Source organism: Emydura macquarii, unplaced genomic scaffold (assembly GCF_026122565.2).
Source record: "Emydura macquarii macquarii isolate MOO-44397 ecotype Brisbane River unplaced genomic scaffold, CSIRO-AGI_Emac_v2 contig_1781, whole genome shotgun sequence".
Classification (NCBI taxonomy): domain Eukaryota; kingdom Metazoa; phylum Chordata; order Testudines; family Chelidae; genus Emydura; species Emydura macquarii.
This window is the reverse complement of record NW_027131918.1, coordinates 1-55,272: the sequence shown is the minus strand read 5'-3', so window position 1 is coordinate 55,272 and position 55,272 is coordinate 1. Positions and strand designations below refer to the sequence as shown.

Sequence of the window (55,272 nt, the reverse complement as noted above, 5' to 3'; positions counted from 1 at the left end):
TGCCAGATTTTGCCCTGTTTTCACCATAAATCACAAAAGTCACCTTAAAATCTCCTCCGATTTGGGGGATTCCCCCCCCCCACACACACACACTTTTATCAGCAGCCCTTTGTCCTTCTTCCGGTGGGAAATTGTTGCCCAGAGTCATTCCCCAGAAGGGAATCGGGGGTGAGCGGGGGCAGTTTGGGGGTGCCCTGAGATGCGGCTGCCTCTGGGGTGGGGAGAGGGAGCGGTTGTTCTCTGCCAGCGACAGGGCATGGATTTGGTTCGGCTCCTTTCTAGCAGTTTGTTCAGAGACTTTGTTACTGAGGAGGCTTAAAAATGTCTCTGTGGGCTGAGGGCTGGTGGTTGGGGCCTGGTCTACATTGTAATAACCTGATCAAACATTTTCCCCACAGGGCAGAAGCCAGAACATTTGTCCGCAGACCAAAGCCTGGGGGGCAGGAATCGGGCTGTGAAATGAACTAAAGCCTGAGCTGAAATCCGACCAGAGCTGCCCTTCTCCCCCTGACGGGCTGCAGGAGGACGTCCATGTTTCCCTCCTGCTCGTCCCATCCTCCCACCGGACATGGCTGCAGTGGAGCCAGTTCAGGTAGGGATTATTGGGGTGTTGCTGGTGGGTTCCCACTGGAGGGGCAGGGGCAGCAAATACACAGGAGGTGGGAACATATTTTGGGTAGCCTGGTTTGGAGGTTGGAGCGGGGCAGGAGATACCCAGGGTGGAGAAAGGGCAGAGGACAGGGTGTGACAAACCTGCCGGGACTTGTTGAATGTGCAGCTTAGATTCTAGGAACAGACCCAGGAGCCTGGGAGGGGGAAATGCCCTAATTGGTGGAACAGGAAACAACCCACACAGATGGGGCTGGAAAAACTGACCAGACTCCCAGTGCTGACCTGACTAACTGGTGGCTGCTATGAGATATGAAGGGGGCACCCAGCCGTGAGGCTCAGGGGACCCATCCCTCCCCTCATACCCAGCTTCTCACAAAGAGGAGGGTGTTGGGCTTCCTATCTGAGAGCTCTCCTGGACCCTGCTAGGGTCTCCATATCCTGTATCAGTCTCTGGCTAGTCAGTGTGGGATGGGTCTGCTGAGAGAGACAAGGGGCTCTCTCCTGGTAACCTTGCCCTGATGTTTCCTGGCTGCTCAGAGCGGTGTAGGGCTGGGACTCTTCTGACTGCGAACCGCCCAGAGCTTCCATTGGATCGGCTCTTTCCCCCCCAAATAGTGGGGGCATGACGGGGGCAGCCGGTACTGAGTGCAGGACTCTTCCACTTTCAGGGGCCAGTGACCTTCGAGGAGGTGGCTGTGTGTTTCACTGAGGAGGAATGGGCTCTGCTGGACCCCTCCCAGAGAGCCCTTTACAGAGACGTCACGCAGCAGAACTATGAGAACGTGGCCTCACTGGGTAAGGATCCCCATCCCCTCCGTTATTAGAAGGGGAAATGAAGAGCTACAGTTCATGCCGCCCCAATGCAACCTCCACTCTGCCCTGCGTCAGCAGCACCCCGACACGTCAATGACACACATAGCAGCGCTCTGCCCTCCCCTGCCACGGAACGCTGCGGGGACAGAGCACAGGAGCCGTACAGCACAGAGTCCAACGTCTTCCCTTTGCTTCAAGCAAAACTTGGATTTAGATCCAGCGTAAAGAACAGACGCTTCCGACTCCGGCCGACACTCAAACCCTGAGCCTGCTCCGCACACCCCAGCTCAGACTTGCAAAACGCCGTCAGCCCTTCGCCCTCCCCTGCAGGGCTCCTGGTGGGCCATTGCTTTGACTTGGCCCTCACTGAGCCCTGCACCTAGCACATATGCCAATGGCGTGCTGGCAGTCTCCGTGATGGGAACCCAACTTTGTGCACCTTCACTGACACAGCCTGCGCCCCTGGGCAGGGAAACTGAGGCGTACTTGGTCCCTGAAGTTTCACGCACATCTCTTGTCATATCACAGTCACAGCTCTGCCCCGCTATTCCAAATAATCCATCTGGCATCCAGTTACCGCTCCAGTAGACACAGTGCCCACAGCTGGAGAGTACGCAGATAAAACACTGGTGTTCTGATCTGTGGGACACAGCACAAGCAAGGGCATTTTCTTAGTCCTTCCTTGTATCTGTTGTAGATTCACAGCCAGAAAGGACTATTTGGTCATCTACTCTGACCTCCTCTATAACACCGGGCACAGAATTGCATCCAGTTCCTGCTGTATGGAGTTGAATAACTTGTGTTACTTGTGTTTGACTAAATCATCTTCCAGAAAGGCATCCAGACTCAATTTGAAAACTTCCTGAGATGTGGAAGCTGCCATTTCTCTGGCAGTCTGTAAACCTTTGCACCACCCTAATTGAGCCCTGGTGTACGCGGACCGGCAAATTCAGCAACAGCCGATGGGAGTTATGCAAGCTTCATCGACTTCCTAACTTATGTTCTGCGTGCCGTCTCTGCTACGCCATGCCAATGGGAAATGCGCCCCGGTCAACGCAGTGCTATACTTTTTTCAGAGGTGGTTTTAAGAGCTCGACTTCCAGATCGATTGAGCGGGGCTTCACGGCTGCTCAGTCGAACCGGATAAATTGATCTGACGGTGGTGAATTTGCTGCCGTCTTTGAAGTCATCACCTGAACCATTCCCAGTGGATAGGGCCAAAGCCAGGGTTAGGGAAGGGGCAGAGTTAAGCTTGTGTTGTTGTTGAGTGATTTCCTTGAATTCTTTATTTCCTAGTTTTCCGAGGTTTAAATGTAACTGTCATCTGCATGCTGGGAGGGCCTGAGGAAGCACTGGGCAAATTTAACTTTACATTAATGTCCTTTATGTGCATTTAATTACCTTGATTTTATTTAATGGATATTTTTTGCCACTATTACTATGTCTACCCTAGAACTTTTGCCAACCTAGCTATGTTAATTTTTCACACCCCGAACTGTGCTGGCAAAGCTTTTAAGTGCAGACCGGGCAAGCGTCTGCATGTGGTTTTTCAGAACGCTTTAAAATATTGCTCGTAACCCAAACATGATAGTGTCAAAGGGCAGAACTTTCAAGAGGAACTTCTGCAGAAGGCAAGAAAAAGACACAACCCACGGTGTCTGAAAGCTATCAGAGGTGGTAGGGCTCAATCTCAATCAGGTTCAGTGAATACAACTTAACCCCTGAGCCAGCTACTGCTGTGATAGCAGCTTGCTGTAAACATGCGACGGTTAACAGAAAGTTGGTCTTGCAGCACGTGTTCATTTCAATGTCGCTGCCTCATCAGGTTGGCTTAGTTCTGAAATTCCAAATTCAGCAGTTCGCATTTTCAGGGCTGGTTAACCCAAGAGACCATGGGCGCCACGAACTGACAGAGATCAAAGCCAAGGGACAATGAGAACCATGTCTCCGACCCCCAGCCGCGTGCAGGAAAATGTTGCACGAGCAAGAGGATTTTGTAACAAGCTGCCTCTGGTGCCAGGGCTCTATCGAAGGACCTCTTGATCAAATCACCCCGTATTTAGACCAGCAACTCTTCCCGAAATGGCCATGAAAAATTTGCCCATCAGTTTTCAAGATGATCCGAATAAACATGTGGATTTTAGAGTAGTTAGAGTAGTTGGTCTTTAAACAAAAAATAATGCTTCTGTCAACCCAGCTACTGCCTCCGGGGAAAGTGGATAGCCCTTCCTGTTGGTGTCGTGAGTGTCTATCCTGACACACTACGGTACTGTGGCTACTGTGTTTCAAGTGTAGACAAGCCCTGAGATGCGGGATTCGGTGACACCCGCAGTCCCTCCTGTTCCATACTGCGCTGAATCCCACCAGCCCATGCTCACGCGTCCCAGCTTTCCTACAACTCTCTCATTGTCTCTGGGTTTGTCTCTGTGATTAAGAAGCAGATCCCGGGTGGCTTCCCCTCTGGCTGGAATCTGCTTTCTGGGACGTGGAGTTCCTGTCTCTGTGTTTTAGGAGCCCCTTGGAGGAGGCTGTGTGTGTGTTACCAGTCGAGAGGGGGATTCTTAAATCCAGCATAAGCAGAGTGTCCTGCACCTTTGACCACTTGGGGCGCTGACCCTGGATTTTACTGCTTTAATATGGGCTGGGGTTGAAATAATAGAACAGTCTTTGTGACCAATGTCCCGTGACTTCCCCTGATGCTCCCTTGTTTTCTTTCCCTTGAGCAGGGTTTTCCGTTTCCAAACCTGATTTGATCTCCCAGCTGGAACAAGAGGAAAAGCTGTGGGTCCTGGATCCCTGGGGCTCTGAGAAAAGACGGAGCCTGAGAGGTGCTCGCACAGGTGAGAAATCACTAAACCAATTCAGTAACTCTTAGTGCCTGTAAGAAGCAGCTGGGACTCTCTAAAAAGCCCCTGTGATCTCTCAGAGTTCAGGATTATCCGCAACAGGCCTTGTATCCTCTGGGCCGCTATCGCACATGGCTTCCTACTCATCGTGATTGACCCCAGGCAGTATTTCCCTCCCCGACGGGATGTGGAAGCAGAAATTTTCCCCTCCTCTCTCTCCTATTAAAAAAAAGTTTAGGAGAATTCAGCTACTGGGTTTTCTTTTTCAGTGTCTTTCCCCCCCTTTCCCACCCCTGTTTCTGAGATTTCTCCCTCTGTCCCAGCAGGTGATGGGATGGTGAGTGAGAACAGGAAGCAAAATCCCCAGCAGGATGATGCAGGGCAAGTGGAACCATCTGGAGGATTATTGTCAGGATCCAAAGGGAAATTGTCCAGGTGTCGAGTTCAGGGAAAAATCTGTAAGGATCAACAAAAGCAAGAGGGAGAGCCAGGAAACCAGCCCAGGGAGAAAGTGGGTAAATCCACTGATTGCCGAGGAACGCACAACAACATCAAGGAAATCACAGCCCAGCAGGGAATACCTACTGGAGAGAGAAAAAACACATGCACTGAGTGTGGGAAAAGCTTTGGTAGCCGCTCAGACCTTTTGAAACATGAGATAATCCACACGGGAGAGAAGCCCTATGGATGCTGTGAGTGTGGGAAAAACTTCAATCATCAGTCAAACCTGATAAGTCATCAGAGGATCCACACGGGAGAGAGACCCTATGAGTGCTGTGAGTGCGGGAAAAAGTTCACTCAGAGCTCAGCCCTTATTACACATCAGAGGATCCACACAGGAGAGAGACCCTATGAATGCTGTCAGTGCGGGAAAAGCTTCACTCAGAGCTCAGCTCTTATCAGTCATCAGAGGATCCACACAGGACAGACACCCTATGAATGCGGCGAGTGTGGGAAAAGCTTCACTCAGAGCTCTGCCCTTATCAGTCATCAGAGGATCCACACAGGAGAGAGACCGTATGAATGCTGCGAGTGCGGGAAAAAGTTCACACGGAGCTCAGGCCTCATTAATCATCAGAGAATTCACACGCGAGAGCGGCCCTATGAATGTTGTGAGTGCGGGAAAAAGTTCACTCAGAGCTCAACCCTTATTAATCATCAGAGAATACACACGGGAGAGAGACCCTACGAATGCTGTCAGTGCGGGAAAAAGTTCACCCGGAGCTCATACCTTATTATACATCAGAGGCTCCACACGGGAGAGAGACCCTACGAATGTTGTGAGTGTGGGAAAAGCTTCACACAGAGCTCAGAGCTTATTATACACCAGAGAATCCACACGGGAGAGAGACCCTACGAATGTGGCGAGTGCGGGAAAAGCTTCAACGTCAACTCAGACCTTATTACTCATCAGAGAATCCACACGGGAGAGAGACCCTATGCATGCCATGTGTGCAGGAAAAGCTTCACTCAGAAGTCACACCTTATTAGCCATGAGAGGATCCACACGGGAGAGAGACCCTATGAATGCTGTGAGTGTGGAAAAAAGTTCTCTCGGAGCTCACACCTTATTATTCATGAGCGGCTCCACACGGGAGAGAGACCCTATGACTGTTGTGAGTGCGGGAAAAGTTTCACTCAGAGCTCAGAGCTAATTAGTCATAAGAGGATCCACACAGGAGAGAGACCCTATGAGTGCTCAGAATGTGGGGAAAAATTCACTTGGCGCTCAGGCCTTATTAGCCATCAGAGGATCCACACAGGAGAGAGACCCTATGAATGCTGAGTGTGGGGGAAAGGCTTCATGGTGAACTTAGCCCTTATTAGACATCAGAGAATTTACACAGAGAATTTCCCCCTATTGATGGGGGAAAAAGTTTCATCTGCAACTCACACCTTAATAGACACCAGAATCTTCGCCGGAGAGATACACAGCATAAAAAATGTGTGTAGGGCAGAGCAAATATGTTTTTTAAGACATTTTATGATGATGTAGTTGGGGTTGGTCCTGCTTTGGGCAGAGGGTTGGACTACATGACCTCTTGAGGTTCCTTCCAAGCTTGATCTTCTATGATTCGGTAATTCTCACATTGTGACCTTTTAGGGCTGTGTGACGGGCTGTACCAGACTCTCTGAGGCCTCCTGCTGGAGGCCGCAGGACCCTGCCACACCCCGCCCCAGAAAAGGGCAGTGGAGAGGATCCTCCAAGCTGCCTAGAGTGGTTGTGTGGGACACAGCCAATTAGGGCCTAGCAGGGTAATATAAGAAGAGCTGCAGGACTGATGTCTGTTCCTAGTTGGAGCTGAAGGAACTACAAGACCTTGGGCAGAGCAGCGCTGGCAGAGACTGGGGGCGGGGGGAGGGGAACCAGGTGCTCTGGCTGGCTGCTGGGACTGGAAGTGAGGGTGAAGAAAGGGCGGGGCTGCAGGGAAGCAGCCCAGGGAATCAGAGCAGTGACGCAGCTTAGATCAAAGAACACGGCGGGCGGCTGCTATCTACAGCCAGCGGTTCCCAAGCTTTTTGGCTCGAGGGCCACAGATATTGTTTTTACAACCCTGAAGGGCCACCAGTCTCTGCCAGCAGCCCCTCGCCTCCACTGCAGCCAGATGGAAGGAGTTCAGCGAGGAGGCTGCCTCCTCCCTGATCTCCCGTCCCCCTGGCTGCAGCAGGGAAACTGCACATGTCCTGTATCCCTGTGCTCTCCGCCTGGGTCCCTACGCGGTGGCTCCCTTCTGCAGCCAGGGGGACGGGAGATCAGCATTCCCCTCCCTCTGGCTCCAGCAGGGACCCCAGAGCCTCAGGACCCAGGCAGAGCGCTTTGCTGTGCTCCCTGTAACAGCCAGGGGGAGGCAGCGCTGATCTCCCATCCCCTTGGCTGCAGCAAGGAGCCTGCACTGGTCTTTTAGCCCCACAGAAACGCGCTCCACCCAGGTCCTTAGGCCATGTCTCCCTTCTGCAGTCAGCCGGAGGGGAGCCGTGGGCCACTTTGAAAGCTCCCACGGGCCACTTTTGGTCCCTGGGCCACAGGTTGGGAACCACTGATCTACTGGGACCCTGGGCTGGGGCCGGGAGTAGTGGGTGGGCCCGGGTCCCCCCCTTTAGCCATTAGGGGAAGTCGCCTGCGTTTTGAGGCGCCCCAGAAAGGGAACTGAACTCTTTAGTGGCCCAGCAGGAGAGCTAGAGGGGAGATAAGGACATTGCCTCCAGGGGGGGACGCATACCAGGGCTGAGACCATTTATAGCCTATGGGGCTAGTTAAGCAGCCAGGTCCCGGGAGGGCTACAGGGATAGACAAAGCAGACACACATACTCACTCAACCGGGGTGAGGGCACCCCCTTGCTGGCTGTTTGCAGGTTTGCATCCCCGACTTCTCTCCGTTCCCTCAGCTGAGTTGCCCATTTTTCCCTTGTGCAGGTCGCCCTTCTAAGGGGTGAATCCCGATCCTTTCTACCGGCTCCTTTCTCTTGTGAGCCATGTGTCCCCTGTCCAGCCAGGAGTGTCCCTCAGCTCCAGATGAGAGAAAGAAGGGTGACCTCGAGTAGCTACGCTGAGCTAAATTCAGCCTGGGCTTTGTGCCTTCTAGGATTTTCCATGGAGTTGGCCTAGTAGAGGTAACTAGCCTAACATAAACACACAGCTAGATGTGCCGTGCTGACATAGCCCAGGAACAATGGTTGGGGTTAGCTAGCACATTCCCCAACACCAATTTAAATAGTCTAGACAAGCCCTGAGCATCAAATTTATATCATCACCCCCACTGGCAGAGCGATTGTCAGTTGTCAAGTTCCTCCTTTTTAAGAATGACAATGGAGCCGTGAAGCAATAGGTAGCTTTTTTCTTTCTTTCTTTCTTTCTTTCTTTCGCCACTCGTCATTTTTACGGAGGCTCAGACACCTTTTCCTTTTCTGAGGAAGCCAGCTGTTCCAGATCAACCTTTTAACCCTCAAGCCAGGTGGTGGAAACCTCCTCCAAATGTTCCATTTTTGAGATTTTTGGGATTCAAAGCCTCCCCACTCCATGTGGGTCACAACAGCTGATATTTTAAGAGAACCGCTGGGGGAATCCGGACTCTTCCAAACAGACGATAACCTGAAGTTTCTCATCTCGCTTGAGATGGATCCCGTTCATGGCCTGTAACCCAGGCATACGTCAGTCCTGATTTGCCTGGAGACTTCAGGGGAGCGACCATAACGTGGGATGAGCTGGAATCGGCAACCGTAAATACGGTGAAGGTGGAAGCTCTTTTGCACCAGCAACCTGTCTAAGAAAGACTAAGAAATATCTAAGAAAGACATTCCAGGACCCCATGACTGATTCCCTCTGGGGAAGAAAGTCGTAACATCCACAAAAGGCTGTACCAGCCTTGGCTTGCAAATGTGAAGTACCGAGCCTTCCACCCCATCACCTGGTTCCTTGACTGCATCTCTAGTTTCTACTCCACATGAGTCCAAAGAGCTGCCAAGTTCACATCAGTTGTGTATTTAAATATCTCACTGTTCCTTTTTCTATTTTTTCGGTCTTTGTTTTTATAAACTGGGAGACACCCCAGCCTTTCTATTCTACTCTGGTGGGTCAATGCGTGCAGGTGTATACGAAACCTGTCCCATCCACAAAGAGAAGGTGTTAAAAAGAATACGTCCCAAACCTAAATAACCTTCAAAAGCTGCCCTGTGAAGTCATTGATTATGTGCTTCTCATTCTGCAGAAGTGTTCAAAGAACCTAAGCTGTCATGTATATATACACCCTTAAAAATCTGGGTATGAAGGTCTCACTCTGCATCTATATTAAGGTTTTTTATCTGTGGATGCCCCGGAGAGATGGTTCGCCAAATCCAGGGGAAATCTAAGGCAGAAGCCCTGAAGTGGTTGTTTAAATGTCAGCAATAAATTGAGTTTAGCTTGGAAATACTCCAGTGGCTCAGCGCGGTTTGCCCTGCCTTGGGGATGCTCTGTGACTGGGATTAAAAACTCACTGGAGAGCTGCCTCTTTGGGATCCTGTTTTAGAATTTTTCTGCCGTAATAGGTTGATGATTTGGCGAAGCCAAGGGTCGCCAACCTTTGGGAAGTGGCATGCCTAGTCCTTCCCCCCGCCCCGCTCCCACGTGCCATGGGCCCAGCGCCCGGACCAGGGTGTCCGACGCCTGGGGGCCACTATTTGTATTTGCAGGCACCCCCCCATCTGCAGACCCCTTCGCCCCTGCCCCACTGCGGTGGCAGTGGCATGCCAAGAGGGCCATGCCCCTGGGAGGGGCACCAGCCGGACCCTCCTCTGAGTAGCCCCCTGTCACTGATATCCCTGGTGGCTGTGCCGACCCGGCCCCTCTGGTGGGGCGCGGGAGTGAGAGGGGCAGATGCCCCCAGGCTGCCCGGTGGTGGGGATCTGGGGGAAGGCTGCCTGGCCTCTGCACGCCCGGGGTCCCTGTGGCTCCCTTAATGCACCCAGTGCGGGGGTGGAGGAGCGGACGGGAGGCTGAGGGGCCGGATCGGGGATGTCAGTGGGGTGGAGGCTCCTCCAAGCACCCGGCTGGTGCCCCCGGGCAGGGGCTCCCCCTCCTCGGTTTGGCACGTGTTAACTGACAGATCCTCTGATCTGACGTGGACGCGATCACTGTATTGCATACCCCACAGCTAGGTGAGAAGTTTAGGTTTAGTGCGGTGTGTTCTTGAGCTGATTTGGTGCTTCATTCTAATGAAATGTATGAAAAATCCATGGCTTTCCATAAGTTACAGGGGCCGGAAATGTGGCTGGAGATCAGCTGGTCCAGCTTGAAGCCTTATCAGCTCCCTCGATATATTAACCCATCTCAGCTCCCGCTGCAACCTATGGGAGCTTAGATCGTCACAGGAAAATGATCTCCCCTTCGCAGACTTTCAGGAATAGGGACGGGTGGGCCAGGGGCAGAGTGTCTGCCTGATGAGGGGTTGGTGGAAGAGGAGGGGGGGGGTCTCTAAGCAGGGGTGGGGGACAATAGATTTCTCTGCTGTCACTAGCAGGGCCAGGCCCAGCCAGCACACACCTGTCTGGCTTGTCCTGGGGGGTCGTGTGTGATTTGGCCCAGCTGAGGTTGAGCGGCTGGGCTTGAAGGGTTATAAATGGAGGCGACAGGGGCCATGCGAGGTGGAAACGTGCTGGCCCGGGTGCCAGGGAGAAGGGCCGCCTGAGTCAGAAATGTGCTGGCGGGGGGAGGCACAGTGGGAGAAGGACTGAAAAAACCCACCCTCCCTTGCAGATAATGCTGGGTGGGGGGGTGGGTAGAGGAGTGGTCCCAGGCCGGACACAGAGAGGGGGTCACTGGAGAAGTTGCCATTTCCCAGCCAGGGACGTTGGGCTGCAAGATTCCTCCCAGAGGCAACACGTTGTGACCCTCCAGTAGCAGCAGATACGAGTCATCTGTGCTAAGAGGGGTAAATTGTCCCACCACCCCCCGCAACGCTATTTGGAGGGGACGCTGACACCCGTGCAGACCACCCTCCCCTGCATGGGAGGGAAGGGAAACCCTTTACCCACTTCTGGTATATGAGTCAGCATAGATCCAGCAGATGCTGGAGATGAGTCAGCAGTGTGCCCTGGTTGCCAAGAAGGCTAGCAGCATATTGGGCTGCATTAGTAGGCGCTTTGCCAGCAGATGGAGGGCAGTGATTATTCCCCTCTATTCGGCATTGGTGAGGCCGCATTTGGAGTATTGTGTCCAGTTTTGGGCCCCCCACTACAGGAAGGATGTGGACAAATTGGAGAGAGTCCAGAGGAAGGCAACGAAAATGATGAGGGGGCTGGAGCACAAGACTTATGAGATGACGCTGAGGGAACTGGGCTTGTTTAGTCTGCAGAAGAGAAGAGTGAGGGGGGATTTGATAGCAGCCTTTAATTACCTGAAGTGTGGTTCCAGGCAGGATGGAGCTAGGCTGTTCTCAGTGGGGGCAGATGACAGAACTAGGAGCAACGGTCTCAAGTTGCAGTGGGTGGGTCTAGGTTGGATAGTAGGAAAAAGTTTTTCCCTAGCAGGGAGATGAAGCGCTGGGACGGGTTACCTAGGGAGGTGGTGGCATCTCCATCTTTAGAGGAAGGACAAAGGGCTGCTGATAAAAGTGTGTGTGTGTGGGGGGGGAATCCCCCAAATCGGAGGAGATTTTAAGGTGACTTTTGTGATTTATGGCGAAAACAGGGCAAAATCTGGCAATAGGGAGCCAATAATTGGGGGGTATCTGCCTGGGTTTCTTATCACGGTGGGATGAGGGGAGATAGAAGGGGAAGCAGTAGGGAGAATTGGTGTCAATATTTGAGATATTTGAAATTAACTCACCTCCCCCCACCACACACAGACAGCTCCACCTCCCCCATGGGAAGGAGCCGAGCCCAAGTGCTGACCCATGCCCTGCGGCAGAGTCACTTGCCTGCCCGTCCCCATCGCTTTTCCGGGAGTCTCTCGGGTCCCGGGCGTCCCTGGCTGCTGGGCGGATAGTGGTGAGGGAGCTAGTTCCAGGTGGGGGCCCTCCCCCACCCCCGGCTGGGCAGGGAGGGGCTTTAATGAAGGCCTGTCTCTCTCCTCAACCAGTTCGGATCCGCACCCAGGGCAGCAGCGGCTGGTGTGTTACAGAGCCCGGCTCACAGACTGCTCCGGATCCGATCCGCTCCAGCCTCTGCGCTTTGTTCTCAGCCATTTCCTGCCTCCCGGCCCAGCCCCCACCGGCTCCAGCCCCTCCCTGTGCCCTGCAAACAACCCCCCCCCCGGCTGCAATGCTCCTTGGGGGCTGCCCCCCATCTTTTCTGCGTGCATGTCTGCGCCCTGCCTAGGCGTGTGTGTGCAGGATGTGCAAAGCAAATTTTGGGGGGGGGGGGTCAGAGAAAGGAGGGATATTTGGAAAGGTGAGGGGGGGTTGGGGGAGGTTGACCAGGAAGGTGTCAGGAGAATTGGGGCAGCAGAGGCTCCCCATGCGGGGGGGTCCCAGGGTTTGTGCAGCAGAGCGGGGTAGGGGGTCCAGTCACCCCAGCTGAGGCTGGAGGATTTCTTCATCACCTGCCCTGGGGATATCGGGGGGCACAGGGCAGGGCCTGAAGAGTCAAGGCAGCATTGGCCACTGTCCCTGCTGGCTCGGCTGGCTGCTCTCGGGATGGGTTGGCTCCTAGAGCTAACAGTAGCATCTCTCCCACATGGTCTAGTGGTCAGGATTCCTGGTTTTCACCCAGGTGGCCCGGGTTCAACTCCCGGTGTGGGAATAGAGCAGAATTTTTGCTACCTGGGAGAAGTCCTTGCAGCGGAGGAGTTGGACAGTGATGGGAGGGGATCCCAGAAGTGGGGTGAGGGGCAGAAATGTAGGTGATAGATCAGGGAAGGGTCCAAGCAGCGGGGGAAGCCGGCAGCATGGGGTTTACAGGCCGGAGAACAAATGTCTCCCTTGGTAACTGACCGGCTGCAGACTAGGTAGACAAATTTCTTGGCAAACATTGATTTCTTCTTAAACCCGAGGGCAAAATGTCTCCATCGCTAATAAATCAAAATTGACAGATGGGCAATGTAAGAGAAACGCCGCTGGAGAACTTATCAGCACTGGATATGAGGAATTGACTTGGTATATTTTGACACGAGATGTGGATAATTTCTGTTTTCATGGGCACAAAGCTTTGCCTTTTTGAATCTCAACATCTATTGCCATGCAACAATTATTGGCAGACCCCCTCACCTTTTGTCTGATCCCCACCCCCCGCCCCCCAGGATTTCCTGAAATTGGAAAATGTACTTGAAACAAAATACAGCCTGCAAGATGGACTGAATTGCTGAGATGAAAATCCCATAGAAGATCAGCCCCTTGGCCTAGCAGATTCAATCCGGCTCCTTCTTGTCTGTTCTCATAAAACTTGTCCCCTGTATTATATCTAAGCACTAGTAAAATTCCTTCCACTGATCTAAGGAAGCATGACAAGTTCATTGAATGGTGTTAGGGCTCCCCGCTTTTTCTCAGCTCTTGGTTTGCAGACAGAAAGCAGAAGGGCTGTGTTCAAAGTGTAGGCAATGCACTGTTTATTGATAGGCTTAATTAAACCTGTATCCTGCCCCTGGTACCAGGCCTTACAATTTATGGTCACGTCCCATTTTGGAGGGTCTCGAGTCTGGGGGCTTAGGTACTACCTTTTTTGTACCCTATGGGAGGCGTAGGGTGTGAGGTTATATCCCCCATTTCTTTGGCTTTCATGTTTCTTTCTTACACCCCCCTCGCCCTTCCCCACTGGTTGCTTGAGCTCCAGCTGAAACACGTGTATTAACGCAGCTGGACTGTGGTCGGCCATCCCTGGGCTGCTTCCTCCCCTCCGCATCCAGCTTCGCGGGGTACACAGCCCGTTGTAGGCCCGGTAGCTTCCCGGCAGCTGGGTTGCCTGGTAACTCGGGGCAGTCGGGCAGCTCCTTGGCGTAGCAGAAATCCTCAGCGGCCTCCTGCTCCAGCAGCGGGAACGAGACAACCTCCCCGGGCAGGCAGCAGCTCTCTCCTCTGTCCCAATGGAGCCAGAGAGGGGACCTGTCCACCCTTTATACTTCCTGTCCCGCCCCTCAGGGTGGGCATGGTTTTCTTGGCTCTGCCCGCCATGGTTCCTCCTTGTCAATCTCCAAGGAGGCCACACCTCCTTGCTACACACACACGGTCAATTTTTTTTTTTTATTACATTACTTTCTTCAGCTATTTAAAATTATCGTAGCTGTATTATGGCTCCCACCCCCCCTTTTTGAAAACCAGTTTATTGCCTTGGCTACTGTGAAATAATCATTTATCACTGCGTAATTCCCCACCCTCCCCAGCGTTCACCTGCCAGATAAATCATGGCACCACTTGGAGGGGCATTGACAAATGCAAGCACTCTAAGACGAATGGGGGGGTCTGTCCCCAAAGGCAAAAGCCGATGACTCTAACCAATTGCTTTGCAGTGGGAGGAAAACAATATAAATGTGCTCCTGCAGGTTTGCTTAGGCGAGGTGATCAGGTGATGAGGAAACATGTGTCGCCTGAACCACTGGTACACTTCATGTACTGGTGTGCAACATTCATTGACCACGGATAAGAGGTTCTTTTCCTAGGCAGCTACATAGAGTTAATGGAGGAGATGGAATTTTGTGGGAAACACGCAGAGTATTTAATATAGACTGGAACTATAACTGAAACCGTAAGACAGGATCAATATACATACATACAGGAATAAGGTAAATATGTCATTGATCAAATGCACAATCTTGCATAGAAGGAGTCTATTAGAAACAGAGATGGAAAGGAAAATAAGTGGAGCCTATCAAACAGGAGGTCCTGGTTCTGTTTACACTCTCTTAGGGACCCAATGAATGGAAAAAAATGGGAACTGGGTGTGGCATTTAATACCCTTCCTTATGATAAGAGTATGGCTATATACCATATTTGATCCTTTACCCTGGTTATAATAGGGTCAATAACTGCTTCATGTGTCCTTTGGGCATTAATATTCACGATTTGCATCGCTTATTTCTTAATTCCTTTACATCAGTGTGGTCTAACTGCTTCGATACTGCCCTCTCCTACAAGGACAGTGCAAAATATCTGATGGGGGTTATCTCATTAGGCCTACAATATTTAGCTAAATCCCAGCTCTTAGCATAACTACTCCTGCAAAGTCTTACACGAATATAACAGGCCCTTAACTATGGCAAGTTTAATAACCCATTCACTTATGTTCACCTATTTGCCCTCCCATGAAAAGTCCAGGTTAATAAGCAACGCACCCCTGCCAGTCTTACTCTCCCATATTGCCTTTTTTCCTCTAGCAGGCATAAAATCGTCCTCGAGACATGTGGCAGGGTCATAGGTCATTAGGTCAGGTCAGGGGTCAACACTTTAGATAACTCCGGCCCCTATACATGGGTGTGTCTTCATTGCAAGAATAGTGCATCGTGATAGCCAGCTAGCTAAGTCCATGGAAAATCCAAGGGGAAATGAAGCCCGGGTGGATGTAGTTGGTTGACATCACCCCATCTCTCCTATCTGCAGCTGATACACATTTCTGGCAGGAGAGATACACATGCCCAAGACTCAAAGGAAAATAGAGTTGATAGACAGGACCACAGGATACATCCCCAGAGAAGGGCATGCTGCGAAAGGGGAACATGGTGAAGCAAATGGGGCAAATAGCCTTAAAGGTCACTATGTGGGAATTAACAAAAATCTTAGAGAACCCTCCCCCCCCAAAAAATCTTTTGCCAGTCCTAGACAGGGTTTTCATGATGTTTATCTCCCTTGCAGACTCTCTGATGATAAATGAGGGCTGAGATCTGATGGAATGTTTTACCGCACTCGGCACAAATATACGGACCATCGCCTGTATAGATCCGCTGATGTCTAATCAGGTTTGACCGCCGAGCGAAGGTTTTCCCACACTGATGGCATTCATAGGGTCTCTCTCCTGTATGGATTCGCTGGTGCATAATAAGGTTGGAGCTCCGAGTGAAGTTTTTCCCGCACTCCCAGCACTCGTAGGGCGTCTCTCCTGTGTGGGTTCTGCGATGCGTAACCAGGGCTGAGCTGTCACTGAAGCTTTTCCCGCACTCACTGCATTCATAGGGGCGCTCGCCGGTGTGAATTCTCTGATGCGTAGCAAGGTGTGAGTTCCAGATGAAGGTTTTCCCACACTCACCACATTGGTACGGTCTCTCCCCTGTGTGAATTCTCTGATGTTTAAGAAGGCCTGAGCGGCAACTGAAGTTTTTCCTACATTCGGTGCATGTGTTGTTACTCTCCGCTGGGGGGATTTCCTGCTGGGTTTCCTGGAGGTCCTTGTGAATTCCCTGATAATTAATGGATTTATTCACTTTTTCTCCTGGCTGGTTTCCCTGCAGACTTGCTAGCCTGTGCGGACTCTCACAGGTGTTTCCCTGCTCATTATTCCGGGACACGCTCCCTATGGATCTTTGCAATAATGCCTCGTGTGTTTCCATTAGCTCAGCATTTTCCAGTTGAGGACTCTGCTCTTCATATTTACTCACCGTCCCATCATCTGCTGGGATAGAGAGAGAAACCTCAGAAACGGGTGGAAAAGAGGCGAGCAAACCAAAATAAATACCGGAGCAATGGGGGGGAAAGGGGGAAAATCAGGAAATGAATTCCCCCAAACGCTTCCCAATAGAGAAGATAGGAGGGTTCAATCTGGCTTCCATATCTACCCAAACACTCAGGGAGATGAGGGAGGTATCTACCGCTAGGTGTCAGTCAGGGTGGGTTGGAAGCCATGAGCGATATCTACCCTGAAGGTATGATGGATGTAGTAGAAAGTGAGAGCCTGAGACACCAGGTCTAGTATAACAAGCCAGCCTGAGGCCTAGCATAACAGGCCAATATGAGGCCTGAGCTAAAGTAATGGTCACGTCTGTTATAACAATGAGAGTTCTGTAGAATTTTAAAGACTAACACATTTAATTTCTGCAGGCATAAGCTTTCGTGGGCTGTTATAGAATCATAGAAGATTAGCATTGGGAGGGACCTCAGGAGGTCTCTAGTTCAACCCCCTGCTCAAAGCAGGACCAACGCCAACTAAATTTACAGGAATAAGATGGAGTCCAGGGTCACATGAGTAAGTCCTGGTGACTCATCAGGTGTATTCCTGGCTTCTCCCCCTGAGCCCATTGTACCTGTGAATTTCCTTAATGGGCCATTAAGGCAGCTAGTGCTGCAGCCATCCTGTCTGGGATGTCATAGAATCATAGATTAGAGTTGGGAGGGACCTCACGAGGTCATCTACTCCAACCCCCTGTTCAAAGCTGGACTAACCTCAGCTAAATCATTATAAAGCAAAGTTAGCGGACGTCAGGCTGTGAACGCCGGCCGGCTCACGGTAACTGGCAAGAACAGAGCTGGTGTAACAAACATAGAAGTGGACACGGGGTGTGCCGGGCACCCTAATGCAGGGGTGTGAAACATATGGTCGTTTATGATGAGTCCCACGTTGCACTCTGCCGCTGAAAGAGTAGAGGATGCGCGACTTTTCGGTGGATGGGAAGACAGGAGGAAGAAGGAACTGAGATGTTTTGCCACAATCCGCTGCCGAAATATCGAAATTTCATGGTGGAAACTAGGACGCGGCGAGAATTTCACTGGCAGGTAATTCAAACGTGGCCCGTTGGTGGAGTTGAGTTTGCAATGAAATTCAGTGGGTGCACACCCTAATGAAAATGTGCACACCCTAATGAAATGTGCTGCGCATGCCTATGGTAACAAACACGCGTTCCAAAGAAGCGCTAGGCACAAGGCCATTCCAGAAAAGTATCAGGACGTCCTAAAACACCAGAGATAATGAGGGCTTACTGACCTCTCCAAATGACACTATAATGCATAGACGTGTCTTGTTAATATGATGAACAAGACATTTTGACCAAACCCTCCAGTACAAGATAATGGGCGGTATCTTACCATGTCAGAAGATGGTACCTTGCCACGTCAGGGGGTGGCAACCACACACGTCAGAGGGGCAATATGCAAGTCATTTGTATCAATGTATAAAAGAAGGCCTCAGAGGAAGCATCTTTGTCTGGCCGAGTGGGGAACGGAAAATCCCGCCGTCTACTGAGCCAACACCATTGTCAGGGGCATACATGTATCAAGTCTATGTGTTGCACGTATGAGATGCTTTTTACCCTGCTCGTTTGATAATCAACCTGGCCGGGTGCCTTCATTGCTGAAAGGATCTGTGGCCTTATTGAATAATCCGATCGTGGAGCGGTGTCTCGGTTACCTGCGTGTTGCTGGGGCAGCATACCCATTGGGAGAACACACGCAGCCAATGGCGTGTATTGTGTCCATTTTTGGGCCCCCCACTACAAAAAGGATGTGGACAAGTTGGAGAGAGTCCAGCGGAGGGCAACAAAAATGGTTAGGGGGCTGGAGCACAGGACTTATGAGGAGAGGCTGAGGGAACTGGGTTTGTTTAGTCTGAAGAAGAGAAGAATGAGGGGAGATTTGATAGCAGCCTTCAACTACCTGAAAGGGGGTTCCACGGAGGATGGAGCTAGGCTGTTCTCAGGGGTGGCAGATGACAGAACTAGGAGCAATGGTCTCAAGTTGCAGTGGGGCAGGTCTAAGTTGAATATTGGGAAACCTTTTTCTCTAGAAGGGTAGTGAAGCACTGGAATGGGTTACCTAGGGAGGTGGTGGAATTTCTATCTTTAGAGGATTTTAAGCTGCGGCTTGACAAAGCCCTGGCTGGGATGATTTAGCTGAGGTTAGTCCTGCTTTGAGCAGGGGATTGGACTAGACACCTCCTGAGGTCCCTTCCAACTCTAATCTTCTATGATTCTATGAACACCGGCAGACAATCCTGAACTCAGAGCATACCAGGTCTTTGCAGAGAATCCCAGCTGTTTCCTTCTGGCACGGACAGTTTTGGTGGAATAATTCCCACCCTCACCTGTGCAGTGACCGATCAGGATCTCTCTTTCCTCTAAACCCTGGAGATCTGGGGCCCACGGCTCTTCCTCTTGTTCCAGCTGGGAGATCACCTCAGGTTTGGAAACCGCAAACGCTGCTCAGGAGAAAGAAAACAAAGGAGATCAGGGGAATTCACGGGACACTTGTCACAAAGAAGGTTCTATTGCTTTAACCCCAGCCCATTTTAAAGCATTCAGATCCTGGGGGCAGCCTCCACCCCAGGTGTTCAAAAATGCAGGATCCCCTGATTTCACAATCCCCCTCTCTGCGAGGAAAACACATAGCCAGACAGTCACAATCCAAGAGGCTCCTAAAACACAGAGAAGGTCGCTCCATCTCCCAGAAAGTGAAGACAGCATCCGGAAGGGAAGTCCTCCTGCTACTGCTTCTTAATGACAGAGAAACAAAAATAATGGCATATTCCAGGGAAGGTGAAACTGCAGTGTTCAGTGTGATAAGGATGGTGGCACCGAATGCAGTGTCTCAGAGGTACTAGATGTTGGGGAAATGCGCATTTTGAGGAATTCAGTAACGTAGCGAGTCAGGTGTAATGGGAGGGTTTGGAGATGGCTGGGGAATTTGATGCTATAGTGCAGCCGCAACGGGTGACTTGATGATTTCCCGTTCTGATGCACCTGGCCTTGGCCACTGTGGGAAGATAGGACACAGGGCTAGATGAACCATTGGCCATTGTTATCATAGACTCATAGAAGATGAGGGTTGGAAGGGACCTCAGGAGGTCATCGAGTCCAACCCCCTGCTCCAAGCAGGACCAACCCCGACTAAACCATCCCAGCCAGGGCTTTATCAAGCCGCACCTTAAAAACCTCTAAGGATGGAGATTCCACCCCCTCCCTAGGTAACCCATTCCAGTGCTTCACCACCCTCCTACAGAACACGTTTTTCCTAATATCCAACCTAGACCTCCCACACTGCAACTTGAGACCGTTGCTCCTTGTTCTGTCATCCGCCACCCCTGAGAACAGCCTAGCTCCATCCTCCCTGGAACCTCCCTTCAGGGAGTTAAAGGCTGCTATCAAATCCCCCCTCACTCTTCTCTTCTGCAGAATAAAAAAACCCAGTTCCCTCATCCTCTCCCCATGACTATTGTAACCGCTCTAAAATCCACAGGTTTGCTCATATTATATTGAAATCTGCTGTTCTTTATGGGGCTGCAGAGCAGGGTTAGAAATCCAAATTTGGGATTATTGGAGCACTTGGTTCATGATACAGACCTGCCCCCTAAAAAGCAACTTTTTACCAGGATCACCTTGTTTTTATAACTTTTTTCCACGCAACTCTGGGGCTCAAACTGACTGATCTCAGCCCCTCAGCATTTATCTCACCGAGTAGATGGCACCCACGGCCTATTGGTGGAAGCAATATTGAACAGAAAAAGTTCATAGCTGCAGAGTTTGAAGCTTCAGATCAGCACAAGCCAAACAGCCGAGTCAAAGACACTGGAACACGTATGTGCTCCAAATCCAAGACCCTGTTAAGAGCCAGTAGGCTTCCAGGAAGCAGCTGTACCAATGATTGGTTGGCTCATACACTGTGGTCATTGAGCCTCAATCACACCCCCTGCATTTGAGTTTGAGCCTGACACCGGGTAGCTTTCAAACAATGCATGTTGTGTATTTTCTCCTGCTTTCTGCAGTAATTTCCTTTGGCAGTTACCAAAATTTACGGGTTAAGAGCAGTATGTTAAAGTCCCTTCAAGTCCAAAGACAGGCTGTGGGCTGGTATCTGCTTAAAAGATTTGCCAACATAGCCATGTCGGCTAGGGCTGTGAAAAATCAAAGCCCGAACCGACACAGCTATGCCAGCAAAATGTGTAGGGGAGACACAGTTATAGTGGCAAAAAGTCCATTTAAAAAAAGGAAATTATATGTCCGTAAGCTGCACTAATTCAGAATTATGGTTGCACAGTGCTCCGGTGTCCGTTCACAGAAAGTGAATTTAAACATCTGAAAACTGGGACACGAGGAGTTAAACTACACACCACCTGTGGAATGTCACCTTAACTCTGCCCCTATCCCCAGCGCCGTCCCTAGGCTACAGTGAATCGAGGCGACTTCCCCGGGCCCCACGCTTGGGAGAGTGGCATTTGCCCCGGGTCCTGCAGCCCCCCTCCCCTCCCAAAGGGAAAGCCCTGCCCACCCCTCAACCCTGGACCTGGCAATGGTCACGGAGAATGGTTCAGTATGGATAGTGGAAAGGTTAACAAGCTCTCAAGGGAAGTGGAGAATTCTCCATCTCAGGAAGCCTTCAGGTCAAGACCGGATGCCTTTTTGGCAGATGATTTAGTCAGAGACAAGGTATTCAGCTTAATATAGCAGTAAGAGATAAAATCCTGCGTTTTACAGGAGATCAGGCTAGATGACCAAAGAGTGCCCTCCGGCCATAAAATCTCTGATTCTATAATAGATACGAGGAAGGCTTAAAAATGTGTCAGTGTTTATGTTGTGTTCCCAGACAGGAATACCAGCATTTATCTGCATGCACGGTGTCAGCTGGAGCTTTAAATGAATGCGGGAGGGAATAGCTGAAGCAGCTTGGCAGACTTCACACTGCAGAGCACTATAAGAGATGCGTGTGAAACTTCAGAGAGCAAGTATGCCTCAGTTTCCCTGCCCAAGGGCGCAGGCTGTGTCAGTGAAGGTGCACAAAGTTGGGTTCCCGTCACGGAGACTGCCAGCAGTCCAGTGGCATACATGCCAGGGGCAGGGCTCAGTGAGGGCCAAGTGAAGGCAACGACCCACCAGGAGCCCTGCAGGGGAGGGCGAAGGGCTGACGGCATTTTGCAAGTCTGAGCTGCGGTGTGCGGAGCAGGCTCTGGGTTTGAGCGTCAGCCAGGGATTGGCCGCTTCTGTTCGTTACGCTGGACCTAAATCCAAGCTTTGCTTGAAGCAAAGAGAAGACGTTGGACTCTGTGCTGTACGGCTCCTGTGCTCTGTTCCCGCAGCGTTCCATGGCAGGGGAGGGCAGAGCGCTGCTATGTGTGTCATTGACGTGTCGGGGTGCTGCTGACGCAGGGCAGAGTGGAGGTTGCAGTGTGGGAGCAGTGTGAACCTTCACTCTGCATTTCCCCTTCTAATAACGTAGGGGACAGGGATCCTCACCCAGCGAGGTCACATTCTCGTAGTTCTCCTGCATGACGTCTCTGTACAGGGCTCTCTGAGCGGGGTCCAGCAGAGCCCACTCCTCCTCAGTGAAATACACAGCCACCTCCTCGAAGGTCACCAGCCCCTGAAAGAGCAAGAGTTCAGCACTCAGCACCCGCGGCCCACGTCACCACCCCACTATTCATGGGGGAGCAGGGACAATCCAATGGAAGCTCTGAGAGAGACAGACAGTCAGTCAGAATCCCACCCCCCACGAGACTCAGAGGATCCAGGAGGCATCAGAACATGGGGAGAAAGAGAGAGCCCCTCGTCCCTCCCAGCAAAAAGATGAGGTCTTCACGTTCATCACACACTCACTAGCCAGAGGCGGGTGCAGGAAACAGAGATCCCAGCAGGGTCCAGGCCCAGCCCCGTGGCAGGAACCTCAAACACCCTCCCCGTGGCCAGCAGCTGGAGGTGGATGGGGGCATCTCCCCATAGCCTTGTTGGTGAGTGCCCCCTTCATGTTTTATAGCAGCCTCTGGCTTATTGGTGCAGGCTCCAGCATTTGGCGTTTGGGAAGATTTCCCAGCCCAGCCCAAGGGGGTTGTTTTCCTTTTCCAACTGGGGAACTTCCACCCCCAACTCCCATGGGTCTGCTCCCAGAACCTAGGCCGAGATGAAACAAATCCCAGCTGGTTTGTCACACCCTGCCCCCCTCCCTTCTCCACCTTGTGTATTTCCTGCCTCCTTTTCCCTTCCAGATCAACAAGAAACTCCCACCTCCTCCATATTTACTGCCCGAATCCCTCCAGTACGGACCCACCAGCACACCTCCAATAATCCCTACCTGAACTGGCTCCACTGCCATTTCTCTTCCCTGTCTCGTGGGAGGATTGGATGACCTGGAGCACAATGAGGGGGTTATTCCGCAGCCTGTGAGAGCAAGGAAGGCAAGCGGGGAGATTTCAGAACAGGATTTAGAAATTTCACCCTACAATGTCTCCTAGGATCTTTCCTTGCAGACATTCTATACCAGGGGTGTCAAACTCATGTGCTATGGCGAGCCAGATTTGAATTAAATGTACTTCAAGTGGGCCATACATACCATAAATTGAAATACTAGGCACTTTTGATCTCATGGTGTTGGACTCTCTGGTGGCAGCGCGTGCTGCCACCAGGAGCCAGATCAAAAAGGTTGGTGGGCTGTATCCGGTTTGCAGGCCGGATGTTTGACACCCCTATTCTAGATTCTGCCACGCAAACAACAAAAATATCCAAAAACACAAATAATAATGCAGTGGAGTTTAACTACCCAGACATCTGTTGGAAAAGCAATATGGACATACACAAAATGTCCAGTTGGACTGTTTTGGGGACAACGCCTTGTGTGCTTCGGAAGAAGGAAACAGAAGGACGGCCAAGATATAACTGACCCTGACTAAGAGGGAGGAACTGGTTATGAATTAGATGGTGGAAGGTGATTTGGGTAAATGTCGTCATTAAATAATTGATTTCATGACTGTAAGGAAAGGAAGGACGGTGGATTTCAAAGAAAGCGGTCTTCAAACGACTCAGAGCACGAGTAGGTAAGGTCCTACGGGAAGAAAATTAAAGGGGGGGAGGTGGAAAAAAAACTTAGGAGAGCTAGTGGTTTTACAGAGACAGTGTTAAAGGAGTAACAGGAAACTATCCTGATGTGAAGGAGAGACAGAATAGTGAGAGGCTTTTGCCGCTCCACCGGGGGCTTTCTAATGACTTGAAAATAAAAAGGAATCCTACAAAAAAGGTGGAAACAAATTGCTAACGGAGGAGTATAAAAGAATAGCGCAACATAGGGAGAAAATAAAAAAAGATCAAAGCACAAAATGAGTTGCACCTAGCCAGGGACATAAAAGACAAAAAGAGAAAGGTTCAGTAAATACATTCAGAGCAAGGGAAAGGTGAAAGAAAGTGTAGGTCCATCAATAAGAACAGAAGGCGAGCTAACAACAGGTGACATCGAGACGGACGTGTTTAATGCCATTTACCTTTTGTCTTCACTAAAAGTACTGTGACCGAACACGCAACACAATTATGAACAACAATGTGGAGGAAAGAACAGAAGCCGCAATAGGGAAAGAACAGATTAAAGAATATGTAGGTGAGTTAGATGTATTAAAGCCAGAAGGGCCCGATGAAATTCATCCTAGGGTTAAAGGATGCAATCTTGGAACACTTAGCAATGATCTTCAAGCACTCATGGAATACGGGTGAGGTCCCAGAGGCTGGAGAAGGGCAACCGTGCGATCTATCTTTAACATTCAATGATAAACCCTCGTTGTGCTTTATCTATCTATCTTTAAAAGGAAGAACAAAGAGGTCCTGGAGAATTAAAAACCAGTCAATCCTTATTTTGATACCTGGAAAGACACTGGAACAAATGATTAACTAATCAATTTGTAAGCACCTAGAGGACGGTAGGGTGATAAATTGTAGCCAGCATAGATTTGTAAAGGATAAATTATGCCAAATCAACTTCATTTCCTTCTTTGAAAGGGTTACTGGATAGGGTGGATGCCGTATGTATGATATATCTTGATTTTAGAAAGGCTTTTGACACAATCCTATATAACGTTCTTATAAGCCAACTCAGGAAAAGTGGTTTAGATGAAATCATTATAAAGTGGGCGTGCGACTGTTTTAAAAGACCATACTCAAAGGGTAATGATCAAAGGTTGGCTGTCAAACCGAGAGAGTGAATCTAGTGCAGTTCTAGGTGTGGCACAATTTAATATTCGCATTAATGGCTTGGAAAACAGAGTGGAGGATAGGCTTATAAAATCTGTGGATGACCCACAGCTTGCATGCCCATTGGGGGACAGGATTAGCATTCAAAATGACCTTGAAAAAATGGGAGAATTGGGTCTAAAAATCGACAAAAGGAAATTCACTAGAGGCATGAGCCAAATGCTACACTGAGGAAGGGGGGAAAAAAATCAAATGTACCACTACAAAATGGGGACAGGACTGCAGAAAAGGATCCGGGGGTTATAGTGGAATGGAATATGAGAAAAACATGTGGCTCAGTGGTGAAAAAGGCTAGGTAAGGACTAGAATAGGTTGTGGAATCACCATCATTGGAGCAGAGAGAGAAAGAAACAAATCAACCAAAACTTCCAGAGCAGAAAGAGATAGAGAGTTTGACTCAGGCTAACTTTTGGTTTTGCTGGGGGGAGGTGCCCTACCTTGGCTCCGCCCCTGAGGCACCCCACTCTGCCACAAGACCCCACCCCCACTCCACCTCTTCCTGCCCCCGCTCTGCCCCCTCTCCTGAGTGCCTCCCACCTGCTGCTTCCTTTTTTCCCCCTCCTGCCTTCAGGACGAGGGGTGTGTCTTTGGGGTGGGGCTATGCCCGTTTTGGGGGGAGGCTATTTTCAGCATATTTATACACATCTTTCATATTCTAGTTACTGAATGTGTGTCTATCATTGGTATCTTAATTTAATCATTATTAAAATACTAATGAACTACATAAGTACAATTATCATGAATTATACTCTATGACAATAATTCCATTCAGCTACAAGCCGTTTTTCACTAATGTCCCACTTTAAAGACATTACGTCTCACTGTAGCTTTCTGGATGAAACGGTCAGCAATCTTATTTACGTCTAGTGCCATGGTGTGGTCATTATGCACATTAAGGACAGCTACGTTATTCAGTCGCGTCTGTCCCATTGATGACCGGAGATAATCTTTAAGTCTTCGGAGGCTGGAGAATGAGCGTGCGGCGGTGATGGATGACACAGGCACTGTGAGAAGGATTCTTATAAATTTGCAGTACTCTGGAAGCACAGTGCGCAGCTGTTCATTCCCTTCTGTTTTTAAAAATGACACAACATCCTCGAGACTGGAGACGGTTCTATTTTTCTCTAGGACTATGTCCAAGAACATGTCACGCTGCTGTTTCAATTTCATCTTGTCTAAGTCTTCCGCGTAAAAGTCTGTTACTTGTTCGACTTCAACCCTCTCACTGCCCGTCGCAAACCGCTCCATTTGTGCCAAATGCTCTTGAATGTCAGACTCAATCCCTAAGTCCAGGCTCCTCATGAGATGATCGAAAACTTCGTTGTAGAATTTTCGATGCACATCCATTGGTGTAGCAAATACATCGGCGCTGCTTCCTTCATCAATTTGCCACGGTGCTTTCCTGACACGTGGCAGGCAGGTCTCCTCAAGATCCAACCTCTCAGCCTTTGCAGAGACTTCTTTCCACAGACCCTCAAACCCGTTGTTTCTCAATTGCTGAATCGTCTCATATAGAGAAAAAATCATTCTCTGCGCTTCTTGAAAATGCAGGCTCATCTTTTGTAGACTCGCATTAACTGATTCTACCCGCTCGAGAATAAGTAGAACCAGTTGCAGGTTGAAAAATGTCTCAAACTTACAAAGTTGGGTAACAAATCCATGTGCTTTTGCTCCAGTATCAGAGGAATGACTGCTGTCGATTTCCCCCAAAAATGTCATCAGCGCACTGTAGTTCGAAGCCACGGATCTCAGGGATGCAGCACGTAGACACCACCTTGTGGGGCAGAAAGGGCGAAGACGTTGAGGAGCAGGAGATTCCGCTTGTTGTAAGGTCTCCAAGTTGGCCAGCATTTTTGGAGAGCTTTTGAGAAAACCGATCAACTCACGCATCAGAGATAATACGTTCCGAACCGGCTGTATTTGTTGCATCGCCTCCTGCACAAACAGGTTTGGTGAGTGTGTCATAAAGTGTACACACACAGCTCTTGGTTCTTCATGCTTGACTCTAGCTTGTACGCCAGACAGTACACCGCTGATATTTGTGGTCCCATCATAACACTGACCTCGACAACGTTTAATGTCAAAACTGAACCGGTGCAGTGCATCCTTCACTCCAGTGAAGAGTGTGTTAGCATCAGTCAGGGGTGGCTCATAAAATCCCAAAAAAAGCTCATCAACAGAAAAATCATCTTTAACAATCCTGAAACAGATGGATAATTGCTCTTTAGTGGAACCCTCTGCTGTTTCGTCAACTAGAAGGGCATAGTAAACACTTTCTTGTACAAGTGTGCATAGCTTTCGTAGCACATCATTTGACATAAGGGTGAGTATTTCGTTGATGACTTCATGAGACATCCATTTATAAGACGTTCGCTGTAGCCATCTCTTCAGTTCATGTACGTCCTCAGCGTGCATACAGAGCAATTTAATGAAATTTGAATTTTCGTCTGTGTCTCCATCAAAGGCCACCCCCTGGGCTGCTAAAAACTGCAATGAAGTTATAATTTTCAGCAATGAAATCCTGGCATGCTGCATATCACTTTCTTTGCTGGCTGACATAAGACTACCTACGTGTTCTCCCTTTTGGGATGCAGGTACAATCTGAACAGCAGCTCGGTGTACAGAGGACTTTTCGTGGAATGAAAACCTTTCTAAGGCTTTGTTCCATGAGCAAAACCCGTTGTTCACAAAGGCCGCTAACGAATCCTTCTCTCTACTTGTCGATGGGAGAACGTGTCCAGCCGCAGCCGCTTTGCAGCACACTGAGCAGAAAACACGGTCCTTCGTACTGCTATAGTCTATCCATTGAAACCGGGCCCCCCAGCTCTCTTGAAAAGATCGTCCTTTGCCTTGTTTTTGTTTGTTCTTTTTGGTATTAAAACTATCGGAAGCAGATTCTGCGATCCAATCGTCCACTGTTGCAGCAGATTCTACTGTATTTGCTGAAGCACTTTGGGTTCCTGAAGGTTTCCCACTGTTGATTTTGAACACAAATGTATCCATCTTTCAACCTGGGTGCTGGCTAAATCCTCCTGTAAGAAATACATTGGGATTACGCTGGGCTCCTCGAATCCCAGACCTCCCCCTGCTGCAGGGGGAATGTAAAAGGATTAGAGCCCAGCTGATAAACTTCGTTAAGGGGGGGCCGTGGGTGTCAATCCATAAAAAAGGCTTTTTTTCCTTGACATCATCACTTTGCTCAGGTGAGGTTGTAGGAGATCTAGAACTCCAGAAGATGTGCCGTGGGAAGGGGGGCGCGCTGGCTCTGGTTGAGTATGAGGGGCAGGAGGTAAGGTTCCTCCCCCATCCCCTGCAGCTTTTGCCAAGGCTTTGTGCTCCCCCCCAGGCGGTGGTGCTTCCTCACCTGTCTAGCTTCTGCTGTGGGTCTCTGGGGCTTAGTTCCCCCCCCCCCACTGCCAGCCCAGTCCCTGCTGCGCCCGCGTGGGGCCAGAGTCTCATAAAGCTGCCTTCGTGCTGAGCCGGGATGGGTGCCTGGCCAAGGTCCAGCACAACATCTACAGCAAGTGTTTCTGCGCCCTGGGGATGGATGAGTTGGGGCGGGCTATGGGGAAGCCCCGCTACAGGGTGAGTGACCCTCCCCCCGAAGACCGAGAGGGGAGCAGGGCCTAATGATTAGAGCGGGTGGGAGGTCTGGGAACCCAGATGTCTGAGTTCTCTCCTGGCTCTGGGAGAGGAGTGGGGGCTAGTGGTTAGAGCACAGGGGCTGGGAAACCAGACACCTGGGTTCTCACGTGGCTCTGGGAGGGAAGTGGGTCCTAATGGCTAGAGTAGGAGCCACCAGCCATCAGGTCAACCCCAGTTCTCCCCAACTGCAGGTCAACCCCTGCTCCTACCCAGCCATCAGGTCAACCCCTGCTCCCACCTGGCCACCAGGTCAACTAAGGGGGAAATAAGGTCTGGGCCACCCATGGGGCTTTTCTGCCCAGCTTCTGCTGTGGGTCTCTGGGGCTTAGGTTCTCCCTCCCAGGGCTCCAGTCTGCCTCCCCCCCACACAAGGCTTCTCCAGGTGGGGGGGCTTCCCTCCCCACCTGGCTTCAGTCAGGACCAGGGCTCAGGGCTTCCACCCTCCCCTGTGTAGCTTTCCCTCCCCGGCTTCTGCCATGGGTCTCTGGGACTTAGCTCCCCCTGGCCTGCCCAGGAGTACAGTCCAGCTTCCCCCTGCCCCCAGGCTTCCCCAAGCGGTGGGACTTTTCCCCCAGCCCTCCCGGCTTCCTGTCTCCCCAAGTGCCAAGGCTCCCGGATCAGGTCCTGGGATTCCTCCCCGGCTTCTGCGGGCTTCCCTTCCCACCCCCACGCCACCCGTCAGGTCCCTAGGCTAGCCTTGCAGGTCTTCTGCTGAGGGAGCCCAGCTTTTGAGGGGCCCCCAAATTAGCCACCGCTGCACATACACCCCCTACCCCCAGCATCAGCCTTAGCCCTAGCCTAGCCCGGCTCCCTCTGCCGGGAATCTGGACTCAATCACCTGATGCCCTGATGAGCCTGGCTGGGAAATGCAGCCACACGCATGGTCACTCCAGATGCAGGTATGGGGAGAGGAGAGGCCTTGCGCTGACTCAGCCCCACCAGAGCAGGCTAGGCAGTGGAAACAGCTGACAGGGGGTGGGTGAGTGTGAGAGACAAACAGCTCATCTGCAGCTGTGCGCGGGGGGGGGGGAGGGGGAATAGCTCATCAGCGGAGGACACCCACAGCTAATTATCTCAGTGGGTGCTGAGCACCCACTTTTTTCCAGCGGATGCTTCAGTCCCTCAGCACCCCCAGAGTCGGTGCCTCATGCGTGCTGATCCCACTCACCCAGAAGCCCCGGGTCCTGGCACCCCTGCCCTGCAGGGCATAAACCCCCAGTCCCACCACCATCCCGCTACAGGGCAGAAACCCTGAAAATAATCTACTAGGGCTGCAGGAAATCATCTATGAGAATTTAAGCCCTGCATTCACCCCCATGTTAAACCGGAGTCACTCCGGATTAACAAGCGTCTCAGTGAGATCAGAACGTGGCTCAGGAGGGATGAGGCCAGAATAGTTTTAAACACATCCCACATTCCCCATTGATATCTAAGAGAAGGACTCAGATTTCCCTCCAAAATCCGACTTCCTGCTGTTTTAATGGGGAGACGGAAGGAAAATCTGGGCTGATTCCATATCAGTATTTGATAAACGGATAGGAAGTTACCCACACCCATCGCCATTCACACGGACAGCAGGAGCCCTGCAGGACGCTCCTTTACCAGGAGAAAGGTGGGAAGGAAGGAGGAGCCAAAATGGTCACAAAATTGCTATGCCCTGTCACAATAACGGCCACTGGGGCCCCACTCCAGAGGTGGCTGCAACTCAGCATTGGCGGGGAGGAGATGGGGGAAGCAACCCCTTATGGAGACTGTTCCTCATAGGGTTTCACTCCTAATGAAGGCGGTATTGGGTTAATTCAGTAGTGGGAAGATTCTCTGCCACCCCATTGTCCATGGCAGCAAGGAGCTAGTCACACATGGATAGAGAAGTCCTCATTGCGTGCGATCTACGGAAATGAAAAGGATCCAGCTAACGGATCTGTGAGCACCTGGGGGACACTGATCTCCCAAAGAGGAGGAAGCATCTGGCTTTGATGTGCCTTATATATGGGGCAAATCCCTTTCACTGGCCAACATTTTAATGGCGAGAAAGGGGGGAACAACTGATTCTCAAAGGAGAGAGTTAACCATTGGGGAATTTAAGCTCCAGGGGAAAAACAACTGGGTGTGGAGCAGTTGTTGCAGCTAAAACACCCCCGAAGCTGAGATGGTTTTTAATTCACAATTGGTAATTACGTGGAAAGAGGCAAAGCTGATATCAATGTTCAGTAAGGAATGAGAAAAAGTGTGGCAACGTGAGGAATTTTGGATCAAGTTTTAACAATTCAAGAGGAATGTGGAAAACCATGAGGGATCATAGATCAATACTCAATCCTAGGCAAAGAGGCAAAAATCAAGTGGCTTTCATATCATTTGATAAATAAAAGGGGCAGCATTTACAAGGATTTTCTAGCAATATTCAAGAATCTGAGAAAACGGCCAAATCCGAGGCAATATTTTGTTGATATTTTTATAATTAGAGAGCCAGGGAGAAATCACAGGGCATATTCAGTTAGTAACAGATAACTAGAGAGAAAGTGGGGCAAGACTTTAGGATATTTGAGATCTGTCTTTGAAAAATGGGGAGAAAACGGGTCAAAAACGACATATTTGATAACGAGAGAAACACACGGAGATCTGAAGGGATTTTACATCGATATTAAATAAGTGGGGGGAAAGAGGGAAAGTTTGAAAGGATTGTAAATGAATGCTCAATAGATAGTAATAGTTGTCTGTCTCCACCACCGTTCACATGGGCAGCAGGGAGCCTTTTGAGAAGTGATTTAAGACGGAAAGTGACTCCAGGGGTCTCTTAAACAGCAACCACTAGCCCCTGATCACATTTGGGAAATTACTCAGAGCAACAATGTCCCGCCTAGACCAGGACAATTTGCAGCAGGACAAATGGGTGGGGAAAACCCCCAAATTTTAAATGGACATTGGAGAAAGAGAAAATTAGAGGGTGGCAAAATGTGAGGCTAGATAAAGAGTTAATAATGGGAGAGAAAAGGGAGAAATCTACATGGATTTTACATCCATACGTGACAACTGAGGGGGGAAATTTTATCAATAATCGAGAGATGGGGCAAAAATCAGAGAGGATGTCCTTACTATCCCCTCTTCCCAGGTCAGATGGCTGTTCTTCTCCTCTGGCAATTTCCTGCCTGCACAGAGATAATTCAATCCACCCCATCTCACACCGGCTTCCTCGTCCTTCCACTGCGGTTTTATTTTTTCCCTGCCTGACACCACCTCCAGACACAGGTGCTGGCACTAGGGATATGGCCACGCTCCCTGGCTTGAAGGCCTTTTCCATCATTCATGGCTTTAGAGTTTCAGTCCATGGCTCTCAGTGTAAACACGGTAAAAATTGTTCCAGCACTCTGGCCTCCAGATACACAGAGGGGAACCCCCCTCCCCAGTCTCTTTCCCCGCCTGAATCCCCCAGTTTTGCCTCTGGGACAGATGGTGACCGGATCCGGAGGCACAAGAAAGGGGCACTGGCTAAGTTGCTGTGAAAGCCCCCTACAAATCCAGCTGAACTAACAACACAGGGGCAGATTCCCGGGGGTTTCCTGCCCTTCTGCAACACTTTCCCCAACTCCCTCAATTACCTGGAGTCTCCAGCTCAAGGGTTGATGTCAGCAGAGCCTGGGGCTGGCCTGGGGGGCCGGTTCCACGTGGAGAAAGTGGCCCCCCAGCTGGCTGGGGGCAGAAGGAGCACTGAGGAAGGCCTCTCCCCTGCACAGATCGCAGTGGGGATGCAGCAGCTGTTCTCCCTCCCATGCAGCACCCTCTTGCATTTTGCAGCTGCTGTTCCTTACCAGGGGAGGGGGAGGGCGGAGGGGACTCACCCTCCCCCGGTATCTCTGTACTTTGTTCTTCCTGCATCTCCTGATCCAGCCCCTTCCTGTGTCTCTCCATACCAACCCGGCCTGCAGCAACTCTCAAAGGGCTTTCCTGGGAACAAACCAGCCCCTCCATCTGTGCTCCCCAGGGGCCTGCACTCCCAGGGTGACCAGACGGCTTGATTTTATAGGGACAGTCCCGATATTTGGGGCTGGGTCTTATATAGGCGCCTATTACCCCCTCCCCCCCCGCCCCATTTTTCCACATTTGCTGTCTTGTCTCGGCACTGAGACGCCCGATGCTCTTAAGATCACAGCTCTGGGGCGGGGATGCTGAGATTTACCCGCCTGCAATGGAGGGGGGGGGGGAACTCTCTGCCCCCCAACCTCCCCCCTTTTTTTTTTGCAGTCACTACTGCATAAGGCTCTTATGTTGTAACTTTTCTCCCCTCTGCCTCTGTCTGGCCGCGCCTGTCCCCCTTTCTCACCCCCCGCTCCTACTCCCCCCCCCAATCCCTGATTTCCCTCTTGGACCCTCTCCTTCCCCTGCCTCCAGCTGTTTGACCCTCCTGTGCTTCAATTCACCCCCTCCCGATGCTGCCCACCCCTCCACTCTGATTTGCCCCCTTTTCTTTAGCCTCCCCCGATCAGCGGGGAGCAGATTGTAAACTCCAGTTCATGTAAGCAGCAGATACTGAGGGTCGCACTTTGTAGCATTGCACCATCACAGTTACTGACAGCCACGTTCCCCATCCTCTGCTCCAGGGATAGCAAGCTGGGACAGATGGGCAAGGGGCACCGTTTAGGGAAGGGGAGGGTAGTTTTGTACCACATTTTAATGTTATGAACAATTTTACACACCATGTTTGCCGGTGGATTGTCCAATGTGTCTGGTGGATTGCCGGTCCTTGAATCCTGTGGCTTCTTCATCTTCCAGGATGCAAATAGCAAGCCTCCACCTTCCCCTCCAGCCCCAAAAAGGATTTGATCTAATGCTCTCAAACTTTTAGCTGCCAAGCGGATCTCTGTCCTGTTCAGTGAGCTCCCCATATTTTGGAGACATTTTCTAGCCTTTCTTAACTGAAGGCTGTTGCCGTGTCTGCTGGGCAATCGCTAGACGCCAGCATTCTTACGGACATGATGTAGCGTTATTTTGAAAATGCCCAGGATGGTGCCCTAAAGAAATTAAAGCGATAAGATCAGAGAGGATAAATCATAGAAGATTAGGGTTGGAAGGAGGTATCTAACCCCCTGCTCAAAGCAGGACCAACCTCAACTAAATTATCCCAGCCAGGACTTTGTCAAGCCAGGCCTTAAAAACCTCTAAGGATGGAGATTCCCCCACCTCCCTAGGTAACCCATCCCAGTGCTTCACCACGCTCCTAGTGAACAAGTTTTTCCTAATATCCAACCTAGACCTGCCCCACTGCAACTTGAGACCATTGCTCCTTGTTCTGTCATCTGCCCCCACTGAGAACAGCCTAGCTCCATCCTGCCTGGAACCCCCCTTCAGGTAGTGGAAGGCTGCTATCAAATCCCCCCTCATTCTTCTCTTTTCATATCGCCTCTGCTTCTAATTTCATCCCCAGTGTTTCAACAAAAAGAGTAAAAGTTCCCACCGGAAGGCCCCTTCCTTTACTTATGCACAAGGATTGGATGACGATAACTTGTGATGGATGTGTTAAGCCCCCGGGTCAACTTTATATCTAGGTACCCTCTCCCCAAATGAAGGAGTTCTGTTTCGGAAGATCTCCATACACCCTGGAGCCTCTCCCATCACCATTTGCTGCCATTACGACATCTCTCATTTAAATTTGGACGCAAATAAAGAGAGGCTTTTTTCTAATTTGGAAAATTTCACCAGTATAACAAGGTATAAGCTTGCTCTACAATCCCAGGGTGTTTGGAAAACAAAGCCTAGTAAAGATATTGTTAGAAACAGAATGATTAACGCCATTTTTTTGTTTCTCTGCTCAAACGTACCTTCCCATTCGCTCACCTGCATTTCAGCTGTGTCATTCCAAGAAAACCAACCTATTTAGCTTAACAAAGTAATTGTACAACGTACAGGTTTTGTAAACATCACAACTACACACAGTTGTCCTCTTTCTTATAACCACGTAGGAGGGGGTCTCCAAATTTTTTTTCTGGGACCCACTTTGAAAATATTTCAGGCTGTGACGACCCCCCCCCAAAAAGTGATGACCCCCCCTTGCCATGCCACTCTTACTTTTGTGCTACTGCTGTGGGCGGCATTGCCTTTAGAGAACCTGGCCAGCAGCTCTGAAGGGCTCTGGCTGTCAGTCTTACATAGGACTGACAGCTGCAGCTGTGGTATATGCGGGGGCTGACAGCTCGCAACCCCCCCCATCAGGGCCCAAGCATCGTTTTTTTGGGCCCAATACAAACTTGTAAGACGGGCTCCCTTCCACACACATACCATAATCCCACACATACAATTTCATAGGCCATGAAAAAAGTTGGAATTCTGAAATTACTGTTACATATTCTACGTTTCTGAAAAATGCTCCTCCTCCCCCGCTTTGCTATTTTTGTTTAACATAACACCCAGCCTGAGAGTCCTGCAAGTTTGCTGACTATTTTGTAACTTTTTGGTCATTATAAAGGTTTAATATCGTGTCATTATCTTGATTTTTTTATTCTAATGGACCAATGTGAACATTTTATAATTTTATAATAATTTTTGAACAATTTAATAATTTTATAATATAGATTTTATAATTGTATAATACATTTTATAATATTTTTAAATAATGTAATAATTTTATAATACAATATGTATTTTATAATTTTATAATTGTATAATAATTTTATAATGAGGCCAATTAACTTTAAAGCTTTCTTTCTCCGGCCTTTTTCATTGCAAACTCATGAATTAGCCTCCCAAAGTCGGTTTCTCTTGCAAGTTCACACTCAATAGACAAGATCGCTAGGTGGCTTAACTGTTGTATAGTTTTTGATGAACGCTAGCTTGCTGAAACGTCTTTCTGCTTCTGCCACCGTCGCTGGCAAGGTGCAAAAAATCCGTAGGGCTATGCACACTTCACTGAAAATTAGTTGCAGTTGTTTTTTTGTAAATCTCATTTGATAAGGTAAGTGTGGGGAGTTCATTAGTAGTTCACTCTTCAGAGTGTTGCTTGCGACTGCTCTAACACTGCTTCTGATCTGCTCCCGCAAATCTCACATGATCTGGACAATAGATAAATAAATCCAGGGAAATAAGTTTCTATAAATATCCTCAAGCGTGATCTACAATTTAGCCTCACTTTTTCCCTCATTGTAATGGGGGTTGCAGCCTGGGCCGGGCCCCCTGGGACCTCTGGGCTCCGGTAAAGTGTACCCATTTCCCCCCCACCATGTAAGGGCCCTGCCTCCCATAATAACTTTGCAAGCCTCTGAGCGGTACCAACCCCCAGTTTGAGAGCCCCTGTAGGGCAATAGGTGGATGGCAGGCCAAATTCAGACCACCAGACACTTTTGAACAGGCCCCCAACTCTTTCATTTACTTATTATTATTGTTATTTTTTTTATTATTGTTTTCTCTGGACTTTGGACCTTGACCAAGAAATTTGGACCTTGACAAAAAATAATTGACTATCCCGACTTAGCAGATCTTTATTGGTCCCGCCTGGAAGGCAGGGCAATATGCCAACTTCCTACAAGAGTCACAGTGTACGTTAGAAAAGTAATAGATGAGAAATAGATGAGAAAATGACAACACAGAATTAAAATATAATTGCAACTAAGCCATAAGATGATAAAATAATATTCCTTGAACACATCATTAGACACAGTGTGACTATCAGCTGCAGTTGAAATATTTACTAAATGTAGAATTATTACCAGCCACCTGATCTTTATGCAGGTTATTCCATCAGGTCTATATGCAACTCTCTCAATCCTGGGGCCTGACTTTTGTTCTTGGATGGCAAACCATCCTATTCTCTTCACCTAGGGTGACCAGATAGCAAGTGTGAAAAATCAGGGCGGGGGGGGGGGAGGGGGGGGAAATAGGTGCCTATATAAGAAAAAGCCCTGAATATCAGGACCAGCCCTATAAAATCAGGACTTCTGCTCACCCTATCTTCACCTATTGGCTCAAAGACACAGCGCATGCTTCCGCTGCAATTTTTGTGTTTCTTACCGACTTGCCAGCTCCGTTTTCCTTGCCACGTCTGACAAAGCCGCAGCCGAGCGCCATGGCCGTCCCCGAGGGGTAGCCGTGTTCATCCGTTTTCAGCTAAATGACCAGAGTCCCGCGACACCTTAAAGACTAACCAATTTATTTGGGCATAAGCTTTTGTGGGCAGAAACACAAAACTTCTGCCCACAAAAGCTGATGCCCAGATAAATTGGTTAGTCTTTAAGGTGCCACAGAACTCTCAGTCTCTGTTTTGTTGTCTTCCCGTTCGCCCCATAAATCAGTGTCATGTTTAATCCAGCGTTGATTGCCGGATGGGCAAAAAAATGATGGGTAGATGCCTTGACTTACTGGTGCATGCAGAATCCTAGAAGAACAGGGTTGGAAGGGAGCTCAGGGGCGCCTTTAGTTCAGGCATTTGATTAATGAGTTGCGAATATTTTTTCTCTTCGGGGGGGGGGGGGCATATTTTAAACTATATTTGTCTCTCAAGCGGGTTAGTTCAAGGCGGGTAGGGAAAGCTATTCTCCATTAGATTTCACTGCACCTTTCAAGGTCAGAGATGTCCCCCCGCCCCATCACTGTCTGTGCGAGTGTCACAAACCCCCTGCGGGGCCCGGGGCAGGGCCAGGCCCGGGTAGGAGCCGCCCCTTCCTGCCCCCCCAGCCTTTGTGTGTCTGCAGCCGCCGAGCCATGGCCGGAGCCGGGACCGGGAGCGCGGCGCCGAGGCTGCTCCGGCTCTGCGGCGCGGTGGGTCCGGGGGGTGGGCGGCGTGGGGCGGAGACACGCTCCCGCCGGGAGGGGCCGGGCTCTGGCCCGCCTGCCTGGTTCACCCCCTGCTCCGGGTGGGGGCCCGGGCTCCCTGCGGCTGGAGAGGGGCTGCCCGGAGCTGCGGGGGCCCCAGCTGGGCAGGGAGGAGGGAGCGGGGGAGGCCGGGGGTGGGGATGTCGGGGGGCAGAGCCCGGCTCCGGGGGCACAGGAAGGGGGAGTGCCGAGGATCGGGGGGTGCTGGGGTTTGGGGCTGTTTGGAGCTGGTTGGGGGGTGTCCGTGGGGGGCAGAGCTGGGGGGTGTTTGGTTTGTGGGGGGGGGGGTCCCTGTTCAGATCTGGCACCTTGGGAGTTGGGGGGTCAGAGTGGGGAAAGTTGGGGGGCAGTGCCTGGAGTTGGCTGCTTGGGATGTGATGGGCACCGGGGTGTTGGGAGCCGGGGGTGGGCTGCACCCCTGTCCTGTCAGCCTGGGGTGGGGGGTCCCGTTGTTTTCTCTGAAAAAACCTGGTCCCTGTTTCATCCTTTCACTGCCCCCCCATCCCTTCCCCTCCCTTCCTGCCTGCCCACTCACTGGGGATGGACAAGAGCTGGGATAAAAGGCAGAATCCCAGGGACTCTGCCCGGGCATCTGCAGGGCAGGATGGGCCCTGAGATCTGGCAGCTGGGAGGCCTTTTCTAGCAGTTTTTAACCCCCCACCCCACCTCCTCCCTGCTTCTTCCAGGAGGCAGCGCCAGAGCATCTGTCCCCTCTGAGAAAACAGAGAGACGCAGCCAAAGCCGGGGAGGAGCAGCAAAGCGAGGAGCTGCTGGTAGGTGCCCAGAGCCCCCTGCCCTCAGCTTGGCCTGGGATCCGAGCGCCCTGAGTGACATGGTGAGTGCAGGGCCTGTCCTGCCAGCCCCAGCCAGGGAGAGCGCAGGGTCGGACACGTGTGGGTGACACGATGCCCTTAGGGTGCAAGAGGGTCTGGGTGGGTGTCAGTCTGTGTTAGCCCAGAGACCCTGCCCAAGGGCTGTTTGGATGTTACAGTGACCGGGTCCTTTCTAGCACCTAGGGGACATGGGGAGGAAGGAGAGGAAACGGGCTGCAGAGATGGAGGGTTTGGCTCAGGGCAATTTGATGAGGCTTGGGGGAGAAATGTCCCTGCTGTTGGCGATGTACAGCTCACCCCTGCCCTGAGCCTCCACCCTTCCTGGCCTATGTGAATTTCCCATCCTCCACTGCAAGAGACCCCGTGATCTGGTCAATAACTCCCCCCATTAGGAGGCACATGTATGATTCTCCCCCGTTACCGAGCCTCCCTCTCCCTGTGATTGCAGAAACAGACAGAAGTGGAGAGAGAAAAAATCATCTGGGTGTGGAAGGAGCTGCGGGAGTTTCTGGAGGAGCAGGAGCAGCTGCTGCTGTCCCAGCTGGAGGAGCTAGAGAGAGCCATTGTCAAGAGAAGGGATGAGGGCGTCCAGGAGATTTCCCTGCTCAGTGAGAGGGGAGAAGAGGAGGAGCAGCAGTCGCTGAGCCGATCCCTGCAGGTCAGGCTGTGTCATTGAAATAACAACCTGCAGCTTTTCTATAGGAGCTTCTCCGCCCCACACCCCAAAGCACTTTACAAAGTGGGGTCAGGGGCATGATCCCTGTGGGACAAAGGGGGAAGTGAGGCAGAGGGAGGGGCAGAGCCCTGCCCACGGTCACACGGTGAGTCTGTGGCAGAGCCAGGGATGGGACATGGGAATCCTGGATGCTGCAATCCCAGGATCTTCTCTCCTGCCCTGCAAATGTCTGTCTGCAGTGGTACTTTGAGGGTGAAATCCCTTCCCCCCAGACAGACATCCTCAGCCAGGCCTAAGGCCCCGTCACCCCAGGTTAACTGGTTTACTTTGGTCAAACCTGTGGGGCTGTCAGCACCAGTGAGTCTTTCATGCTCAGTGCAGAGAAATATTTGCTTCCTGTAAAGTTCTCGGGGGAGAAACTAGCCACTGTGGCAACCTCCCGGCAGGGATGGCTGCAGCTGCTGAGAGCAAATGTCCCTGCAGGGAACAGACGGCAGCTGCTCCCTGCTCAAGAACCCGAGTGTCTGAAATTCCCCAAATACCCGAGACTCCCGCAGTGATTCCCCCGCAGAGCAGGAGGCCCCGGCAGCCTGGGACAACCCCCCTGACTTGCCTCTTCTTTCTCTCCCTCTCCAGGGTGCTGGGAGCGCTGGGGGAAGGTAAGTCCCCGGCTCCATTTTGCTCCCCTCATGCTCAGTTACGCTTGGAAACTGCACTAAATATTGCGCCTCCCCTGTCCCTGGGGTGGGACACGCTGGCTCGGTGCCTGCGATCACGTCTCCCCTAGCGGCTGCCTCAGCATGGGGAGGAGCCGGTTACTATCTGCCGGCTAATACGGTCATGGCAGGGCCGGCAGACATATGGCCATGGGCCAGGCCTGGCGTATTGCCGTGGCCGCATCACGTCTCCAGCGTGCGCAGAATCTCAGCTCCCGATTTTTATTTTTTAAAGTAACGTTTCTAGCCCCCCTGCTTACAAAGAAACCTTCCCAAATACAAACGGGCCCGGGGTCGCCTTCCTGAGCCTGCCAGCCGCCTGAAACGGAGGCTCAGAGAGGTGTGACTCGCCCTTGTCCGCTGTTAGTCTGACTGGCCTGCTAGCTGCAATGGCGACCCTTTAATGTCAACATTCAACGGCTGATCACGTGAGCAGGTGCAGTGAGGGGGTGGACGTGAGGCCTTTGGGGGGTGGGACTCGGGGGCTGCTGTAGGGAGGGAAAAGCAGAGGAGAGACACAAAGACAGTGAAGCGAAGGAGAAATGGAGAAAGGAGGGTGGGAAAGGAAAGGCAAGAAAAGATAGAAATAGCAGGAGGCTAATTGTGTGCGGGCGGGGGCTATTTTCCCATTGAGTGATACTGATGGGGACAATAAAGGACTTAATAAATAACAGTAACTAACAGTTGGTGTGGGGAGATCAGGCCCATTTCTCACCCCTCCCCCTTTCCCTGGCAGGGAGGCCGGGACGTCCGAGAAGCCAGAGCCGAGGTTTGTGGAGCTGGAGAAGAGACTCGGCGATTTCTCTCTGAGAAGTGCCAACCTGCAGGAGGTGCTGCTGGGATTCAAAGGTGAACAGGAGTCTGGGGGAGGCGTTTCCCCTCGATAGAGTGACCCGCGCCCTGGGGAGGGGTTGGGGGCTCTACTGATGTCACTGACCCTGCGCTCCGTCTCTCAGCCTTTCTCAGCGGGTCGCCCTTCCCCACGGGAGCAGGCCTGTGAGCCTGGCTTTATCTGCAGCGGCTGTGTTATCCACCTCAGTGTGTGTCACCATCTCGTACTTAAAAGCAGTGACGTTAATAATCAATAGGAAATTCCCTATGAATGCGAGGGCCTGAATTCTCACCTCTCCCATCCTCTCCTTCCCTAGAGACTCTGCGCCTGGAGCTGGGGAGCGACACAGGTACGTGTCTGTCTCTGACGGGCTGTGGGGGGATTTCAGACCAATAACCATGTTAGTGACAGGGCATCACGGCCTCCAGCCCCCGTGTGCGCCTGGAAGCTGTGAAGCAGGGAGAGGCCCGTGACTGACGGATTCGCTCCGGCTGTGACGTCTGATGGGGAATCAGAGCGAATCCTGGTCTCACGGGTGTGATTCCCTTTGGGGACAGGGACCACGTCTCATCTTATTTCCCATCACTCAGGACAAGAATGAAACAGCCATGCACTGAACCATCTGACTGCTGCTTGGAGTGACAGATCATGGCTGTGTGGGGGTGGGAGAAGCAAAGTTTCACAAGCATTGGGTGGGTTCCAGCTCTGGCTGAGCAGCTGGGGGCAGCAAAATCTGACAGCTGAGATCCACCCCCTGCTCTTAACTGTATAGGCTGAACCAAATGAGAAATGAAACTGATCTATTGCGCACAGAATGACTGTGAATTGGAGGAGTGCACTTAGGGTGACCAGATGTCCCAATTTATAGGAAGAATCCTGGTATTCGGGTCTTTTTCTTATATAGGTGCCTAGTAATCTCAAGCCCTTGTCCCGATTTCTCACACTTGCTGCTCTCTGATCACCCTGAGAGCCCGATGTTGTGTAGAGGCTAATTTTGAACGTAGGAGGGAGCTCCTAAGTGTGTGCATAATCTGTCTTTCTCGCTCTTTTCACATTGGCTTTGTGTTTGGTAAACACTTAAAAGCCTTTACTTAAGCTAAAAGCGTATTGATTAAATACAAGTGAGTGTTTTCCATTGGGATTGGACAGATGATGTAAGCACCCGGGGCATTTTGTTCAGTGCCCCTTCTTTTGGCAAGTGTGTTCGCTAATTATCGCTGAAGTGATTTTGCTTCTTTGCGTGTGAACAGCTTTTTACTCTGGTTTAATGAACGGTTAATTCATGGGTTTTGAAGTAATTGCGTGCAAGTAGTTTATGGTGTTTTGTTTTTGTTTTCTTTTAGCATTTTGGCATGTATAGTTACTCCAGTATGAAAATGTAACAGGAAGCTCCTCCTCATATAGTTTCGATTTGTACCTAAAATGAAAGTTGATACAGTCGTTTTTATAGCTGATTTTAAGGCTAATACAGCAGCAATTTCAGCATAATGGCTAGTGACAGGAATTAGTTCAAGTTGTTCTAAGATTTTTTTTGTTTTTTGTTTTGGTAATATATTTTTGTGGCAGCACACTGACCCCTCTTTTGATGAAATGAATAACTATTTACGTATGCGATGGGAAAATTGGCACAACTGTTTTCTTTAGAAGATTGATACTGCAAACTTTGCGGACAAAAAAATTTACTTTTACTTTTCTTTTTGTCTTAAGATTCGCGTTGAGGTGATTGGGTTAAATTTGTGCTTTTGAAAACTTTATTTTTCACATACTTAATTTTTACTCTTTTTGTGCTAGAATTTAGGGGATTCGTTTGGCACTTGACACTTTTTAAAATTTGCTTGGATTTTAGGCATTTTAAAGACTGGTGATTAATTTGAATACTGACTTTTTAAATTAATGATATAATTGAAATGTTGTAGAGCTTAATTTTTTCCAAGTATTGGTTTTTCCTAGTTTGAATGGTCTTTTTTTCACAGCAATTAACTTTTTGCTTGCATAGCTAAGAGCTTGGGATTTTGAGTTAATTTTTGGGTATAACACAGCACTTATACTATGTTCTAGACATGCAGTCTTTAAGTAAAACTTTTTGCTTCTTTGAGGGTAAACTAAGCAAGGAAATTAATTCTGTTTTTAATTTTTTATAGCCTGATTATTTGCTGCTTCCTAATCCCAATTCTCATGTTTTAGTAATTTACGAAAGTGTCCGGCCACTCTGGCATATTCTGCGATGAATTGCTGCAATTGCAAGTGTGACCCGTCCATGCCTAGGGTATCCCTCCTGAAAACATCAAGATCGGTACAGGCTGCAAAAGGAGAGCAGATTCTCCCAAGCTGGAGGCTAACACTGCAGTTAGATTCACCAACCAGTCACAAACAGTGCTTCTGATTCCCCACACGGGTTATCAAGAAGCTAAAACAAAAATATACACAGCCCCCTTTACTGCATTTCAGTCGCTGTCTCCCAGTCAACTGTTTGGTCTGGTAAAGAGATAAGTTATTTAAAACTCTATTCTCTTTACCAAAATATTCTCCTGACCCCAAAAGGTCAGCCACATTGCCAGATCAATATAGGTTTGGTTCTTACCTAAAATATCACGCTGCCAGCCAATCCTTTCCTAAAGACAACTAAAAGTTTATTATAAAAGGGGAGAAACAAATGACGAGAGATGTTAAATTGATCAAAGCAATCAGATACATACAAATGGCTTTCATGTCCATCTATATCAGATTCTCAAAGGAACTGTGGCATTTGCAGGCTTGTATAGTCCCTCTGGTGTACATCCAGTCCCTGAATGGGTCTCAGTCCTTTGTTTCACAGCTCTAGGTGGATTCATGAATCTTTCACTGGATTCATTGTACATTTGAGTGGCCCTTAAGCAGGCTTAGTGCTGCTGCCATCCTGTCTGGGGTGTCACCCAGAAACACAGCACAAATTTGAAATACAAATATACCAGACATATTTAGACTCATAATACAACATGGATACATGCATATAAAAGTGCTTATCAATCATAGCTTTTCCATCGATACCTTGCAGGGCATGTCCTCTGCAATATTTATTGCAGTTCTGTAATATTGGTATCAGTAAAAATGGTTGCCCCCAATCCAGACAGCGTCACAGCAGGTTCACGGAAAACCACATCCTTGAACCATTTTCAGATTCATTAGAGTTTGCACTTTGGTGGTAACCCAGAGACACTCAACTTGAAGCAGAGATCCTTAGAGCCCATTTTAAAAGCCCTACTAGGTCAAATCACAAAGAATGAATATAAACAGATAACACAAACATGCAGGGATAAAATTAGAAAGGCCAAGGCACAAAATGAGATTAAACTAGCTAGAGACATAAAGGGTAACAAGAAAACATTCTACAAATACATGAGAAGCAAGAGGAGGACCAAGGACAGGGTAGGCCCGTTATTCAATGAGGTGGGGGGGGGAAACAATAACAGAAAAATGCGGAAATAGCAGGGGTGCTAAATGACTTCTTTGTTCTGGTTTTCACCAAGAAGGTTGGTGGCAATTGGACATCTAACATAGTGAATGCCAGTGAAAATGAGGCAGGATAGAAGCGAAAATAGGAAAAGAACATATCTCATCTCTCACATGCTGCAGAGGAAGGTGAATGCGTCTTGCCCCACCCACCCAAGGTCACAGCTGCATTTTATAGATGGAGGACCAGTTTGACCTGGGGGAAATTCCTTCCCTGGCCTTCATTGGGTGATCAGTTGGATCCTGAGCGTGCGAGCAAGAACCAACCAGCCAAGTCCCTGAGAATGGGAATGGGCAGTACCACCTCCGACCCCTCACTCACCCAATCCAGTTGTCCCATTTCCAGCCATGATGCTTCAGAGGAAGGAAATTAAAAAAAAAAAAAAAAAATCCCAGCATACATTGGGGGGCAGGGTGGGACATCCCTTTCTGATTCCTGCCGTTGGCCGGCTGAAACCCCGTTGTACAGTTTCACTCATAAATTTGTCCCGTGCGCTCTCAAAACTAATTTAAGTTTTTTGCCGCCACATCTCCTAGTGGGAGGCTGTTCCAGAACCTCTCCCCGCCAACGGTTAGAAAGCTTCTTCTAGTCTTCAGCCTGAATGTCTTCATGGCCAGTTTATAGCCCTTTGTTCTTGTGCCAACATTGTCCCTTAACGTAAATAGATTTTCACCCTTCCTGGTATTTACCCCCCTAATGTATGTATACACAGCTATCAGATCCTAAACTAAACAAGCCAAGTTTTTCCAATCTTCTCTCCTACGATAGGCCTGCTGTTCCCCTCATTATCCTAGTAGTTCTTCTCTGATTATAAAATAATCTTTCCTGTACACCAGTGACCAGACTTGTACAGGGTATTCCAGGTGAGATCTTACCAGTGCCTTGTAGAAATGTCATTAATGCTTCTCTCTGTAGCAGAAATACCTCACCTACCACATGCTAGGATCTCGTTTGCCTTTTTCAACGCCAGCATTGTGTTGGTATAATCCCCCTGTGATCGACCCACACATTCTCTCTCCTCTTCTGTCAGTTCTGACTGATGAGTCCCCAGCTTGTAGCAGAAATTTTTATTATTGGACCTTCAGTGCAAGACCTTGAACTTTGGATATTGAATTTCATCCCATTTCTCTCACTCCAGTCTTCGAGCTCATCCAGATCTGTATTATAGAAGATGAGGGTTGGAAGGGACCTCAGGAGGTATCTCGTCCGTCTCTCTCCTGCTCAAAGCAGGACCAACCCCAACTAAATCATCCCAGCCAGGGCTTTGTCAAGCCAGGCCTTAAAAAACACTAAGGATGGAGATTCCACCACCTCCCTAGGTAACCCATTCCAGTGCTTCACCACCCTCCTAGGGAAAAATTTTTTCCTAATGTGTAATGTTCTGATCTTCCTCTCTATTGATGACTCTCGACTTAGCATCACCAGCAAATTTCATTTCAACACCAGCACTGAACAGACTTTGTCCTGTCCCTTCTTCTGCTGCTGGGTGAATTGCCCTCAGGGACCATGTTAGGGTTTAGAAATAGCACAGTGGATTTGGTGCGGGTGGGAGGGTTTGGATCTGTGCTGTGATAAAGTGACTGACTGGTTTCCCAGCAGGAGAGTCTGGAACGTCTGTCTGCCAGGAAAGATCCGGGGAGTGATGATGTGAAATGAATTCAAGCCCTTTCTGAAATCTCCCCCCATCACCTTTCTTTCTCTGACAGGCTGCAAAACAACCTCCGCATTTGGCTCCGGATTGTCCCATCCTCCCAGGGGACGAGGGAGGACAATGGCGGCAGCGGAACCAGTCCAGGTAGGGCTTATGGGGGAGTTCCCAATAGCAAAAAATCCATAGGAGGTGGGAATTTCTTGGGCGTTTGGTCGGGAGGTAGGAGGGGGCAGGAAATACTCAGGGTGGAGAAAGGAAGGGGGACAGGGTGTTATGAACCTGCTATGATGTGTTCAACATGGGGAGGGGGGAACCTAGATTCTAGGAACAGACCTGTGGGGAGTTGGAGTAGAAATCCTCCTATTAGTGGAACAGGAAACAACCTCCTGGGCTGGGAAAACTTACCAGTTTCATAGTGCAGGAGCATGAATCTGGTAACCAGAGACTTCTGTGCAATGTGAATGGGGACACCCACCAGAGGGACTTAATGGAAATCCCCTCTTATCCAGGGGCTGGCAACGGGAAGGCTGTTGGGATTCCTACCAGGGGGCAGTGCCTGGAGCTTGCTAGAGGCCCCATCTCTTGTATCAGCCTCTGGCTAGTAGTCTGCTGGGGGGCACGAGAACCAGGGGGCTGCTTTGAGTGGGGTGGAGGTAGGACTCTGTGGACGGTGAGTTGACCAAAGTTTCCATCTCTTAGATCCCTGCTCCCCTGTGAATAGTAGGGTGCTGGGGGGCTGAGGGTTGGACTCTTGCTCTTTCAGGGGCCGGTGACCTTCGAGGAGGTGGCTGTGTATTTCACCAAGGAAGAGTGGGCTCTGCTGGATCCCCGTCAGAGAGCCCTCTGCAGAGACGTCATGCAGGAGACCTATGAGAACGTGGCCTCGCTGGGTGAGGATCCCCGTCCCCTCCGTTATGAGAAGGGAAATGCCGAGTTAAGGCTCACTGAGATGAGGCACACTTGGTCCCTCAGGGTTCACGGACACCTCCCGTCCTATCCCAGTCACAGCTCCGCCAAGAAGCTCCAACCATCCTTTCCCCTGTCAATTACAGTTATGCCTGGCTCAGTGCGCACGGGGGGAGGGCGTGCAGATAAATGCTGGGTATTCCCATCTGTGAACACCCCCCACACAATGGCATGTTCAGTTAGTCCTGCCTCACCTCTTTTATAGACGCATAGATTTAAAAGCAAAGGAGGGGACTGTTAGGCCATCTACTCCAACCTCCCATGTAACAGAGGCCGTAAAATTGAATTCCATTACTGCTGTATTGAGGTGAATGTCTTGTGTTTGACTCAATCATCTTCGAGAAAGGCATCCAGGTTTGACTCCAATAGATGGCGAAACTGCCCCTTCCTTTGGTGGCTTGTTAAACTTTGCCCCACCCTTACTGAACCATTGCCAGTGGCTATTGCCAGCTCCATACTTGGGTGGTTAGGATAGAGAGATGGGCTTCACCGTAGAGGTGGTGTGTTTTCTAACTCTTTTCCTGGTTTTTAGAGGTTTAACTGTAGCCATCACCCACATACTGGAAGGGCACAAGGCAGAACAGGGGCAACCTTTACTTCATTAATGTAGTTTATGGTTATTTAATGTCCTTTTCCTTTTTTTAAATGGACGTTTTTGCAATTGTAACTGTGTTTACACAAGAGATTTTTGCTGGCGTGGCCATGTCGGTGAAGAATGTTATTTTTCACACCTTTAACGTACAGAGTTATGCTGGCAACATTTTTAAACTCAGACTAGGCCAGAGTCTGCGTGTGGATTTTAGGGCACTTTAAAATATTGCTCCTAGTCAAGAAATTTTGGTATCATGGAAAAACTTAAAAGAGGAAGTCCTGCAGAATGTGATACAATTGCCCAACACACAGTATCTGCAAGCTATCAGTGGTCGGGTTCAAACTTAAATGCACGGATATAACTCAAGTTCTGTAGCCACAGGATGTCATCTTGAGCCAACCAATTACTATGACAGCAAAGAGCTGGAAACACTCGACTGTGAATAGAGCCATAATCTTGCTGCACATGTGCATTTCAGTCTCTTCAGTTCATTGGCTTGGCTTGTGCTGATCTGAATGTCCAAACTCTAGAGTTATTACCTTTGCCAGTACTGCTTCCCCAAAGATGATAAATACTAAGTGACTGAGAACAATTGGTGGACAATTGGAGGCCAGTGAGGTTGTTTTGCGGATGTTTACTTCTCAATGGGTATGAGCAGGGGATGGTAGCATTTGTCAAGGTCAGAGAAAAGGATGTTGCGGCCATTGAGACAGGAGATGATGGAAAAGAGTTTTAGCTGTGTGGATGGATAAGGAAAGCCAGATCTTGGGGACCTCATGCAGAAAGAAATCAGAAGATGTCACCATAGCCTGGATGTGAGGACCTACAGAGAGGTCCGCGTCACAGATGTTGCCCAGCTTATTGGCCTGAGTGAGGTGCAGGATGGTGGAGCGTCAGGTGCCTGCAAGAAAACGTTCGGAGAGCAAGGTGATTTTGTAAAAACCGCTTGGGGGCGGGGAGGGGGCGCTTTATCTCAGGAACTTCTCAGTCAAATAACCCTGCCCCGCACGCCCATGATAAGCCTTCAATTTTAAGACACTCTGAGTACGCTTGTGAATTTTAGAAGTTTTTTAGAGAGTTGCTTGTGATAGGAGAAAACGGCAGATGGGTGCCAGGGAGGGGGTGTGCTCCAGGAAATGAGGGTGCTAGCAAGGGGAGGTGTTGTCAGTCAGTCGGGGTGTGCATGCTGGTGTGAGTTCCCCTCTGGGCACCATCTCAGCTTCTGCAGCTAGCCAAATCGACAGACCTCGTCAAGCACGACCCATAAATTACCACAGACTCAGTTAAGCGGTGGAGGCATGCGGCCAGGTTTATTGCAAGTGAAGCACGGTGCTAGCGCCCCGTAAGAGCTACAGGCATACTAGGACATGTATGCTCATCACAATGGATCGGCTCAGTTAACGGCGGGGCTTTCCCTTATCCCCTAGAGGCCGGACAAAGATGCACCTGCTAGGATCCCCTTCTTCTACCCTGACACAAACAGGGTTACATAAACCCTTTTTGATGTCATTGGTATTGACTATTTCACCTTGCCTCCGAATCAAGCCTAACATCTTCATCCCTTCTCCTGTCTCTTATTCTAAGGTCGGGGTGTCTCTGTAATCTCTTTCATGATTGTGTTTATGCCCTGCTGCATCTTGGGGAGAGCCTGTACTGCCTCCCTGGTATTGTACTTTGCAGGAAAGTAAAGAGTTAAAGCTGGACAAATGATCAGGCCTAAGCTACGGGGAACGGGGTCATGGTACGGACAAATCTTGTTTCTGTTAATTGGTGTGAATTCTAGTTAGAGTTGTGTTATATCTCTTTTCCTCCCTTCCTGGCCAGGGGATGAGGCTAACAAAATAACTATCCTCCTGCGCAAGGCCTTTAGTGGGAAGAAAGCATTATCTTCTTTCCCTCCCTTGCATACTGTGTTTAAGGTAATGCGCCTGCGCTCTGCAAGGTAATTCTGTAAGCAACAAACAGGGGCGGGTATAACTGTCTTCATCAGATAGTTGTTAATACTCATTTTCTAGTTGTTAATGTAACCAAACAAGGGTCTATGGGGAGTTGCTGGAAATGTATACAGTTACATACTGTTAGGGATAAAAGGATTGTAAAGTAACCCTCCCATCACTCACTCACAGCGTGGAGGTGGAACGAGTAGGCAATGTAGGGTTTTGTCTCCCCAGTCTGCCCCCCGGGACAACCTGTTTGTTATCTCTAACGTCCTTCTGTTCAGGAAGTAACTTGGACTGTCTCCCGGGATTATGTTTCTGCAATCAGTCACCTGGCTGTGATGATTTAGCTGAGGTTTAGCTTTGAGCAGGGGTTGGACTAGATACCTTCTGAGGTCCCTTCCAACTCTAATCGTCTATGGTTCTATGTGTATCAGGGGAGTTAGGACTACTATTGCTTTTAATAATACAGTGTTCCTGTTACTGCTCCTTAGGAATGCCGATGCGTTAACAATGCCGTGTTTCTGCCACGTTCCTGTATCAGTCAGTGACCTTTTAAGCAGGCAAGCCGGTGCAGTTTCCTACAGCCAGACTTTGGTTCGGGCCTCAGCTCTTGCGGCAAGACCCATTGTACTAGGGCTTCAGGCTCACGCTTTCTACTACGGGACGGCGGGAAGGCACCCTTTTTTTTTTGGCAGAACTCCTGGATATCGAGAGAAAGGAGTCCTTGGGAGGGTGGGCTGGAAAGTGCTTGGGGAGCAGGATTAGCAGCGAGGGGCTGCAGGCAGTGGTAGGGAGGAGAACACAAAGAGAGGTGCTCCTGGGGTCCCAGAAGAGGGGAGGGCTGAGAGGAAGGGTAGTGGGTATCTGTGAGGCTTTGGGATTCAACACCACTGGGCATCTTTGGTTCAAAGCTCTGATACCAGTAGCCGCTGCCCCAGCCTGGTTACAGGGTGACACCCGCAGCCCTTCCAGCCTTTGATTTCCGCACCCCAAACTCTCTCCCCTGTGGTGTCCAGTCCCTCTCAGGGGCCACACTCGCAAAGAGACAGGACCCCCTCACCCCCAGCTTCTTAGTTTCGCTGAGGGATTTCACTCTTTGATTTGCAACCCTGCAACCGAGATGCCTATGCAATAAAACCCGAGAAAGTTTATTAACAAGGACGAGTTAGCTGAGCGGCCCCAAGTAGAGGGAATTGGGGTAGAAATAGTTGCAACCAAACCGACGTAAAAACACACTTCTAAGACTAAAGCCTAATGTAACTAACTCGGGTTTTGGGTTTTTTTTGTTCAAAGGAGTTTTTTTCCTACACTACTTCTTCCAGTCTGGCCAGGATCCAACACAGAGAAACCCAGAGCACTTTGTTTTCTGTCTTTTCTCAGGGAGAGGATCACTCGCTGGTCTTTTTTACCCACCTCATTTCACCCCAAGTGTCTCTGTTTCAAAAGGCAGCATTGCTTCCTACTGTTCTTCTCTTGTTGTGCACGTCGTCCCCCCCATTTTGTATGTAAATGGCTTTTCCGTTGTTTTGATTCCACACTGGTTAATGTACGTTGCAGACAGGTAATTAGCTGGGCCCACTCCTGGCCGGGAGAGAACTTGGTTCGTCACAAACTCTAATGCCAGTGTGTGCCGGCAGGAGGGGAGGGGCGGAGTGGAGGGGAGGACATGCGACCAGGCATGTGTCTCCTCTGTGCAGCAGACACACAACACACACACCAGTAGCTGGCGTGCTCTTACCTAAAGGCTTACCATCCCCCGATGGTCAGCTAGGCAGGTCTAACTTTTTCAGACACCCCGGCAGAGCCATTTCTCTGTCTCTCCTGCAAACAATTACCTGAATTGGCCAGCCGCCCTTTTTAAGGAGCTCCCGTCTTTTTGGTCTTCCAGCTCTTGGCCCTGCTCACCTAACCCAGTTTTGTAAGTTGGCTGGAGCTAGGACGTAGAATATTCCAGGCTAATAGGTTGGGCTGCATCTTTTAATAACCCTTGAGTGGCTTTTGATGCTGTCCCATGTGACCTCCTCATAAACAAACTAAGGAAATATGCCCTAGATCCGTGGTTCTCAGCCTATTTACCGCCATGGGCCACGTCTAATACTACCTGAGTGGCTCTGAGGCAGTCACATGGACCGCAGCTGCATGCTTATTGGGCCACAAGTGGCCCACGGGCCGTAGTTTGCGAATCACTGCCCTAATGGAGCTACTATAAGGTGGGTGCATAACTGATTGAAAACCGTTCCCAGAGAGTAATTAACAGTGGTTCACAGTCAAGCTGGAAGGGCATATTGAGTGAGGTCCCGCACGGATCAGTCCTGAGTCCGGTTCTGTTCAATATTGTCATAAATGATTTAGATAATGGCATAGGAAGTACACCTATAAAGTTTGCAGATGATACCAAGCGGGGAAAGGCTGCGAGCACTTTGGAGGGTAGGATTAAAATTCAGAATGACCGGACAAACCGGAGAAGTGGTCTGAAGTAAACAGAATGAAATTCAACAAGGACCAATGCAAAGTGCTCCACTTAGGAAGGAACAATCAGTCGCACACGTACAAAATGGGGAATGACTCCCAGGAAGGAGTACAGCGGAAAGGGATCTGGGGGTCAGAGTGGATCACAAGCTAAATATGAGTCTATAGGGTCACACTGTCGCCAAAAAAAAAAAAAAAAAAAAAAAGCAAACCTTATTCTGGGATATATCAGCAGGAAAGACGCGCCACATTTCAGGAAAGGTGTGGACAAATTAAAGAAAGTCCAGAGGAGAGCAACAAAAATGGTTATAAAGGTCTAAAAAACATGTTCAGTGAGGAAAGATTGAAAAACCTTATTTTTAGTGTGCATAAGAAGACCGCGGGGGAACATAACCATTTTCAAGTATATAAAACTTACAAGGATGAGGGTGAAAATTGTTCTCATAACCTCTGAGGATAGGACAAGAGGCAAGGGGCTTAAATTGCAGCCAGCGAAATGTCCCATGAATTCACCTGATCTCACTTCTTTTCCTTCCGCTGAGCAGGGTTTCCTGTGTTCAGAGCTGATGTGATCTCCCCGCTGAAGCAAACGGAAGAGCCAGGGGCCCCAGTTTTCAGAGCTTAGAGGAAAGAGAGATTCTGATAGCTGCCTTTTCAGGTGAGGAATCATTAAATCCACTCCAAAACCATCAGTGCTCGAAGGAAACAGCTGGGATTTTCCTACAAAGATCTGGTTAGTTCTCCAAGTTCTGGATTGTCCCCAGCATGTGTCCTAGCCTCAGGGCAGATCTCACTCATGGTTTCCTACCTATCCTGACTGACCCCTGGCAGTAGCTTCCTCCCTGGTCTCCTTCCTTTGAATGTTTGGATAGGATGGAGGGAGACTGACACCTAGCAATAGATCCCTCCCTGATCTCCCTTCCCTCTGAGTGTTTGGATGGATGCGGAGGCACAACTGATTCCTCTCCTCTCTCTCCTATAGGGAAGAGTTTGGGGGAATTCAATTCCTGGCAGGTTTTTTTTCCCTGTCTCTCTCAACAGATTTTCGTTTCCTCTCCCCTGAGCCCCGTCTACCCTACAGACTTAGGGTGATGTGAAGCAGCTCACACACACTCACTCTGTAAGTGTCTCTAAAATGCAGCTCTCACCGGTATAATTCAGCCACTATACCCTTGTTGCCAAGAAGGCTAGCGGTATATTGGGGTGCATTAGTAGGAGCATTGCCAGCAGATCGAGAGAAGTGATTATTCCCCTCTATTCGGCATTGGGGAGGCCGCATTTGGAGTATTGTGTTCAGTTTTGTGCCCCCCGAAAGGATGTGGACAAATTGGAGAGAGTCCAGCGGAGGGCAACAAAAATGATTAGGGGGCTGGAGCACCTGACTTATGGGGAGAGGCTGAGGGAACTGAGCTTGTTTAGTCTGCAGAAGAGAAGAGCGAGGGGGGATTTGATAGCAGCCTTTAACTACCTGAAAGGGGGTTCCAGGGAGGATGGAGCTAGGCTGTTCTCAGTGGTGGCAGATGACAGAACAAGGAGCAATGGTCTGAAGTTGCAGTGGGGGTGGTCTAGGTTGGATATTAGGAAAAACTTGTTCACTAAGCGGGTCGTGAAGCACTGGAATGGGTCACCTAGGGAGGTGGTGGAATCTCCATCCCTAGAGGTTTTTAAGCTGTGGCTTGATAAAGCCCTGGCTGGGATGATTTAGTTGGGGTTGGTCTGGCTTTCAGCGGAGGGTTGGACTAGATACCTCCTGAGGTCCTTTCCACCCCTCGTCTTCTATGATACTCCAGCTTACATCTCACTACACCATGAGAGGTGTAGCACTTAGGTCGATGCAGTATCAGTGTAGACACTGCATTGCTTCACCTCAACAGCTGCTGCCTTTCTGAAGCCGTCCCACAATGTCCCACCCTGACCATTAAATCGATGCAAGGATTCCTGCCACCGACAAGCAGCGTAATGTGGACATGCAAAAGCGATAAAATTACTGCAGTGGCTGTTTGTCCACGTGACTAAGGTGGACTCCGTTTTGTCGTGTAGACGTGCCCTGATGTTTCTCTCTCTATCCCAGCAGGTGCTGGGATGGTGGGTGAGAATCAGAAGGAGAATCCTCTGCTGGAAGATGTTGAGCAAACAGAACTGCACGGCGGATTATGGCAAAGATCCAAAGGGAATATGTCCAGGAGAAATGATCAGGGAAAACCCTGTGAGAGTCAGCACAGGCCAGAGAGACAGCAGGAAAGCCAGCCAGGGGAGAAAGTGGGTAAATCCACTAATTGTCAGGAAACTCACCATACCCTCAAGGAAACCACGGCCCAGCCGAGAATCCCAATGGGAGAGAAACCCTATAAATGTTCCGAGTGCGGGAAAACCTTCAGTTTGAGTTCCAACCTTATTAAACATCAGAGAATCCACACAGGGGAGCGTCCTTATGAATGCGAGGGGTGCGGGAAAAACTTTGTTCACAGCTCACACTTAACTAGACATCAAAGAATGCACACAGGAGAGAGACCCTATGAATGCTGTGAGTGCGGGGAAAAACCTTCCGGTACCGCTCGGACCTTATCACGCATCAGAGAATCCACACGGGGGAGAGACCCTATGAATGCTGTGAGTGCGGGAAAAACTTCAGTCAGAGCTCAAACCTTGATTAAACATCAGAGGATCCACACGGGGGAAAGACCCTATGAGTGCTGTGAGTGCAGGAAAACTTTCTACGCGGAGATCAAACCTTAATGCACACCAGAGAATCCACAAAGAAGCAAGACCCTATGAATGCTTTGTGTGGGAAAACATTCACACTGAGCTCCCACCTTATTACGCGTGAGGGAGTCTACAATGGATGTAAGCACCTTCAAGGCCTGAGAAGACTTTTTTATTTTGTTTGTTTTCATTGACACTTTTGTTAATTCCCCCATACAATCTTTAAGGATTTCTGCAGATTTTTATTTTTTTTTAAACTCTGGTATCTCACCTCTCCCATGGGTTGCCCACTTTGTGTTTTGCTGCTTTCCCTTCCTTGGGGTGAACATGATGGTCCTCTCTTAACAGCTCCTTTGACCTATGAGTCATGGGAGAGTATGTCTTTCCTGTCGGGAATGTCCGTCAGCCAAGGTAGGGGAGTTAGGGCTGACCTTGGTTAGCTACATTGATGTACAATCTACGTGGACCTTATCTCCACTAGCTTTTTCTGTGCTAGCTCAAGTTAGCTATCCTGATGTAAAAAGACAACTATTCTTGCAGGAAAGACCCAGCCGATGAGCAATGGGTGTGTTTAGCTAGCATATTTCCCCATGAGCCGACCAAATCTTTATCATTTTTCATATTCTAAAAAAGCTTGGAGCATCACATTTGTATTGTTCCTCTCATTTAGAATTGCCAAATTCCCCTTCTGGGGTAAATTATCTCATTCTCTGTTGTTCTCACACTTGCCCTGGGGTATGCTGAAGAGCAGTTACTTTTGTACCATTTTTCTCGTTTAAAATGTGCTTAAATATAATAAAAAGTGGAGCACGGACAGGAAAAAAGTTGTCTTTTCAGCCACTGTGTCACACAAGAGAAGATGGGGGTGAGTCAGAGAGATTCCCTCCTTCCCCATCACCCCAGCGATGTTAACTTCAAATGGCTAAGATAGAAGATATCTTCTTCACATTCTAAAGTCCGTCCACATCCTATCGAGTCATCTGATACAGTGTCCTCTTCGTTTTTTGTGCTTCAGAATTAGGCTTTGATTGATCCTGAATCAGACTCATGAGGGCTGGAGATGGAAGTGTCACGAACCTGGAAGGGGAATTCAAATGGAGCCCAAACACAATGTGATCGTGCTGAGTTTCAGACCCAGTTTCCATATATTGGCAAAGCCATTTCTAGGCTTTTTTTCTTGCTGAGTTGGGATTGTTTGTAGATGGGAAGGTTGCCTGTTTTTTCCCTCCATTCTGAGGATGCTAAAACTTTTGTAAATAATGCAGCTCAATAATAATGAGATGGCGCTGAAGTGAAGGAGGTTTGAGCAGTTCAGAGAATATGATGGGAGAATCTATGTTCCTTGTTCTGATGGAAGCTGCTCTGGACT

The 55,272-nt window shown here is 49.6% G+C and overlaps 2 protein-coding genes, 1 non-coding gene and 1 pseudogene across 5 annotated transcripts; 3 read left to right on the top strand and 1 right to left on the bottom strand.

Moving 5' to 3' along the window:
• The first annotated feature begins 568 nt into the window (after positions 1-568).
• LOC137158644 (zinc finger protein 420-like) lies at positions 569-54,062 on the top strand (annotated as a pseudogene).
• TRNAE-UUC (transfer RNA glutamic acid (anticodon UUC)) lies at positions 12,417-12,488 on the top strand. Its single transcript has one exon. It is a non-coding gene; the product is annotated as a tRNA-Glu (tRNA).
• On the bottom strand, positions 15,298-32,043 carry LOC137158643 (zinc finger protein 3-like). Of its 3 annotated transcripts, none has more exons than XM_067556449.1 (5): positions 31,836-32,043; positions 22,655-22,740; positions 21,823-21,949; positions 18,681-18,794; positions 15,298-16,280 (listed from the first exon to the last, which is right to left on the bottom strand). In XM_067556449.1, exons 1-5 carry the CDS (start codon positions 32,005-32,007, stop codon positions 15,490-15,492), a joined length of 1,290 nt encoding a protein of 429 aa, XP_067412550.1. In that variant the 5' UTR covers positions 32,008-32,043; the 3' UTR covers positions 15,298-15,489. The 3 variants fall into 3 exon arrangements, with proteins under 3 accessions (XP_067412550.1, XP_067412548.1, XP_067412549.1); XM_067556447.1 differs by lacking the exon at positions 31,836-32,043 and adding an exon at positions 25,410-26,672; XM_067556448.1 differs by lacking the exon at positions 31,836-32,043 and adding an exon at positions 25,410-26,672 and having other exon boundaries at positions 15,298-16,277.
• On the top strand, positions 36,948-49,306 carry LOC137158645 (uncharacterized). Its single transcript, XM_067556450.1, has 9 exons — positions 36,948-36,981; positions 37,722-37,870; positions 38,317-38,526; positions 39,181-39,203; positions 39,997-40,109; positions 40,409-40,441; positions 45,289-45,377; positions 45,997-46,123; positions 49,223-49,306. Exons 2-9 carry the CDS (start codon positions 37,868-37,870, stop codon positions 49,237-49,239), a joined length of 615 nt encoding a protein of 204 aa, XP_067412551.1. The 5' UTR covers positions 36,948-36,981; positions 37,722-37,867; the 3' UTR covers positions 49,240-49,306.
• Positions 54,063-55,272: the final 1,210 nt, after the last annotated feature.

What these genes read in the sequence shown, in the direction of transcription:
- LOC137158645 (XM_067556450.1), top strand. An exon ending in GCTGGGAGCGCTGGGGGAAG is followed by an intron (nt 39,204 to 39,996) that starts GTAAGTCCCCGG and finishes TTTCCCTGGCAG; the next exon opens with GGAGGCCGGGACGTCCGAGA. An exon ending in GGAGCTGGGGAGCGACACAG is followed by an intron (nt 40,442 to 45,288) that starts GTACGTGTCTGT and finishes TTTCTCTGACAG; the next exon opens with GCTGCAAAACAACCTCCGCA.
- LOC137158643 (XM_067556447.1), bottom strand. Translation starts at nt 26,559, where the DNA reads ATGACACACTCACCAAACCTGTTTGTGCAGGAGGCGATGCAACAAATA. An exon ending in CGAGAATGTGACCTCGCTGG is followed by an intron (nt 18,795 to 21,822) that starts GTGAGGATCCCT and finishes TCTCCTGAGCAG; the next exon opens with CGTTTGCGGTTTCCAAACCT. An exon ending in CCTGATCGGTCACTGCACAG is followed by an intron (nt 16,281 to 18,680) that starts GTGAGGGTGGGA and finishes TCTCTATCCCAG; the next exon opens with CAGATGATGGGACGGTGAGT.